The sequence below is a fragment of the Cololabis saira genome, chromosome 15 (assembly GCF_033807715.1).
Source record: "Cololabis saira isolate AMF1-May2022 chromosome 15, fColSai1.1, whole genome shotgun sequence".
NCBI lineage: Eukaryota > Metazoa > Chordata > Actinopteri > Beloniformes > Belonidae > Cololabis > Cololabis saira.
Genome location: NC_084601.1, coordinates 25,629,066 through 25,694,978, shown reverse-complemented (window position 1 = coordinate 25,694,978; position 65,913 = coordinate 25,629,066). Strand labels below are relative to the sequence as shown.

Genomic DNA, 65,913 nt, shown 5'->3' with positions numbered 1-65,913 from the left:
CACAATAAAAAAAAATCTTCCCCTCTCAAATATTTTTTCTCCTGCATGGCCCTAATACTCTTCCGTACTAGATGGGATTGATATTGACCAAATAATTAACCTGTCTGAATAACCCTTTTCCATCTAAATCCAATAGTGTTGTAACCAATAGAAAGATAGAGAAGATTCCCAGCTGATAAGTTTTCAGGAGCTTCAAATGCTGCAGGGTGTAGTCACATCTAACTGTACCTGTAACTTCACAGAACTGTAAAGCCCTCCTTCACACCCTCTCACAGTCTGATTGGTGTAAGGTTGGTGTGAATATAATGATGAATGTCTTCCTGGAGAAGCTGTGAACATATATCCTCATACTTAAGCACATCAGCCTTTTTTATTATGCTTTTAATTTAATCCCTTGTTACTTTTGATTGTGGTTCCTAAGAAATGTTGTTCCTGATTTTCTTCATGGACAGACAATATTTCACAAACCACTTTTTGCTTGTATATTCTTGCTCTTTGTGAGTATCATTGAAAGTCTGTAAGAGAAAGTCATTTTCAAGTTTTCTTACAAATTTGCCAGGCATTTCTTGGTCTTTTGTAGACTTTGCCTTTATCCTAAATGTCATCCATTTCATGGTTGTCAGTTCTAGCAGTTCAACATGAAAATAATATCCAGAGATTATTTTGTTCCAATCTCAGCAAGCTGTAGAGTTGAACATAATTGTATTGGATATTCAGTGGTTTAAAATGTTGTTTAACAAGCTGAGTGCAGTGAATTATTGGAAATAGAGTGCAACAGAAGAGAGTGAAATGATAAGATAGAAAAAGTTGAACTGCTTTTAGAAAATTGCTCATTCTAATTATGAGCCTCAAAATAAGAATTAGAAGTTCTTGGGAAAAGTAGCTTGTAAATCACAAATGAGACAATTTATTTGCTTGTACCATAACCCACAGTCTAAATCTATGTATGGAAGGTTTTTTTCCCACTTGTTTTTGTCTTGGAATGTCTTAATATTAACAATTTCGAAAAGGAAGCCACTTTTAAAAAAGCCAGCTGTCCGATAAAGCAACTCTATCAAAGTCATGAGTGAACTTCAACCAATCACATGAACCAAGTGTTGCAATTGCAGTCATTATTATGTAGCCGCTTTTCCACTACCCCTAGATTTATGCAAACCCAAATATCGAAAAAGAATATAAAAGAAACGGCTCTAATTAAAAAAAAACACCCCAAAATTACAAAAACCTTTTTACACTTTCATGAAGTGTTTTTTTTAGGCAATTCGATAATCCAGTTTATCGCAAAAGTGTAATGGAAATACCTTCTGCACATTTGCACGTCTCTTGGTAGCCCTGGATGTGATGTAGCCAGCCATTTTAAAGTCATCAAAATCTAGTTTACAGCTGTTTTTATCCTAATTAATATGATGTAGTTGTGCTGTAACATTATTTAATCATTATGCATTACATAAAGGCTTTACTTCAGAATAATCATGTGAATTATCATCTGCTGCCTTCATCATTTGACCATTTTGTCAACAGCAGTATAGTGGCAATGGCAAACATTTGTCAAAGACTAAAGGTTTTTCCATCTTCAACGTTGAGATTTTTTCACTGTTTTGAAGAGGTCTCACAGGATGAGAAATGGAGAAAAGAATTATCATTGTTCAATGGAAAAAAAACCTGCAGTGTTACTGTCCCAAATTCAGAGTTTTGATTTTCTTTTGCGAAAAAGTGAAATGGAAACGTGAGTTGAGAATGGGAACTGCTTTTATTGATCTTGTCACACCTATATTCCAAAATACATGTGATTATGTTCTCTTAACCCTTAATTCAGGGGTAAAATGTTAAGTTCAACAATCCTTATACTACAGTAGATAGCTGATGAAACTTAGATGTCAACTTAATAAACTGCAAAGCAGCAGCCTCTCAAAAACATGGGAAAAAATAGACAAATATTTCTAAAAAAACAATATACATTTGTAACTTTACATTTAAAATTCTGATAAAGATTGTTTAGCAAGCTGAATGTAGCCCCCTTGAGTTTGACTAGCTGCTGAGGATTAACTTGGTTTCAAAAGTTTGACATTAGCATGTCTCTTCTTCTGTTGTCTTCTTAAACCTAATAAAGGTGTGAGTTTCAACAAAATGGAATTTTTATCTCGCCAAAAAACACTAATTGTGTGAATATTTTTCCTCATTTAAGCCCAGTCTAAAGGTCTATTAGATAGATCTCTCTGTACCCATCTCACTGTACCCAGGTATATTGACAATAAAGTATTCTATTCTTCTATTCTATTCTATTCTATTCTAAAAATAAAATTTCCAGTAGGCGGTCCTTACTACAAAGGCTGAATGTCATTGCTTACCTGACAACCCTTAAATTATTTTCAAATTTGTAGCCTCTGGCTGTAAATAGGTGAGCAAAAGAGACATTGCTGAATCACACAATCACAAGAAGCCAACTTTTGATGTGCGTGCTTCCAATTTCCATACTACGAATGAGCTGAAACTATCTTTGCTTTGACACAGCAGTCATGTTGAACTCCTGGTTAAACTCAAAGTGTTGCACTTTAGTAGTTCCATGTTTTCCATGGTCCATGTCCAGGTTAGCTACAGTACATCCTAACCAACATGCAAATATTGCTCAATGAGCTTCCATCTTACAATGAACATTTCTGTATAACAACCAGGCAATTTCTAGAGATAAAGATTGCAAGGTTTGCCTGAAAACCTTACAAACCTTTTTTTGATGCCATGGTCTCTGGTTCTGGTTTAACATTCACAGATAAACTGATGCCGTGTTGTGCTTCTTTGATTTGTGAAGTGTATGTGTTTATGTTGTCTGTCAGAGTAAATCTTTGTATATTTGCACTGAGTGAGAAGGCAGTCAATATGATCTTTAAATCTTGAAAAATCATTACAAACAACCTTATTCAAGTCACACTGCCATTGCATCTATAATTTCACTTCCATGTTTTCACTGGTCACCAAAGTGGAAATCAATGTTGACATTTTTCAAATGTCATTCTTCTCTTCACAGCCATAGGAGCAAACTAAAACAAGACCAGGCATGGTAAAGCACATGAGACGCAGGTAGATAAATGAGCTTGATATGAAGATACACAAAATTAAACTTCCATCCAAAATTCTACCCATATTACAGAGAAACATAATGCCATGCTGCTCATAACTACACATTTCACCTTCTGAATGTTTTTTTTCCTTTGATTTTTAAGAATTTGTACAATAATGCAGAAATGACTTACTGCAAGTGAGATGCAATGAGAAAATGTCAGGAAAGAGAACATGGATCAAATGTAAATAGGTATTTTACGGTTTTGTGGAATACTTGAAATCCCTTTAAGTAGTTGTTCTTGAATGTACCCACAGCCTTCTTGTGTATAAGCAACCTCATACTTCTCATGACAAGATAATAGTTTGTAAAATATATAATGCATGTACAATGTATTGAAGCACAGTAGCCAAGGACCAGAGTATTTTTAAGTGCCTGAATACCTCTCCCATCATGTTTGTGTTCTTTTGGTTTATATTTTTCTTTTCTACCACTGTTTAATGTTTGGATCTCTTTCAGTTAACAACGGGTCCACTGAAAGAGTTAAGCTGTGCCACTTGAAATTAAGGTGTTTGTCACAGTTTTAAAGATTGTATTGATTTTAAAGAAATATATTGATGTAATGAGCTATTAAGATCAGTTATACTGTAGTGTATCACAGTTTGTTGTGCCCAGACTACATGTAAGCAGTTTGTTTGCACCGCCGACCATGGGTGTGCTGTAATGGCATGACATACAGAGAATGAATAAAAGAAGACTGCATTGGCCTATGGCTTGAGGATCTTTGTTTATTTGAAAGAAAAACAAACATTACCATTGCAGATATATTACATAATAGTACATGCTTACAGTAAATCCATATTGTATTCTGTTGTAGAAATGAAAGCTAGAACACATGAGAGGAAGGCAATACATAACACCAGTGCTCCATGACTAGTGGATCTAATAGACCCTTTTTCAGCCTACGTCACATAATGTTGCGCACGCATGTTGGCAACAGAAGTGGCGTTGTTCTCCAGCAGTTCTGACTGAAAGCAAGCATTTAACAAACTGTTCCCAGCATCAACTTGTCTGGTTGTTGCGTATACGGTTGTACGAATCGCTATTCCACCGGCCGACTAAAGTTTTATAGGATTCCGACAGGATCATGACCATTTCAGAGCAACCGGTGCTCCTGCAGCGGCTCGTACCTTCAGGGACAGCGTGACATCGAAGTCTCTGGCCCGCAGGAACTTGAGGAGGAAGAGGTCGGAGAAGCTGGCGGGGTCCCCGGACCCGGGGGGGTTCCCGGGGACCCCTCCGGCCCCAGGGACCCCGCACACCCGCTCCGCCCGCCGCCGCAGGCTCTCCAGGGCTCCGCGGTGAGGGGGGAGGGACCGCCCCGGGACGACAACCCATTTGGCTACTTGCTAACGTCTTCAACCCACTCATTAATAGAACACGGATCTGGAAGTCGGACACCGCAACATTCGCGATCTTTAGTTGATAATCCCCTTGCAAAGCTTGACACGCTGTTCATCTCCGCCATCTTCTGTTGCCAAAATGCGCGCGCATACGTTCTACGTCATCATTGTTTACAAACAGAAAAAGGGTCTATAAATGATCACAACAGTCTCTCAGAACAAAAATCAGTCACCATCACAATTGCAGACATCCACAAAAAGGTCTCATATATGAAGAGATGGACAGCACCAGGTCTGGACATGATACATACCTACTGGCTGAAGAAACTAACCAGATTCCATGAGTGCCAAGCAGCACAAATGAATTAGGTGCTAATAGATGGGACATATTCAGCATAGTTAACCCAAGGCTAGACTATCCTCATCTTGAAGGACCTCCAGAAAGGGTCAATTCTATCAAACCACCAGTCAAAAACATGCTTCTGCACAACATAGAAGCTTCAGCTAGACATCATGGTGAACAAGATAAGTAAGCATATGGCTCCGCACAGGAGCAAAGAGAAGGAAATTAAAAGTATCACCACAGGAGCCAAGCACTAATTACCAGTTGGCAAGATAGTTGCCCAAGACTGTAGGACGAGACAAACCAGTTTGTGCACTGCCTGGACCAACGACATGAAAGCCTCAGAGTCAATGTATGCATGGATTGTCAGGGTGCAGTTGGAGTAGGACCCAGATGCAGGAGACCAGGGAGGCAGGAGTTCCAAAAATAGTGATTTATTGTACTTAAATCAAAGAAAAGCGCTGCTTAGCAGGATGGCAAAAACCCAGAACATGAACATTACAGAATCAAAAAAAAAAAACAGACCTGAAACATGGAGGACAAAACAGTACGGAACAGCATGGAGCAACACCAGGCCAACACACAGTCAGAGTTCAGGGCGCCTGGGCACTAGGCTGGGCAGACCAGCGAGAAAGTTCACGGTGCCGTCCTTCGGGCCGGGCAGACCGAAGAGACAGTTCAATCCAAAAGCTGACCTGAACAAATGTAAAATGGGCAAACAGATAGGCGTGAAAGACAAAGACTGAACAACAGAGATTGAAAAACAGACAAGTGGCAAAGCAGACAAACCAGCAGGTAGGAATGGAAAGACAAGACAAGATATACACACAGGGGCTGACAAGACACAGGTGCAAACAATCAGGACAGATGGGAACAAGGAACGTCTGACTATAACTAAAAACAGCTCCCAGTGGTTCCCAATGGGTGGTGCCGAGGAACCGCCGAGGTAGAGTCCTGGGTGGCTGGAGCAGGAAACACTGAGGCAGAGTCCTGAGAAGGGGCCTCTGCAACAGCTGGGGTGCGCCCGGGACCACCTCCTGAATGGAGGCTGGGTGGTGGGTGATGACAACAATGGGTTCTCCCCAGAAGGGTGACTCCTCCTCTTGTCAGTGCCTCACGGGTTTTCTTCAACTCTCTGCAGAAGAACCAAACCAATGTAAATGCTACCGTAAAACGGGCAAAAAGATGGGAGACGATAGTTGAAAAACCAGCAAGGTAGAAGAAAGACTAGATCAGGGGTGTCCAAAGTCGGTCCTCGAGGGCCGCAGTCCTGCATGTTTTAGTTGTTTCCCTGCATCAACACACCAGATTCTAATTAACGGTCGTCACCAACTTGTCATCAAAGTCTGGATAGTTCTGTTGATGACCAAGCTCCTTGTATCACGGTTTGATAAAAAAAGGGACACATCTAAAACATGCAAGACACCGGCCCTCGAGGACCGACTTTGGACACCCCTGGACTAGATGTACTCACAGGGGCTGACGAGACACAGGTGCAAACAATCAGGATAGATTGGAACAACGGAAGCCAAACTATAACTAAACACAAGGTAACAGACTTTCAAAGTAAAACATGAAACGGGTCACAAACAAAACCAAAACTGACAAAAGAACAATAAAGTCAAAACCCAACCACAATAACCCTAAACCATAACATAAAACCACAGGTCTAGGAAAAATAAAAACAAGTATATAGAAATAAAATACTTGTGAAATGGAAAATTTAAATAAATAAAATAGAAGAAAAACTAAGGCAATTTACGTTCTCAGAAGTATGCATGGAAAAATGTCCCTTATACAAAATTATATGAATGAATGAATGAATGAATGAATGAATGAATGAATGAATGAATGAATGAATGAATGAATGAATGAATGAATGAATGAATGAATGAATGAATGAATGAATGAATGAATGAATGAATGGTTATTTATTAATGTGTCATACACCTCTAAGGTGCCCAGCCTATAAGGGCTTACAAGACACAGATACACCAGCAAACAAACATCAGCTGCGTACAAACAAAAACACAAACACAAAATTATAAATTCCACTTATACTTACAGATCAAATTAGAGATCCTCAGATCTCAGTTTCCAGGCTCTCTTTATAAAGGTAGCTATAGAGAAAACCTCCTCTCTGAAAAACCATTCCAACATAGCATCATCCTCAGTCCAAAACAACTCAGGTTTCAAATCTTGCATTTTCTGAAATAAAAGCTGCCTGGCTTCATCATATAATGGACAATAAAAACAAAAAATGAAGTTCATCCTCAACAACATTTAAATCACAAACACTACATAATCTTTCCTCTTCAGGAACAGAGTTATACCTGTTTATATAGCCAGTGGGAGAATCCCAGTTCGCAATTGAGCACATAATGATCTTTTTGATCTATCCAGGGGTAAAGTCGCATAAGGTTCAGGGACAATAAATATTCTTCATCAACCGGTAAGTTCTAAGTTTCGGTTTATGCCAGATGTCATTGGCCCATTTTTCTTTATACTCAAAGAATAACGTATGCTTCACATACTGAATATTACACCGCTGACCATTTATAAAAATATGTTGTAGATCAGTTTCATTAATAATAGCATTTTTCCCTGACACCAAGGATAGTTATGTGTTTTATCCCAATTAAAAACTTTTTTTGGCTATTCTAGCCTCTGGCATAGAAAACAGACGATTCCAGAGTCTAAGCATTTCCCCCTTCTGCTTGATTAAACACGGCTCCCAATCCATATCACCTTGGAAAGCCAGCACAGGAGTAAATTTGTGCACGCCTAAAAAACATTGAATAGCCCGATTTTGAATAGCATTCACTCTGGATAACTCTTCCCCCCCCCATACCCCCGCTGCATACAAAAGAATTGGAGAAACACAGGCCTCATAAAGCTTTGAAAAGGTAGTATAACTAAGATGTTTACAATTCTTCATTTTACTTATAATAGAACCTAACGCTCTGCCTGCCGTATCAGCGAGGATATTAATACCTTCTTACTATGTTAATCCAGGGTAAAGTCAAGATATTTGTAAATATTCGTATAACATAAAGGTTCAACTCCAACATTAAAATTAAAAGTGCTTCTACTTACTCCAAGTTTTCTAAAATATATAACTTGTATAACTAGTTGACTTTGGAATCGGTTTAATAAGTGATGTATACCAATCAGAGGGAACGGTAGCCGATTTAAAACATACTTGTAAGAGATAGGTCAGAAACTGTAACAATTTAGGTGCTTTTAAAACAATTAGAGAGACCCTAAATGCCAGAAGCTTTTCTCATTTTAGCACCTTCAACAGCTTTACGAACCTCCTCGAGTGTAATATCAGAGTTTAAAAGCTGATTGGGCTCATCATTTTCCTGCTCAATTTCTCTTCTAGGGACTTTTTTTTCATACAAATATCTTCCAAGAAAGACTCATCAAAACCATCTGTGCTATTATTACCAGAAAATAGAGCAGTAAAATAATGTTGCCATTTATTGATCGCCAGGTCAGACTTATGCTCGAGGTCACCATTTTCTCTCTCTCTCTCTCTCTCTCTCTCTCTCTCTCTCTCTCTCTCTCTCTCTCTCTCTCTCTCTCTCTCTCTCTCTCTCTCTATATATATATATATATATATATATATATATATATATATATATATACTGTATGTATATGTGAATAGATAGAACTAGACTTGTTGTCTATAGAAAACTAAATAGATATTGCACAGAATGGAAGGATAATTGCGCAAAGATATGGTGAAATTACTAGGTTCCACCTAGAACCCTTTTGGAGGTTTCTACCTGGAATCCAACATAAAGGGTTATAAAGGGTTATACCCAACATAAAGGGTTATACCTAGAACTGTTTGTCTAAGTTTTCACCCAGAACCCTCCATGAGACGTTCTACAAAGAGGGAGATCCACAAAGAACCCTTTCGTATTTTCAATTCAATTCAATTCAATTTTATTTATATAGCGTCTAATACAACAGATGTTATCTCTAGACGCTTTCCAGAGATCCAGAACATGAACATAAACATAAACATAAACATAAACCCCTGAGCAATTATTATATAAACAATGGCAGGTAAAAACTCCCATAGTGGGAGAATTTCAAGGGTTTCATCTAGAACTTAAACAGGGGGTTGTAAAAAAACATCCCTTTTCAAAGGTTTTCACCAATAACCATCTTGTCCTCTGAGGGTTCTATAAAGAACCATATAGTATTCTACAGATCAGTTTTATTGATATTATATTGTGGTCATTATGTTGACATTGAACAAACATTCAATAAAATGTAATTAGAAAAACATGTATTTAAAGATAGTCCAACAGAACAAGAGAGGCTGTTTAGGTCCCAGGGGAGAACAGGTCAAAAGTCAGCATATGTCATAAGTGGAATCAGCAACATAGGAGGCCAGACATCTTGCTGTCCTCAGTAGGTGAATGTACAGTATGTAATCTCCTGGGCCCAGTTGTTTCAATTCAATTCAATTCAATTTTATTTATATAGCGTCTATTATAACAGAAGTTGTCTCTAGGCGCACATTCCAGAGACCCAGAACATGACCCCCAAGTAATGATTATAGAAGCACTTGCAGGTAAAAACTCCCCTATAGGATGGAAGAAACCTTGAGCAGGACCAGGATCATAAGGGGGGACCATCCTGCCGGAGGCCAGCAGGGCAGAGCAGGAAAAGAGAAAACAAACAGACAGGATGTCAGCAAGCATATAACAGACATCCACACAGACAGGTGGAAGCAGCATTGGGATGATCAGAGGAGGGGGCTTCAGGTCAGCAAGCAGCTACTGAAGCTCCAGCCTGCAAACATACACAAAAGCGAAAAGGGGGGAGGAGGGGGGGGGCAGCACAACAAACTACAAGAACGATGGACAACAATGATGGCTATGAGATTGTGGCAGGGTGGAGGAGCAGCCACTCAGCTGATTGGGCACACCTGTGCCCAATCAGTTGCACGTGTGTCTGGGTGAGAATAAAGGCGTTCCTGCACTAAACCCTGTGTCCTCTGTCCTGTCGGGTGACCCCCATAGCACTAGCCTTGCTACACTGGCACCCAACGTGGGGCCCGACAGGATGGAGGAGGAATGCGGGGAGCGGACCCTGGAGGCGCTTGCACAGGTGCTGACGGACCTGGCCGCCCTGCTGCAGGGCCAGGGGGAGCAGCAGATCGCAGCGCTGGAGGGGCTGGTGGCGCAGCAGCCGACAGGCTGGGAAGCAGAGGCTGCAGGCCGCCAAGCAATGGCTCTTGAGGCGGCCCCAGCGCCGGCGGGACCCGCAGTGCGACCCACCCCGGCGCCACGCCGGAGGTTCGTCACGGCAGTCCTGCAGGCGTCGGTCGCCGAGGCGCCGGTTCCTGAGGCGGTCCTGGACGCGCCGGTTCCTGAGGCGGTCCTGGACGCGCCGGTTCCTGAAGCGGTCCTGGACGCGCCGGGTTCCGGAGGTGGTCCTGGATGCGCCGGTTCCTGAAGCGGTCCTGGACGCGCCGGTTCCGGAGGCGGCGGAGGTACCACTCCATGGGACCGTGGACAGGTCAGAGGTAGAAGACATCTTGGGAGCAAGAGAGGAGGAAAGAGAGAAAGCGAAAGAGGGGAGCCTGCTCTTTATAGCCGAGCCCAGGCTGGACGCGCCGGTTCCTGAGGCGGTCCTGGACGCGCCGGTTCCTGAAGCGGTCCTGGACGCGCCGGTTCCGGAGGTGGTCCTGGACGCGCCGGTTCCTGAAGCGGTCCTGGACGCGCCGGTTCCGGAGGCGGCGGAGGTACCACTCCATGGGACCGTGGACAGGTCAGAGGTAGAAGACATCTTGGGAGCAAGAGAGGAGGAAAGAGAGAAAGCGAAAGAGGGGAGCCTGCTCTTTATAGCCGAGCCCAGGCTGCCATAAATCGTCAACGGCCCCTCCTGCGTTTTGGGGTTCATGCCCAATGAGGGGGCTATTCCTTATCCCCAAAGGGCCGTAAATGCAAAGCCTGCCAGTGCTTTGAGTCTTTAAGGAGGTTCCTTTTCGAACCATGCGGTCGACTCTAAGAAATCAAGGCTGGCCTCAGAGTTAGGCCTCAGAGTTAGGCCTCAGAATTGGAATCAAGTCTTTCCATGTTCAACGCAGGACTGTGGCCCAAACACAGCATTATGTAAAAGTAAGGTAATCTAAACCTTTGGAAACATCTGTGTTAAATATGAGATGTTGAGGCCATAATAACTCCCACAATGCTTCTGTTTTTACCTCCTCTGCTACTGAGGCTGTTTCTAACATGATTTATTCTGAATATGAGGTCACAGGTTTTGTTTCAGCTTGCTGTACAGTATGTGGGCTGGGACCTGGAAAAATCTGCACCTTGGCACGCCTGTGAAAATAGTCCGTTTTTAGATATGTGCACACCTGATGTCTGACTCTCATATCATTTTCTAACACCTTCAACATTAATTTCACCAAACTCCAGTTTCTGTACTGCATTATTGAGGAGGTGTTATGAAGATCTGCAGCCACAGATATAAATGTCTCACCTCTGAGGAATAAAACTATAGTATGTGTGCAGTCTACATATTGTATGTTTCAGAAGAAACAGGTTTTCTCCTTTAATGTTTGCACAGTTGTAATCTATTCAGAAAGTGCATCTTTGGCAAATAATTAAATGTCCATCATTTAGATTTAAACCTAACCAAACCACATCCCTGGTGAAGGAAAGCATAGGAAATCTATTACAAAGTTTGAAAAATCTGGATCTTAGTAAACCTCCATCTGATTCATGCTCAAATTAATCAAAGCCCACTTTAGCTAAAAGCCTCTTTGTTAAGCTTAAATATTGTGGAAAATCATCTGTTGTGAAATTGATAAAAGTTCATATATGTGCTACCACTTCTCCTCTCTCGCAGCCTCTCCTTGTGTGGGACTGTGTAGGTGGCATCAGAAAAATCTCACTTTTCAGTGTGCCTCACTAAGCTCCCCTTTTTTTGTTGTATCCTCCTCTGGATTATAGTTCAATGATATTCATGGGAAAAAGTCTCAAATCTGAATAAAAAACATTTCTTTGTAAAAGGAGCAGGTTTTGTCATTTGTTAAAACACTCACCTTGTTTTTTTATTTTTTTATTTAGCCTTTATTTATCCAGAAAATGTACCATTGAAATACAAGATCTCTTCTTCCAGCGAGTCAAGACAGCAGTTTCATATATAAGACAAAAAAACATACATATACAGTATGTATGGAGGATTTTTAGTGCCAAAATTAAATAAATAAATACATAATTAATTAATTAATTAATTAATTAATTAATTAATGAATTAATTAAATGTTTCATTAATTCATTAGAATGGGAATTAAATATATCTTTCATTATTTAAATGTGTCATTAATTAATTAAATACTGAAATAATTAAATATATTTTTTACTTAAAATGAATTGTATTTTAATTAATGACATATTTAATTCCAATTGAAATTAATGACACATTTAATGAATGAATGATATATTTAATTCCCATTTAAATTAATTGATTAAACATTTAATTTATTAATTAATGATATATTTATTTAATTTTGGCACTAAAAATCCTCCATATATATACGATGAAGACATAAATTACATCAAATCAACAGTACAGGACAATCTTAAATGAACATTAATTTAAAAACAGCAACTTGTTTCTTGAAGGGCTGTTTTTAAAATACCTTTAAACACTTTTACAGTAGGGAGGGCTTTAGGTTGTTTTTATCTTGCAACTCACATAATGAAGGGGCATAAAAGGAAAATGAGGTTTGACCAAGATCTGACTGCATCCGGGGGACATTTAAAAGCATCCCATCGTCTTGTGCTATAGCTGTTTGTTTAAAAAGACAGAAGTCTGGAGATGTAAAAAAGACAGAAGTCTGGAGATGTTGGCAATTTACCAATTGATGCTTTAAAAGTAAATGTCAACATGTGTGCTGTTCTCCTCTGGTCTCCACATCGGAGGACCATCCTAGCAATCCATTTAAGGTGCAGTGGTGTTCGCATGAGCCTGCACTGGTTACAAAACTACCACATGGTCCAACTACCACATGCAGTGATACCGGAAACATTGCAAAATTGAAAATATGTTTCCATTACGCCTAAACTGGACTATCGACATGTCTGAAAAACCCCCTCATTTTAACAGTTATTTCTAATTGTAGATGTTTTCATTACAGGGTCTTCTTTGCGATTACACACACACACACACACACACACACACACACACACACACACACACACACACACACACACACACACACACACACACACACACACACACACACACATATTTTTTCCCTGTCTCTAAAGACAGGAGTTGTTCCATATGACTTAAAAATTGCAAAAGTTATTCCTTTGTTTAAAGCAGACAATCCTTGCTGTTTCAACAACTATAGGCCAATTTCTATTTTGCCATGCTTTTCAAAGATTTTAGAAAAAATTGTTTACAAAAGGATTATTTTTCATTTAAATTCCAATGTAATTCTTTTTAAACATCAGTACGGCTTCCGAAAGAATCATTCCACTTCTATGGCTCTAATTCACCTGGTTGACAAGATTATATCAGCCCTAGAAAAAGGTGAGTTTGCTTGTAGTGTCTTCCTAGACTTTTCAAAAGCCTTCGATACCATAAATTATGGTATCTTATTGGCCAAGCTACACAAATATGGCTTCCATAAAGATACTCATCAATGGTTGTCAAACTATGTTTCAAACAGAACACAGTTTGTCTCTGTATATGGCTGCCATTCCAACAGATTACAACTTCATTGTGGAGTTCCTCAAGGATCCATCCTTGGTCCACTATTATTCCTCATCTATATAAATGATTTGTGTAACATCTCAAACGTTCTTTCCCCAATTATGTTTGCAGATGACACAACGCTGGTTCTCTCAAACTCAAACTTTAATTCTTTAATAAGTAATGTGAATGCTGGCTTAGATGCCTTTGTCACATGGTTTAAAATTAACAAGTTATCTCTGAATATAAAAAAATCAAATTTTATTATCTTTAGTGGCAAAAAATCATACAACAAGGATTTATCTAAAATTACAATTGAGTCTACAGAGATGCCCCAAGTGTCATCTACAAGATTTTTAGGAATAATTATTGATGAGCGTTTGTGTTGGAGAGAACAGGTTTATTGTGTGAGTAAGAAAATAAACAAATCTATTGGCATAATAAGGAAAGTTAGACACCTTGTCTCTAAGCAGTGTCTACTTACTCTTTATTACAGTTTAATCTATCCTCACCTTTCATATTGCAATATTGTTTGGGGGAGTACATTTACAACTACTCTCCATAAAATCTTAATTCTCCAGAATCGTTTTGTAAGACTTGCATCTCGATCTGTCTGGGATGCTACTGCTGCTCCCTTATTTAAAAATCTAAAGATTCTTACTATTTATGACATCAACAGTTACCAAATATGCATTTTTCTTTACAAGATATTTTCCTCAGAAGGAAATGTTCCTGAGCACTTTAGTTCATACTTTGCCACTAACTCTCAAATTCATTCCTACTCAACTCGGCAGGCCCCTAGCCCTACATCTGCCTAAATGTCTGGAATCAAGAAGCCAATTTTTGTTTAGATTTAGAGGTGTCAAAGTCTGGAATAGTTGGTACCATATTGCAAAACCTTGTAGGTCCCTATCCATGTTCAAAAGTCGCTCAAGAGAGCATTTAATTCAAAAATGTAGTCAAGAAAGCTCTTAATGTTCTTTTGCACTTCATATTCTGTGTTGCCATTTGTTCAGCTTTATACTCATATTTTCATGATCATGTGTAGGCTACAGTAATTTTTTTTAAATCTTTTTTTATTATTTTTTTTTTTTTTTATTATTTTATTTTCATTCATGTTCTACATGCAATTTTTATGATTTATTTTTATTTTTATGATTTTATATCCTCATAAGGATTTTGTTAAATGTTATTAGGTGGGGGCTCCTCATAAGCCTACTGGCTTGCTCGCTCCTCCCTGCACAGTTTCTTTTAACTGCACTTATTTGTGTAATGTTCTTTTTTTTATGTTATGTGCTAAATAAACTAAACTAAACTAAACACACACACACACACACACACACACACACACAGTATATATATATATATATATATATATATATATATATATATATATATATATATATATATATATATATATATATATATATATATATACTATTGATGTAACTAATGAGAGCTAAGATGAAGTGATGTATTTTAAAGTTTGTTACTAGTTGCTTGCTTCACAACTATTGCTCTAACTTTTTTCAAAATAAGTGGAAGATTTATGGTAATTCTACATCAGCTGTTTTTTAATATACTGTGAATCTTTCTTGAAGTTTTTACTAAATAATAAAAATGATTTTCAGTTTGTGACACCTTAGGCATCACTTCTTTAGACATTGTGTTCTGTCTGAATCTGGATTGATTGACGCTTGATATTGAGCTGACAGCAACAGATATATTTTTCTCCGTTGGTATAAAAAATGTAAAGTAATAAAAAATCTTGGATTAGAGTCTAAAAGTATATACAGTCTCCTTGCCTGGCATATGTGTTTGTGTACATTTTAAAATCCTAAAACAGGTTTGAAGCTATCCCTTTCCTGCACTAATGAGTATAGTTTACTTGCATTTCTTTCATAATGAGCTGCTTCTGGAGATCGCAGCCACCTCTTCTACTAGTTCCTGACTGCATTATGTGGTTTATGCATGAGTGCTTACGGCTGTACAGTAAAAAGATACAGGGGTGGGTGGGTTGGGTTGGTGGGTCTGTCCATGCGGCCTGTAATCAGTGCTCAGTTCAGAACACTGCATCTTTGGTGGTATGGTAATTATTTTCTATATGAAAGGAAACATCAGTGCCGAGACTTTTTTCAAAGATTTTAGAGAACACATGATCCTATCCACATGTTCTTTTTTCAGGGATGGCCATGTTTGTGTATTATTATTATTATATAACTTGGTTATGTTCATCTTAAGCCTGAATTAAGGCCAATGTGCTCACCCAATGAGATTGACACTACAGTGATAGTGATCTGTCCAATTAACAGAAAATCCTTGGGGGTGAAAATATGGGTCTAGAGCCCTATATAATTTTTCTATGTGACTAAATTCTAGAGATATGGAGTTTTTTGTGCAAAAAATAACCTTAAAAAATTAAATTTTACCTTCAACATGACCATGAAATAGGTAGTGTAAACTCTAGTTAGTGTAAGCTCTAGTGTTAGAGTCAGTAGTCATAGTTGCAGCTATAGAACAAGACTATAATAGTTAGTCTCAAATATAGCTTTGCGGTAGATATGCTGCTATAGGCTTATGCTGCAGGGGGGCCCTGATATGATCCGCTGGGCGGTGCCTCTCACCCTTCTTCTCCTCTCCTTTTCCCTTCCTCTCTTCTCCATTAGCATTTTTATTTATTATAAATATCTCATAGCTATCATTTTCGTCCATTGTTCCTGTAGTTTCTTGTGCTGGCCCCCCTTTTTTCTCTTTTGTCTCGAGCCTCGGGAGCTGCGTCCCGGTCCCCCCCCCATCCCTGGTCATCCCATTGCTGCTTCCACCTGCCTACGTGGATGTCTGCTGTGTGCTGCTGACGCCCCCCCCCCTCCCCTCTGATCATCCTGTTGCTGCTTCCGCCTGCCTGCCTGCCTGAATTCCTAGCACCAAAAAAGTAGAGAAAGTGACCATATACAACAATCTAGGACTAAGAGAAGCTTAAATATGACCTTTGGTCTTTTCGGCGGGAGCCATTTTTAATTTTCTGCAAACAGGCCACTAGGAGCCATCCCAATTTGTTTGCGGTGGTTTTTGAAAACCTTATTTTTATACCTTACACCATGCCAAATATCAAAAACGTGTCACCAAGTGCACAATCTTTATGATTTTTTACATATTCCCTCCCAGCTACGGTATGTTGGGTGGCATTCCTGTTTATTTATTAAAAATTATCAAAGATTTCTTTTGCCCATAAAGCAGGCCACTATATTAATTTGATCCTGTGCTGTGACGTTAAAATAAGAACCGTGTGATCCCCACCTTCCACGGGCGGCCTTGCCACATTAGTGAGCACACTTGTACATATACCTAAAAAATGAACAACATCCCAAAATTAGAAATCGCTAATATTATTTTTTACATATATACAATTGACAATTCAGTGTCTCTCTTGGTTAATGTCATTCTTTTACTGGCTAAATATCCTATAAACTGTAAGCCCTCTTTCCAATGTTTTTTAAATGATTTCAAACGGTTTTTTGCCTCTATAAAAAAAATTAAGTCAAATAACTCTGCAAAACAATTATTAGCTGATATATCAAAGTATCTTTTATTTTAATCTCTTTCCGCTTTATTGTTTTTGTTATTAATTTTATTTATGTTTACCTTATTGTTTGTGTATATGTCTTGTTCATGAAACCTCCAAAAATATGTTCTATTTTCTTATATTGTATTGTATTTCCTCCACAAGAAGTTTGTATAAATATGTGTTTTCGCTTATAAATTGTAAAAAAAACACCCCCCCTAGTAGATAAATAAAGACAGGATAAATAAGACTAATAAGCCTAAGTTAAAGTGACTATAAATGGCTCGGCTCTTACACACTTATTAATACCCCGACAAACCCTTTTCTTCTCTTATATTAGGATTGGAGACATCCCTCACAATGTTGAGCTCAGATCAAAATAACTGCCAAGAGGAAGAACAGAAAAACAAATTAGAGAAATGAGAAGAACTTGTACAGTATGTTCTTAGGTCTTAAGGAACCTTTGAAGTCACACTTAAACTGCAATGGATATAAAAGCCCACTCGATGGCGCTGTTAAATCAGGAGACACAAAAAGAATGGCGTGTTAAGTTCAAAGAACATGGAAACAGTTATAAAACGTGGTTTTCCACATGATTCTGTGCACTGTGGTGGTGGTGATGATAATTCACAGGATGAGGATGGGACATGGTTGGGATGGCAGTAATTCTTTTTCAAGTCAAAAATAACTTGGAAGATGACAGTTTAGATGAATTTGAAGGAGGGGGCTGTGGTGGTGGGGGCTCCGCCCGCGGGTCCCCTCTGTCGCCGCTGGGAGGGGGCGGGCCTTGCTAACGGGGGGTTTCCTCCCACCCTCTTCTGGCCCTCTGTGGGGTTGCTGGTGGCCTGGGTTCCGGGTTCTTCCTTGTTGGCTTCTGGTCTCTTGGGTGGCGGGGTTGCGCCCTCCCTCCTCCACTATAGTTACAGTTAAGGTGGAGCATCGATTGGACTATTACACACACACAGTAACACAGACATACACACCTGCTCACTCACCTCCATACTCACTCCACAGTTTTGGGGGACAGATAATTGCAGTAGCCTGGCTTTGAGTCAGTCCCAGGGACCTGGAATGGTTGCTGTTTGTGTCTCTGCCTGTTCCCGTGTCTGTTCGTTTTTTTTCTCTCTTGCAGATTCCAGAGGCTTGTGTGTCCGTTGCGTGTTTTCCTGTTTCTCTCATTTCAGATTTGCAATGGATGCCACCCCTCAACACCCACCTCTCCTTTCTCTGTTCTTCATTCTCTTTGTCTGTTTTCTCTTTTCCTGCTCTGCCCAGCTGGTATTCAGCAGGAGGGTCCCCCCTTATGATCCAGGTCCTGGTCCTGGTTTCTTCCCTCCTAAAGGGAAGTTTTTCTTGCCACTGTTTGTCTTAAGGTTTTTCTCCCACTAGGGGAGTTTTTTACCTGCCAGTTTTCTGTTATGTTTATGTAATAGTTGCTCGGGGGTCATGTTCTGGGTCTCTGGAAAGATCCTAGAGACAACTTCTGTTATAATAGACGCTATATAAATAAAATTGAATTGAATTGAAAAACTTCTGTTGTAATAGATGCTACATAGATAAAATGTAATTTAATTGAATTCCTGGGTCCTACTCACCCAAATGTTGACAGTACCTCAGCCAGTCAGCACAGGGTCTCCACAACTCTTCACCTTGTAATCCAGCGACTGCGTCTTCACCCGGGACGACACCGTCACCATTAATACGCGGAATACACAACCATCCTGGGTCTGATCAAAGGTGGGCACGAGTCGGGATACGAGGGTCTGATCAAGGACATGCTTGCTTACACTTAAATTGTATATATTTTTTTATTTTATTTAGAGCCATTTTTCTCCCTCATACTGCTGCACCTTCAGTTCTTTAATTGTATATATGTCAATAAGTGCCACATTTGTTTTGTTTTTTTCTGTTTGCTATTTTTAAATCTGGATACAGCGAGCAAAATAACCGGAGTCAAATTCCTTGTTGGACAATGTTCAAACCGGGCCAATAAAGATGATTCTGATTCTGATTCTGATTCTGATTCTTACGGTGATGAAAATTAAAAATTAAACAGTCTCATTTATGGACCAAATACATTAACTTCCAACCTTTTATAAATTAATGAAGAAAATGATCAATGCAGTCAGACTGACCATTTAAAGGGATAAAAGTTGTCACTCTGCTGTTTGGTATCATGGTGTTCACCAGACCAGACCAGAGAAAACAAAGGAGAGAGTTGTCTGATGAGTCCAGAAAGAACATTCTAGACAAGCATGTTAAAGGTAAAAGCTATTACAGACCATCTCCAAGCAGCTTGATGTTCCTGTGGCTACAGCTGGAAATTGCAGTCAAAGGTTTAGGGTCCATGGGACTATAACTAATAATATCCCTGGATATGGCTGGAACAGGAAAACTGATAACTGAAGAGACGGATAATACAAATGACAACAGAGAGCTCAGAACAACTTCCAAAGAGATTCAAGGTGAACTCTAAGGTCAGACCACACCATCCATCACTAGAGCAAAACACACCCAAGGAGGACTGTACTGTTGAAAGCAAATCTTAAAAAAGCAAGACTGTCATTTATCAAACTACATGTTGACAAGAAACCAAACTTAACAAATCAGGGTATGTTAGAAAGATGGGCTGAAACTGGAGACTTTTGGAAAATTACATCAACTCTTTGCTTGTAGATACAAAAATGAAGCATTCAGAACAACAAAACAGCTACTGTGAGATGTGGAGCTTGGTCATGTTCTAGCACCAAGGGCACAATTAAGCCAAAACAAAAGGAAAGATGTCAAAAACAGTGGGTGGAGGAGGAGATCACTTTATCAAATTCAAAGGAACTTTTGAGAAATGATGACAAGTACAAAAAAATATGAAAAAGAAAGGTTAATATTAAGATTTAGGTATACAGGACTGAACAGTACTTTATATAGATTAGGGAAACATACTACAAGCAAGTGTGATTACTCTGGTCCACAGTAGTCTTATGTCTGTGACGGTGATTGTTGACCTGCAGGTGCCAGGAGCCTGTAGTCAAAGTCAAAAACTGTCTGTCAGAAATAAATATGAGGTAGCAAGAAGAAGGATGGTTGAAGAATTGGAACTCAAGAACTGAGTATCCCACTTGGGCATCTTGGTAAAACCAAAATACTTGAGAAGTTATAATTTATTCATTCCTTTTCTTTTCAAGGCGGATGTATGGAACCGCTGCCTGTTCCCTCACTCCGTTCCAGTAGGTGGCGGTAATGCGCTAAGTATTTCAGTCGTTGTCAGCGTCAATAAAGTTTTTTTTTATTGAACACAATTTATAAACAAAACACACAAAATGCTTGTGGAGGAAATATAATACTAAAATATAATAAGAAAATAGAACATATTTTGGGAGATATCATGAACTAGAGACATGCATTTCTTCATTTTTCTAATGCCCTTAAACTCCTGACAAAAAGAAATGCAATACAACTTTTGAACATAATTGTTGAATATAATTTATTGGATAATAAGCTCTAGCCCCTTTCATTATTTTCATTTTCATTTATTTAGTTTCTTTTCCTTCGGTTTTCTCTCAAATGCATCTGTTTCTTGAAGCATTTTGATAAAGATTGTTTGATATCGCTCATATTTTTTTCTATATAGATAACTTGAAGTCGAATGTATCTGACATAATAAATATAGTTATTCTCATGGGTAAATATCATATTCATTGTAGTAAGTGGAGGAATAGCAAACCCTCCTTTGATTGGTTTTTTAAATGATTTTAAATTATTCTTCTTATCCCTAAGAAAAATAGACTCCAACAAAATGGCTAAAAAGATTTGTGACGATATATCTTGTTTTCTGATTTTTTGATGCATGCCTCAGTCCTTGCTCCTCTTTTTGGCACTTTTGTTTGCCTGATTTTAAATACTGTGATACTTTTATAGTTTGCACCTTATAAAAACCCCTGTTTGTCTTTTATTTCAATATATAGTTAATTGTTTTTCTATATAGCTCTATATTTGACAGCATCTCATATTATGTCCACTAAGAATAGAATAAGCCTACTATCATCCTTACGAGAAGATGTTTAATTACTGTTCTATGTTGTTTTATTGTGTTCAATAAAGAAGGAAAAAAATGATAAAGATTTTTTTTAAACAAACTTTATTCAACATTTCAAAAGTACAAAATTCCTTTGAGGAAACATTAGTTTGCAACTGAAACATAAGTTCACAACACACAAGCGAATATGTAAATCTATAAAAAAATTTCCAAGATAATCTTCTAGATTAAATAAAAAAAAATAAAAAAATAAAATAAAATAATCACAAAATAAAATAATCACAGGGGTTGACATTCCAACAAAAGTGTTTAAGCGTAGCAAAATTTGTAAATTAAAGAGCAAGAGACTTTAACATGGTTTCATATAAATCATGTATAGAATGATTTTCTTTTGATAATAATTTTTTATTTCGTTTTTAAAACATACTATGGAGGGTTTGCTGTTTTTCCATTTATTTTTATGTATATGCTATTTACCCAAAATGAGAATTATGTTCACCATCTTGGATACCTTCTTTGGCAGACCATGCATATAAATTATGACCTGAAAAAAAATGATAAAGATTGATGCCTTGTTGTTTGTATATAAAGATATTTTAAATTAAAAAAAAAGTTACGCCCAGTTAAGGTCGTACCTGAATTATGGTTCCGAGTGAAATCGACGGCGTAGCCTACGGCGTAGGGTACGCATCGCCGCGTACCCGACGCCATAGGCTACGCCTTAGTGTAACGCGGAACCATAAATGAGTCGTTAAGGTCGTACGGCCAGAGCGGGCGTGCCGTGCCCTGTAGCAGCAGTTGTCGGACTTGTGTGGTGAGTTTTCCGGAGGAATGTCCCGCGGAGCTGCCCTGCTCACCGAGGCTGACAGGGAACCAAGCATAATGGGTAAGTGCCCTTAGCTTTGTAAAGTTTTACCGATATAAGCTTGAGAAATGGGACTTTAGTCTGAGGTAGACTCGTTCAACAGTTGTGTTATTCTTGTTAGCTCAACCCTGCTTATAGACTGATGTGGTAAAACATAAAACTAAACACACAGTCGGGTCAAATGACTTTCCTCCATAACAACTGTCATGAAATGAGGGAAGACACGACTTGTATTGTATGTAAGGCTTTTAATATTTAGCAGTAACTGTTAACAGAAAACAGAAAACAGCTTGTAGCACCCTATAATGTAATAAAGCCCAATAATGTAATAACTTGACCAATAATGTAATAAAATATCCTGACGGATATTGTAATAATAATGTAATACCTTATTACATTATTGGGAATGTATTACATGGTACTCAAAGTCTGCAGTTTAACCCAATAGTCATTCTGATGTTTCAAATCCAGTGTATATAACATTCTTAGATACTTAAAACACAAAATGTAGAACTCTGGACTGAAAATTAACATATATATTACATTATTTGTCAAGTATTACATTATCAGTTTTGGGGAAAAAAAAAGAAAAAAAGACCCACCTGAAAATGTAATAAATTCCCAATAATTTAATAAGGTATTACATTATTACATTACATTATTTAAAACACAAAATGTAGAACTCTGGACTGAAAATGAACATATATGTCTTACATTATTTGTCAAGTATTACATTATCAGTTTTGGAAAAAAAAAAAAAAAAAGACCCACCTGAAAATGTAATAAATTCCCAATAATGTAATAAGGTATTACATTATTACATTACATTATTTAAAAAACAAAATGTAGAACTCTGGACTGAAAATTAACATATATATCTTACATTATTTGTCAAGTATTACATTATCAGTTTTGGAAAAAAACAAAAAAAAAAGACCCACCTGAAAATGTAATAAATTCCCAATAATGTAATAAGGTATTACATTATTGGTAAAAATGTTATTACAATATCCGTCAGGATATTTTATTACATTATTGGTGAAGTTATTACATTATTGGATTTTATTAATTTTTGATTCAGTTAAGTGCAAATTTTATTACATTTTCAGGCTTTATTACATTTTCAGGAAATTATAACATTATAGACACAGCTCCAGCCTAAAAACGGTAAAGCTGTTTGGGACTTTTCATAGTGTATTTATTTACTTTTAGTTATTTATTTATTTAATTTTAGTTGTTAAATTTCTGGAAAAGAAAAAAGTCAAGTCATATACGAGAGAAACTATTCAGTTTGTGGCAAAATATTTTTACTTGTATGAAACTGAAGATGTATACACACATTCATACACATTCACACGGGGCAAGGTGGGTAAGGTGTCTTGCCCAAGGACACAACGACAGCAAACTGGGACAGAGCAGGATTCGAACCGCTGACCTTCTGATCATTGGATGACCCACTCTACCACCTGAGCTACTGCCGGCCCCGGCAGTATCTAATACCTATTTTAAACAGGCCTTGAATGTCTTAAAAACAAGCTTTTGATTGATTTTGCTAAATAAATTAGAAATTCAGCCTCTAAACCATGTCTTTATCGTCCCATTCTCTAGCCTCATTATCTATGCGGGATTCTGAGTGGGTGGGGAGGCTATGATAATGAGGCACTGTGCTGATTGGCTGCCTGAATGCACCGCTAAGAAAAAATGGCGGAAGCTCCGGCCAGTGGAGTTACCGTGTCCTAACTGCATGCGATGCGAGCGAGCGTCAGCGACAAAATCAATTCCATCCATCCATTTGCTTTATTTTCTATGGGACTGTCCTAACTGGCCGGAGCGACGCAGCACAACGTTTTGAGCGGAACATTTGTCGGACGGCCTGCTTCTATTTTCTTCCTGCCGCTCGCGTTAAAAGCCGGTTGAAAGCGCTGTAGGAAACAGTCATGGATGAGGAACGGCTGATCCAGTTAGTTGAAATGAGAAGTTATCTCTATGATACCTCCTCATTTCACTACAAAAACATCAATAAAGTGGCAGCTGGCTGGAGGGAGATGGACAGAGAGCGTCCAATGTCACGCAGTGCTACGCAATAGTTGGACGCTCGCATGCAGTTACACGGTTTTATAGTTGTGGGCGTGGTTTGCATTTTGGTTACGTAACGAAAATCAGCAGAATCTGAACGGCTCGTAGAAGCCACATCACACTGGATGGCTCATCCGGGCGGCTGTACAGACACTGCAGAATTTGGTTGCTTTCCTCCTTCTCTGAGTTGGCAGGCTGAGGGGAGACCACTTTATATATGTTAAAGCAAGAGAAAACGTGTTTTTCATAATAGGTCCCCTTTAAGTTCTGCATCATTCTGCGTGGCTCTGCGGATTTCCTCAAGCTTGGGTGACTTGATAGGCTTGCTAGCCACTATAGTGTTCACGTATGCTTTTACCTGACCATCTGTGTCCGACTTGTGTTCTCCATCCAGGGGATGGAGAACACAGAAAATAATGTTGAAGTACAATTTCGAGAAAAAAGTCGAAATGTTGATAAAAAAATTCAAAATTTTGTGAATAAAGTTGAAATGTTGAGAAAAAAGGCTAAATTTCCACTTTATTCTTGAAATTGTATTCCAACATTAATCTCAACATTTCGACTTTTTTCTCGAGGTGTACAATAAGAACAAATCTTTCCCTCTCAAATATTTTTTCTCCTGCATGGCCCTAATACTTTTCCATAGCCATTTTAGGCCAAATTAATTCAGAAAAGGAGTTTATTCCCCAACAAGTATCTTGGCAGTGTTCGACACAGCTGGGAATATGTTTGGTGAACTAAAGTGGAGTTGCTCAGGAAGAATAGCCACCACCATGTTCGTGTATCATTTAAAACAATTATTCACTGACTTTTCAGGCATAATACATTCATTGAAATGAACATAATGTTGAAATTTCCATTAATTGTTTATTCTTTTGTTATTTTTCCTGCCTCCTGGACCTGCCAACTTTGACGACTGCATTATCTTCTATCTTCATCTTGACTGTCCAACGTAGCTGTAAGTAATCTGCTTGTTTCTCATCTTGATCTAAAGAGGTCTGTAGCACAGTTTTAGTCCTGCAGGCTTATGAATGCCTGTTCTGTAAAGGCTCACAAACCCCATGTTTAACGCGTCCTTGTTTTAGTCTGATGTCGTTAATCTAGACACAGTTACAGCATGAGTACTGATTTTTAGATTGAGAAGTCATAATTATTTCAACGATGTACTGCTGCTCTTTAGCTTTTCATACAGACCCAAATCATCTGAAAGTTCAGCAGAACCCATCAAATCTTTGTTGAACGAAAATGGGAGAAAAATCATTGAAATCAGCTGCTGGAAAATTATAAAACACAAGATGAACTTATTTAGAAAATTCCTGAGTATTCCTATATAAACTAATAAATGACTTGCAGTCCCTATTTAGTTTAGCTGATCATTGCAGATGGCTTCTAAAGTGTAACCAGAGTGCATGGTTCAATGTTGAAAGTACTGGAATAGACATGTTAGAAAAATAAAGAGACCTGTTTTTATTTATTTATGTTAAATACAACTACCAGTGTAGTGGCTATTTGTCCTCCAGGTGAATTAAAAAAAAAAAACAAAAAAAAACTCAAAAGTATCAAACTATAATAAACTGAATCAAATCAAACGGCCACTGAGACACCTAGGGAGTGAAATTACGCAGGATATAACAAAGTCCATTGTCCAGGCAAAAAAATAAAGTTTCTTGAGGTTTATTTAATTGGCAAACAAACAAAAATAAACAAAAGCGCTGCTTAGCAGGATGGCGAAAAACCCGGAACAAGAATCTAAAACTACAAAGCCTGAACGTGACTACAAAAAACCTGACATGGAAAACACGGAGGGAGGAAACATTACGGACCAGCAGGGAGCAAGGGAAAGACAAGACACAAGGGATAACGAGACACAGGTGCAGACGATCAGGGCTGATGGGAAACAGGAAAGTCAACCCAGAACTGAAACACAAAGACACAGGCTTCAAAATAAAACAGGAAACTACCAAACCATAACAGTATTGCTAACATAATGCTAATGCTAGATACGATAATTTGCTTGATCCGACAACTTGCGTGCCACTACTTCTCCACTTGGTAATTCAAAACAGGAACTTTCAATGCAGTGTTGGATAACTTATTTGGAGCAAAAAAAGAAAAATTGCATTTCTGTTTATAAAGGAGTGTGGTATCAGTGTATAGAAGTAAATACTTTTCGACCTTATCTGTGACTTTTTCAATACTGGTATCAACATTGGAACAACTCCTATTTGTGCAGGGACTAGGGGTGTAACAATATATCGTGCCACGAAATTTTGCGATACAAAAACGTCACGAAACGTGTCGTGGATAAAGTGTATCTCGATATTGGGTTATTAATATTAATCTATTGTGTTGACTAGTAACGCGCATCTGACCGCGACCGCGCCTCGACCCGCGGACCAAAATCTTACTCCGCTCAGAAGAAACTAGTCCCGTTTTGCGGTCCCGTTTTGAGGTCTGAACCTTTACTTATGTAAGTCTGGTGTAGAGTTAAGCCTTACCTTATTAAATTAAACCTTTTTCAGGGCTGTACAGTGCGACAGTTTTCATCGCATTTGCGAATCAAATCATACATGAAGGAAACTATTCAGTTTGTGGCAAAATATTTGTACTTGTATGAAACTGAAGATGCATAATGCAAACCTGACATTTACTTTTATTTCAGTTTGTGGAAAATGTTTGGCCTGGCTTTCTCTTTAAAACTTAAACAGTTATAAAGAATTACAAACTGTAACAATAGGGCAAACGTACAGCATTGTTTTGTATTTTGTGTCTTTCAAATAAAAGACAATTTTTTTCCAGTCATATGTTCCTCATGCAAGGTTGTTAAAAAAATACTGCTATAATATTGTATCGTATCGTTATGACTTCAATATCGTGTATCGTACCGTATCGTGAGATTAGTGTATCGTTACACCCCTAGCAGGGACTATATCTTATACAGATATTTTGTTTTAGATACTCATTTAGGGGGAATGTTGGAGGGGAATGAGAAAAGCTTACAGAATAAAGCACTTGATATGGATTTAATACTGTATGGGTTAAATATTTTATGGATGGATTTGTGGATGTTGACATGTTTATTTCTGATGGGGGAAAAGCTGCTTTCCAGTTCCTTTTTTCTAGCCAAGACAATACAAATTAGACAAGAACAAACACTTTTAATAATAAACAGTAACTCGATTTGGCTGGAGGCCCAGTTGTTCCTGGGAAGTTGGTTGAAATGTACTTACACACCCTCCAGACTGAATCAGAAGCAATGATGACAGCAAGTGATATCAAAACCACTCCACTTCCCCGAAAGAATTTAATACTCTACAAATGTGTGCTTTCTTCTGTTTTTTTTATATGAGTTCATTCAGATGTTAGTGGTTTATGAGGACACGTGTATTTGCTTTTTTGTTGTTTGTATCTTAAATGGCTTTTAAATGTTTCTTAAAACAGCACAAGGAAATTTCACATTGTGCCACTGTCTGAACGCCCTCCTGTACGGAAGAGTATTAGGGCCATGCAGGAGAAAAAATATTTGAGAGGGGAATTTTTTTTTTTTTATTGTGCACTTCAAGAAAAAAGTCAAAATGTCGAGAAAAAAGTCGAAATGTCGAGATTAATGTTGAAATACAATTTTGAGAAAAAAGTCGAAATGTTGAAATACAATTTTGTGAATTGAAATGTCTCCTCTGGCCCATCAAATCCAGTTAGGGGAGTCCTAATACTGATAACTACACCGTCTTTATGAGCTAAAAGAGAAATAATTTCTTTGTTACTGAAGCCGATTGTAGCAGGGCGAGTGCTACCGGGGCCGACCGAAGGATGGAGAGACACAGAGTTTCGTGCAGACCCTCTTTATTACAGCAAAAGATCACCGCCACACGTGCAGAAGCACCTTCACACCCAGCATCACAGGAGAGCTGCTGGGCAGCCATGCCTTATGAAGGCTGGCAGAGTGGAGAGGCTGATTGGGCCCACCTGTGCCCTAATCAGCCTGAGTGGCTGCAGCTCCTCCACCCTGCCACACACCCCCAACGCCAACCTCGAGCCGGGGTCCGTCCGGCCGAGCCTACCCCCCGCCCCCTCGGAGCGGGAGGGGAACCCTCCGGGCTTCCTGGTCGGGTGGTCGCCCCCGGCGTCGGCCTAAGCCGCGGAACGGTCGGGGTGGTCGCCCCCAGCGTCGGCCCGCCCGCCGTGGAGGATGCGCTCGGGGCCGGGCCCATGGTGGCCTCGGGCCACCCGGTGCGCGCACGACTGCCTCCTTCACCTCGGCGACGCAGCCCTGCGCGGGCTGCTGGTCCGCCTCCAGGACCGCCTCTTCCCCCACACTCTGCTCTGGCCGCAGGTCCGGCCCCGTCTCCGCGGGACCCGCCGTCGCTGGCGGCTGCGCCTCCGAAGCCGCCTCCCCCGCCAACTCCGCCTCCGTCTCCGCCTCCGTCCCGGGAGCCGTCGCCTGGTGGCCTGCAGCCACTGCCTCACGGCCGATCGGCTGCAGCGCCACCAGCGCTGCCGCGGCGAACCTCAGACGGGGTGCAGGGGTGGGTCGCCCCGCGGCCACCAGGGCTTCTATGGCGGCCAGCTGCCGCTCGCCCTGGTCCCGGAAGGCGGCCGCCATGCCCGCCATGGCCCGGGCGAGCGTGTCCAGGGCCCGCTCCGTGCCTCTCTCGTCCATTCTTCGGGCCCCACGTTGGGCGCCAGAAGTAGCAGGGCGAGTGCTACCGGGGCCGACCGAAGGATGGAGAGACACGGAGTTTCGTGCAGACCCTCTTTATTACAGCAAAAGATCACCGCCACACGTGCAGAAGCACCTTCACACCCAGCATCACAGGAGAGCTGCTGGGCAGCCATGCCTTATGAAGGCTGGCAGAGTGGAGAGGCTGATTGGGCCCACCTGTGCCCTAATCAGCCTGAGTGGCTGCAGCTCCTCCACCCTGCCACACCGATTCTGAAGTACAGTTTCACCAGTTCATCTACAGGCCTACAAGGCATTTTGTAACACAAAATGCGCCGCTTGTTATATTATTTGTTATAGAAGGTTGACTTTATTCTTGAAATTTCGCATTTTCTCTAAATTGTACTTCAACATTATTATTGACATTTCGACTTTTTTCTCGAAATTGTACTTCAACATTAATCTCAACATTTCAACTTTTTTCTCGAAATTCCTGCCTGGCCCTAATACTCTTCCGTACATGTTCAGTGTTGTCACAGTTGCTAAAAGCAGGGAATCCATTTTCCATGACTCCACATGGTTGTTGAGAGGGACTACTAGGGCTTCTTTGGTGTTTAAAGCACAATATTGATTTTCCTTTTTGCCCTGTGCATAATGAAAAAAAAAATTCCTCCTCTAAAATATTATTTTCATTTTTGTCCTACCTGGACCTAATACTCTTTTTTTTTTTTTAAATATACAGCAACAGAAAGCCCTGGATGGATATGTGGGCTTTGCCAACCTTCCCAACCAAGTCTACAGGAAATCTGTAAAGAGAGGTTTTGAGTTCACACTTATGGTCGTGGGTAAGTAACTCCCTTTTAGCATGTTGTTCCAGCTTTGTGCTTCCTCAGTAAGCCATTGATCAAAATCCATAACATATGTGACCATTGTAATTTTTCCATTTTTTTGGTTTTTAACTCTCTAAAATAAACATAAGCGTTGTTTGTGTATCTGCATACTGTGTCAATATAACAATTTGGCATAAGTTCAAGTGTAACACAGTATTTCACAGATATTTGCTCAAATGCATTTGAGGTGGGTGGAGGAGAATAAATTGTCAGAAGATGATTTTGAAGCCAAATTAGTGCTGCATATATTTACTATTTGTAGTACTAAATTCAACAATTTTTTTCCTACCTTTGTGTATTTCTTTTTAGCTATATTTCTTGGATTGTGTGGAAAGCTGATGTTTCATTTAATTTCCTGAGAACCCGTCACTTTTTATGAGTTGCCTACACTACCAACAGAAAGCTGGCCTTCATTTCCTGCATGATGCAACATTCAGTGCGTTTACATGGGAAGTTTAATTCCTCTTTAATTCAGAATTAAAATTAAATCCAATTTAAAATGATTAAAAATTATCATGTAAAAACCTAATTCCGAATTAAAATGGCCATTCCGAATTAAACTTAATTCCGAAGTAAGTGGCTGGTTTTATTCTGATTTTAAATCCGAATAGAATAATTCCAGATCATGTATGCACTCATTCTGCTTTAAATTAATTCCGGTCTTTCTGCGCTGCTCGTTCCCTTGCCCGTCTGTCGCCATGACGCTTATATTCCGCGCTGGGCTTGTTTTCTAAACAAAGTTTCAAGATGGCAGCACGCAGTAAACGGTGGTCAAGAGCAGAGACGATTTATTTAATAAATAGCTTTTTTTAGGGGACCTGGAATTGAGTACGTTTGTTTTCTTCCGGTAGACATAAATACATCAAGACGTCCGCCCCCCTATCCAATCAGAACCTTCCCAACCCCCAGACCTTAAGCGGCATTGTATAAAGCCGACCAAACGTGTTTTCCATGTAAACCTCAATTCGGAATTACTATTTCCATGTAAACTCGAAGGAAAATAGTTTAATTCTGAATTATTTAATTCGGAATAATTAATTCCGAATTAAAAAACATCATGTAACCGTGGCCATTTTGTCCCCTGGATCTGTGACCTAAATGCCGAGGTGCTTTGAGGGCAAAGGTACAAAGGAGTTTCCATGAAACGCATCCCATTGGCTTTGTTTCTGTAGTCACATGTTGGACTTTTCCCAGCTGAGCACTCTCATCAAAGACACTGTTATATGGCGATTGTACGTGCCTGGTGTAATTAGAGTAGTAGGTTTCTTAGCACACTCAGCCTGCTTGAGCGAACATGTTTTTAGTTACCGTTTCATTTTCCTTACTTGTTAGGCATGTATGGGGGCGTTATTAAAAACACCAATGCACATGAGGTTCACTAGTTATGGAATTTATGGGATGCAATCGGATTTAGCAATCCATTTTCCAGACTCCATTGCACCTTTTCATGGTGGAAAAGAAAAAGGGAGAGGATCTATTCCTCTGTTCAGTAACATTATTGCTTTAAGAGGGGTCGCTATCAGTGGTTAAGAGAGATGTCTTCACACCTCGTATTAGAAAACTAACATACATTCTAAGAGGTAAAGTTGAAGAATGTAATGACATGTGGTCACCCTTTTTACATTTTATGGACAATCTGCCCAATGATTCTCATTAACAAAGATTAGATGACAGTTAATAGCTGTTTATTTTCAATGCCCCTTTTCTTGTGACTTTGCTGTTCTTATATACAGTAAATGGGCTAATTGTAATTGAATTTGACAAATGTATTGCATTGTATGTATTTATAGCTGCATCTTTTTTTCCCCCTTCAGTTAAGTCAGTTAATTATTTTCTTTTATTCTTTACTTTAGATTTACTTTAGATTATTATTACTCTATTTATTTTATGTATTCACATATTTTCTGTTGAGTACTTTTAATGAGGACCTTGGGGGGGGGCTTGTTGTTATGAATGTTTTGTATGTTGGTTATTTGAGAGAAAGTCAATAAACAGAATTTGCAAAAAAATTGCAAAAAAAAGAGGGGCCGCTATCTGTATCGGGGCGGATTTGATTAAGGACCTTTACTAGAACTGTCTCAGGCTGTGATGTGGCCAGAAACCTGACTGGAAGACATTAAAACAGTCATCTACTGTCAGGAGGTTACACAGCTGTTGGAAAAACAGCTTTTTACATGATTTTACTAATAAAGGGGTGGTTTGATACAGGCCTATAGCTGTTCATGAGTGACCTGTCTAGAAAAGTGGCTTAATGACGGCTGGTTTTACGAACTGATGAAAGATACCTGAAAACAGAGACGTATTTCCAATGTCTTGAAGATCGTGCTCTTTAAAACACTTTAACACTTTTAAAAAACCCAACAGTATCAAGGCAGCACGTGGTGGAAGTCAGGTGATGTATGATGTCATCCAGGTTCGTTTGAGTGAGATACAGTTGTGTGAAAAAGTTTTTTTCTTATTTTTTTGCATGTTTGTCGCACTTAAATGTTTCGGGATCATCAAACAAATTTAAGGGGGTTGTTAGCCTGTCAACGAAGTGCATTATTGCTGTTTGTAGCAATGATATCAGAGATATATGATCAGCTCCGTATTATTTATGGCCAGTCTTTCTTTAGAGATGTCATAATGAAGCTGTAGTTTAGTGTTCCACCTTTGTTTTTGGCTTTTTGACTCTTTTTCCGCTCTGACCCGTGCAGCATTTCTCCAGGGAGGTTTCTTTTTAGCAGTGATCACCTTTCCCTTGGTGGCAGCAATGGTATCATAATGTACTTTTAAATTTGAGTGGGGTCTATTAAAGCCTGTTAATATCTATGATGTCTCCGTATCTGTGAAATCCATGACCTCCCTAACCAAAGGGTCACAGTTTTGACCAAAAATTTGTCACAGCTTTGACCAAAAATGATCAGTGTTTTCACTAAACCCACCAACGCAGGTCAGATTTGAGGGTTTGTGGACCCACAGCTTCTTGCCTTCCTTAAACTCTAATGGCGTTTTTCCACTAGAACCTACTCGGCTCTACTCAACTCGGACTGGTTTCTTTTCCATAACAATTCAGCACCTGGAGCAGAAGTAGGAGGTTGGAGCGAAGCTGCTGTGACGTATTTGATTGTGTGATCTAAACGAATAAGACAACAACACTAAAGATGTAGAACCTGGAGGAGATGATAGATGTGCTGCTGGGTCTTTGTGTTCGATATCAAGTTAAAAAATGAGAGTGAGAGAAGCTTCAAGCAGCAACGCTTTTTAATTGTTTTTTAGTTTGTCTCGGCGCTGCTGAAAAGTCAGTTGGAGCCGTGAGCAGCTATGAAGTGACAGAGCTCCTGGTAGATCTGGTCGTTCCTTATCACCCGTCTAGATCCCTTTTTAATTCTCTCCTCAGCCACCAGGTTTATGAACATCTGCACCTCAGAGTTTGATCACAAAACAGACATTTGCGCTGCCATTGCCTGTTGAATAAAATGAACAAGAAGCTGCGAGTTGCTCTCTCACTAATTTCCACCTCCTGACTCACGTCTGACTCCAACCCCAAGATCAGTGGCGTGTAGTGTGATGATGCAGCCTGACTCAGCCGCTTAGAACCTCGGCAGAGTAGATACAGAAAAAGTATCTACTCGGCAGGTTAGACCCCTAGTGGGAAAGAGCAAAACCGAGGCAAGTTGAGTCGGGCTGAGTAGGTGCTAGTGGAAAAGCGCCATACTTTGACCTGGATCTCACCACCACTGTTGTACTGCTGTTTTTGTCAACTCACAGCTTCCCTGAACCGCATATGACATTTTCACACAGCCTAGCCAAAACCACAGCCTCCCAAGTACTCAATCCGCTCCAACCACACAGGGTCTCCCTTTCTATTCAGCTTCCCATGTTTGAACACAGTTAACACAGCTACGAATTCTTGGAATTGCTGTGTCGAGTTTGAAATAACAATGAGGCTCTACTCTCTTTGGGAAATATTTACGATTCTAAGTGTTGAATTAAAAGTTTTTTTGTGTGATGATTTCTTCATCTTGTCATCATGGCCAGTAATGTATTATGGAGTGGCTGGTGTGTTTGCAGCTGTGGTTCATGTTGTTCATGGCCACAGCCACTTGTGAAGGTCAGGAACTGCTCTTTGGCTCTGGTTCCAGGCTTGTTTATAACTGCCTTTTCACTCACACAAATGCTTTTGTTCAGCAGCTTGTTCTTGCTCTCCTCCCACTCTGGTATTAAGCTCTGCTGCAGTTCCCTGCATGGGTGTCATCAATAACTCCAAACTGACATCCACCAAAGTTTGTGCCCCTGTCCACCTCTGAGTTCAGTGGTTCTCTGATTTCATGGACGTGCACTGATTTAAGGCTGAATTAAGGTTCTGCGTCAAACCAACTCAGAGCACACGCCGCAGCCGTGACGCCGTCGTGAACCCTTCGGACTTCTCCGTCACTCCATTTCGTCGCGGTGCAGTACCCCCCGCGGCCGCTAGTTAGCGATCTTTTTCTGAATGGTTTATCCGACTTTTTCCGGTCACAGTAAATCAAAGAGATATTGTAACCTTGAGGATGATGCACCGATAAACAGGGGCTTCTATTAAAGAGCCAAGACGGTCAGCGTGGGTCAATCTGCCATTTATTTCACAATGAATAAAACTCTAAAATACCACAGTCAATGAAGGAAAAGAAGATAGACAGACACATCACGGCTGGGGAGCCAACCACTCACTGCCCAGGACGCTGGGAGTAAAGTAAATCAGAAATATTAAAGAAAAGTATAAACCCAACACACATCAAATGAAACCACCACACTATAAGTGAACTCCCAGCGCCTCAACCACACGGTGAATGGAGGACACCGCCAGCCGCAATGCTAGAAAACAGGAGAAGACAGAATGTTAAAACCAATAAAACCAATAAAACCAAAACATAAAATACTAAACTAAAATAAACGGCAGTCAGTGCTATGCCTCTACATTTTAAAACAGTGACAGTTTCAGTCCGGGGCGCAGAGAGTCAGGAACACAGCCAACTCCCACGAAGGACACAGAGAGAGTGACACCCTTCGTCACACCTGCTTTTAATGAGTCCCTGTGTTCCTCTTGATTGGCCCCAGCTGCTGACCTACTGCTACAATAAGGACAACTATTGTGCCAAAAACAAAAACAAAAAAAATCACACATAAACGAAGAAAAGAGCGCTAAAAGTTCACGACTGCTTCAAACCGGAAACCGGAAATGCATTGCTACCAAGTGAACCAATCACAGCCCTCTCCGTCTGCGTGTGGTCTACGTCGCCTCGACGCATAGTTACAATTTTCAGGAGGTGCACGTCAGTGACGGCGCAGGTGACGGCGTGTGGTCTGCGTGGACCCAAACCACACGCCGTAGGCACGGCGCCGTTTTGATGCAGAACCATATTTCGGCCTTTAGTTGTGGTCTGAAAGACCTAGGACAATCTGACTTAATCGTGTTTTGGCGTTCGAAGCTTTTGAAAGGCTAAATGACATGTGAATGTGCACCAGTGTGGATGGATCAAGTAATTCTCTGAATATCCTCCAGCTGATCCAAAATGCAGCAGCGAGTGCTGACAGGAATCAGCAAGACAGACCACATTTCTCCAGTGTTAGCTTCGCTCCATTGGCCCCCCTATAAAACTCAGAATCCAATTCAAAAATGTTATTGCTTGCGTATAAAGCCCAAAACAGCTTAGCTCCTCGTTATCTCCAAGACCTGATAGTACGGTATGTTCCTAACAGAACTCTCGTAGTTCCTAGAGTATCCAAATGTAGATTTGGGCGGGCGTTCTGCTATCAGGAACCGTTACTATGGAACCAACTTCCAATCTGGGTTAAGGAGGCTGACACCACCTCCACCTTTAAAACCAAACTGAAAACCTTTCTGTTAAAGTAAAGCCTATAGTTAGTGTTTAGTAAACCTCTAGTTAGTGTTAGTAAACCACTAGTTAGTGTTTAGTAAACCTCTAGTTAGTGTTAGTAAACCACTAGTTAGTGTTAGTAAACCACTAGTTAGTGTAACTCTAGTGTGTTATGGCCAGTAGTCTTAGCTGCAGCTGCAGGACCAGACTAGAGCAGCTGGTCTTAAGCAGAGCTTCATCCAGAAATGCTGCTATAGATCTACGCTGCTGTAGATCTACGCTGCTATAGAGCTACGCTGCTATAGAGCTACGCTGCTATAGAGCTACGCTGCTATAGAGCTACGCTGCTATAGAGCTACGCTGCAGGGGGACTCCAACATGATCCACTGAGCGATGCCCATCACCCCCTCCTTCTTTCACCAGCCATTGTTTTTGGTTATGCGCCTATAGAGACGTCTGTTGTAATAGATGCTATAGAAATAAAATTGAAATGAATTTCCAAAAATCATGATGTAACTAAACAGATGAGATGATTGATCATATCAGCATCATCAAGCTGTGTCTCATTCAGCTCAGCTTATGGCAGTGATTCGGCTGAGTGTATGATTATTCCCTGTGCTGATCATACAATATGCAGGAGAAACATTGAAATGGGACAGAACAGATGGGAACTGTTAGTTGTGTTTTGGATTCATTGATTTCTCCCCTCCTACTGGGGAAATGTGTGTTTATGCTGAGTCTTCCTTCCTTTCCCCCCCTCCGTGTGATTCTTTGATTACGTTCCTGAAATGCAGACTATAATTTGGACAGACACATGGGGTGGAGTAGGAGGGGGGGGGGGTTGTTTGAGTATCAAGCATGTAAAGAATGTTGAACTGAAAAAGATTCCAGAGAAATTGACCTGATAAAGATCTGGACATTGTGTCATGTTGTTATTCAGTTGAAATAGATGAGGAAACAAGTGCAGCATTCTTCTAGTCACTCTGTCTTTGTCTTGTAGGAGAATCTGGGCTGGGAAAATCAACGTTGATCAACTCGCTCTTTCTGACAGACCTGTACTCCCCTGAATATCCGGGTCCTTCTCATCGAATCAAAAAAACTGTACAGGTAATGTATTTAGTCATGTCGACACTAGTCATTTAAGCTTAACCTTCTGGTAAAGTGTTGTTCATTTTTTCTAATGATACAAATCAGAAACTAACCCCATTTTTTTTGTAACCTGTGTGATTTGAACCAGTCTAAACACCGGACATTTTGCAAAAATACAGGCCTGGCCTTTGTTTCTTTTTTTTTTCTCAATGGTGCTGCTTTTCCATTAGCGACTCCACACATGCTAACTTAAACAGCGATCGTGCTGTCAGCAGGTAATCAACTGAAAACATAAAAATACAAACTGTATAAATATAAACATCCCTATGTTAATTTCACAGACATATTTATAATATTTAACACAAATTAAAATTATTTCGTATACCAACTCACCAGCTCAGCCTCACCGGTCAAACCAAGTCACGGTATGAAAACCACCGCAGAAGAAATGACCGGTCGATATTGCTACCGTTAGAGGACACTATGAATAAAACAATAGAAACATTAGAAGGCAAAACAACATGCCTGAAAATAAGAAAACTTCACACAAAAATCATATTCACTTTTTTCTTCTTCTTTTTTTTTTTTTTTACAACAACCTTGGAAGAAGTACAGAAGAGTATTAGAGCCATGCAGGAGAAAAATAAAAATAATATTTTAGAGAAGGAAGATTTTTGTTTTATTGTACACTTGAAAAAAGTTGAAATTTCGTGAATATAGTTGAACAACAAGGTTCAGAATACAAGAATTGGCTTTACGATATTGATTTGAAACACATATCACACATATGCAGTTGCATAACTTCAGAAACGTACCCTTAACGTTCCACTCCAAGGATGTAAGTTAGTTAGTTAGTTCCGGCTGCTGCTGCATAGCTGTCAGTCGCTCTCCTAACTGGATTTGATGGGCCAGAGGAGACATTTCCACTTTATTCACCATATTGTATTTCAACTTTACTCTCAAAATTTTGACTTTATTCACGAAATTTCGACTTTATTCACAAAATTGTATTTCAACATTAATCTCGACATTTCAACTTTTTTCTCGACATTTCGACTTCGAAGTGCACAATAAAAAAAAATCTTCTCCTCTCAAATATTTTTTCTCCTGGATGGCCCTAATACTCTTCTGTAGGAAGAAGAACAATCCCAACAAAAAAATAAAAAATAAAATAAAGGGAAACAGACCAAATCTCAGGTTGACATGACAAACTTATAACAAACTAAAAAAAATAGTAAACAATTGGAGTTACGTTGGAAAACACGTCTACTCACTATGCATTCTGAGACGCGCCCCCAACAACTTTTTAATAGTGACCTTGTTTTTCCCCCAATAAATGATCACCTGGACTTAAGATGGCAGCAGGAGACTAGAGTGGACTCAAGGCTCATGTTTTCCTGTCCGAGAGATGTGTTGGGTTGTGTTTTGGAGTGAATGAATGCAGCGAGACCCGTACTGTAAACAGCCTGCAAACGTACCACAGGCCTCCTACAGTGCTGCCTAACTATAAGGCTAGGGCTCATCTAAATGTAAATGTGGCTTAAGTGAGAGCAAGTATTCTACATCTGTGATACACAAATATTCCCTGTGATCATAATTTATCACTCGGTTATCCATCCAGCCATCGTTTCCTGTTTGATCCTGTGCAGGGTCACGGGGGTCTGCTGGAGCCTATCCCAGCTAGTTACAGGTGAGAGGCAGGGGTCCACCCTGGACAGGCCTCCAGACCATCTTGGTTATATTCAAATTAAAAACATGTTTTTATTCATTTCAGCCTGTGATGAAAGGCTGTTTACAAAGTGTCTGTTTTCTGGGGACTGGAACTCGCTAACTGCTATGTGAACCTGAGCTGACCCGACTGACTGCAGCTCATCACTCATTCAGCCCGTGGACACTCCAAGTCTCAGAGGGGAAAATGGGGCATGAGATCTGGTTCATATATCTGCAGATTCAATCAAAGTTCATGTGGTCATCACGAGTTCTGTCTCAACTCCACATTGATGAGTGGATCAGAGTGAATGAAAGCATAGCCCCTTCCTGCTGGTCTTGCTGATGGGTTCAGGGCATCTTTCTTTGTGTTTTTCCTCTGCAGCTCCCCACAACCATGCTTCCGTCTGTCCCAGGGGTCGGCAACCCTGATGATAGGTTTTAGATGTCCCCTTGCATCAACACACCTGATTCTAATTAAAGGTCGTCATCAGCTTGTCATCCAGGTCTGCACAAGGCTGTTAACGATACAGCTACTTGTCAAGGTGTGCTTGAAGCAGGGAAACATCTAAGGCCACGTTTACACATAGCCGGGTATTTACAAAAACTGATATTTCCCCCTGTACGTTTTGAAAAATATCCTCGTTTACACGACCCCGCATAAATAAGCTGTTAAGGTGCTATGAGCATCCAAACCTGCAGGGGGCAGTGTAACGAGAAGCGTAAAGTCATGCTAGCCAATCAGAATCCTGGAAAAAAACGTCAACAAATGACACGTGTGAAGCCTGAATAATATGGTTCCGCGTTAAATCGGCGGCGTAGCCTACGTACGGTGAGCGTCGCCGCGTAACCTACGCCGTAGGCTCTGCGTTGGTGTAACGCGGAACCATAAATCAGCCTTGACTGCCAGTTACTTCCAAAGACAGAACGAGAGTCTTTCGTTTGGAGTGACAGAGAAGTGGAGTTACTTTTAAGTGTGACTTTAGAATATAAAACAGGTAAAATACAAGAAAATATTGACGGTGGCCAAACAAATTGTAAACACAGGTCGCACAAATGATGATGGTGACGTTTCTGTTGCATAATGTGACGTTCTCAAGCCTAAATCTCCGTTTCCCTCCGTTTACAAGCAAACGTGAAAACTGAGTTTTTGAAAATCTCCACTTTGGCCGGAGTTTTCAGAAATGATCGTTTTTGGTGACTTTGAGCTTCGTTTTCGTGTAAACGAACGGCCAAAACGCATGAAAACGCCACCGTTTTTGCTTCGTGTAAACGGGGCCTAAAACATGCAGGACTGCATCTCTCTAGGACCAGGGTTGCTAACCCCAAGCTCTCCAGTTTTTGGAGTGGGATCTGCTGTAAAATGGTTTTAGTTGTCATTTCATAGGTTTATGGACTTGTTTAACATGAATATGGAAAAGAGCCAGCTGAAGTTGGCAGCCATGTCTAATTCAGGGACATTTTTCTGGGCATTGCTTGGTTTTGTGAACATTACAAAAACAGAGAGGGGAAGTTTATTTTGGTAACTTAAATAATGAAAATAAGCAAACAAAAGTAGAAATGGTGCTGGCAGGGAAAAGCCCCAAGACTCTACCAGTGGAGATCTTTTATCCTGTGGCTCTTATAGGATACCAGCTGTTTCCAATCTGTTTCCAATCTGTTTCCAATCTGACTGGCTGCAGTAATCGGAGACAGACATGCATTAAAGTGATCTACCCAGCACACACTATGCAGGGCCGTCACAATACTGGCACCCTGTCAAGCGCGTACCCCTGTCGCGTGTAATGAACTGGGATAGGCTCCATCAATTTATTGCATTTAGTGCATTTAGAGAGGATTCAACATGGTGTTTGTTTGACTTCCACGACCTTTGATAAAATGTACCAGCCTTTTATGTTATATTAGTCGAGACTCTGATCTTGTGCGTATTAGGGTTGAACGATATGGACAAAATTTCATATCTCGATATTCATGCCAGATATCTCGATATCAATACGATACGATATGACTTCGGTTCGGTGAAAACCAAGCATTTTTCAGAAAAATAAAAACATCAGAAATCAAAAGAGTGCAGTTTTATTGATTAGAACTCACTGCCAGTCATCAACATTAACATAAAGTCACTCAATAATAAATAATAATCAAAATATTTTACTGTAGCTCCGCTTTAACGATAAATAACCAATGCAGTTAGAGTTAGAGTTCAGTACATGTTATTGATTGGACGCTGCAGCTGAACGGACTGTCACAACATCACTGCAGTTTCATGACGGAGTGAAGACAGATTACAGATTAAACTCATGTTTCACTCCCAGGTTTCATATTTGATTTATTTTCTGTTTCAACAATTAAATATCTAAAAATGTTAACTTTCAATCTGATCAACAAAAGAACCAGAAACAACTTTCTTAATTTATTACTGCGCATGTGCAATCCCCCCATTTGTCCAATCCTTGTTTTTCAGTATCCTCCAACGAATAGGAAATAGAGAAAAGAGTTTTCCACTCGCTGTTTTAATTCCCAATTTCGATTTTCAAACACATCAATGAATTTTTTATTATCAAAACAAAAGATGGGGAACGGATTATTTTGGTTTATTTCTCTATTTTTATTTTGTAATTTCAAAAAAAAAAACGGATGGCCGCGAAATACACGTCGCAATTTTCACCAAGCACGACTTGCACAACACCTCGCTCTGGTCGACATCATCCTTTCTAAATCCAAAATACCTCCAAATAATGGAGGATGATTTATGTTTTGGCACAAAATTAGATTCTGCACTGCCACCGGCCGCATTATCCTCCGCACTCATGTCTCCTTTCTTCCGTTTCGATTTCTGATTGTTCTGTTAATAGCAGAGCCTTGTATTACCTTTGAGCAGACTTTACACTTCTTTATTTTACATTTAGCTCTTCATCTATCTATTTTTATATGTAAATAGATGATACTTTATACTTGGTTTCTCTTTGAGGGGGTGGACATGTCATTCGTATTTGAGTTCATTTGATTTATGCTGTTTGTATTTACATTATTTTCATAATTGAAAATCTTTTTTTTTTTATTAATTAATGGCAAAATTCAATGAGCATATTGAACCTACCTCCACATTTATAAGCTGCACCCAGACCCCTGCCCCCCTCGTTCTAGGCTTGTGAAGTAGTGATGTCTTTTAAATCTTAACAAAACAGCAACACAAGCTGTGCCCTAAGACCTTTGCAAAGTGTTGTACTTAAAAAAAAAAAAAGGTTGTCTCTAGGATCTTTCCAGAGACTAGAATATGACCCCAAGCAATTATTACATAAACAACGGCAGGTAAAAACTCCCCTTTAGGAGGGAAGAAACCTGGACCAGGACCTGGATCATAAGGGGGGACCCTGTTGCTGAAGACCAGCTGGGCAGAGCAGGAAAAGAGAGAATAGACAGAGAGAATGAAGAACAGAGAAAGGAGAGACTCAGATATATTGTCAGTGGTACAAAAGACAAGATATTAGTGTTAATTATCCGTGAGCAGGAGAACTAAGAGTTGTATGTACATATGACTGATGCCTGGTTAGTTGGTGCACTACAAGGTTGACTATATAAACAGATGTAGACAGCAGGCACTGGTGGTCGGGGGGGGGGCTGCAGGTCAAGATGTCAGTAGATATTCAACAGAGACATTAGAATAATACTTCATGAGGCAATTACAATACTCTCTTTTGTAGTTAATATGTAATACTTGCTGATTACCTCCAACATTCTCCATGTTTGCAGGTTGAACAGTCAAAGGTTCTAGTGAAAGAAGGAGGAGTCCACCTCCTGCTCACCATCGTTGACACTCCTGGCTTCGGGGATGCCGTTGACAACAGTAACTGGTGAGGACCTCCAGCACTTAACTGTTTCTACAAGTTACAGCTGACTAAAATGTCAACCATTTACTTTATGTTGATGTGAATGATATGTAATGCTCAGCTGGCAGCCAGTCATCGATTACATCGACAACAAGTTTGAAGATTACCTCAATGCAGAATCGAGGGTCAACAGACGGCAGATGCCAGACAACAGAGTCCACTGCTGCCTCTACTTCATAGCCCCGTCTGGACATGGGTAGGTACAACGCTGGTCCCACAGGCTGCCCAACTTCTGTTCAGGGGAATTCAGATTCTGTGCTCCAATACAATTGATTGATTGAAATCTTTATTTCGAGCATACAAAAAAAAACAAAAAAAAAACATTTACACAAAACAAAAAAGAATATAAATAAACAGTCATTAAACAAAATCAAAGGGAAATAAACTTTCAAGTCTGGCTTGGAGTGACAAGTAGTTTAGAAATAAAGTTGTATAATTAGCAGGGCTTTAGTCTCTGCTGTGTTTTCACAGTTTCTTACATCATGCTTGGGACATCTTTGGTTTCAGGACTAACACCCACGATTTAAACCACATAAATGCCAGAGGACTAATGGCGCTTTTCCACTAGTACCTACTCAGCGCGCCTCGACTCGGCACGCTCCCGTCTTGCGCTTTTCCACTACGGGCCGAGGAGGGTGGAGGCGTGCCGAGCAGATACTTTTTCTGTACCTATTCTTCCGAGGTTCTAAGCGTGCTGAGTCAGCCCTATATCTGACGTCATCACACTACACGCCACAGATTGGTCGGGGGCGGGGCCGTCAGACATTTGAAACCTAGGAAGCGGGGAGCGGGAGAACGACTCGCGGGGAGCGGTGATTTTATTATACAGCGCAAACGTCTGTTTGGTGATCCAACTCTGAGGTGCAGATGTTCATAAACCTGGTGGCTGAGGAGAGAATTAAAAAGGGATCTAGACGGGCGATAAGGAACGACCAGATCTACCAGGAGCTCTGTTTCTTCTCAGCCGCTCGCGGCTCCAAGCTGATTTCTGATCAGCGCCGACACGAACAAAGGGGTTGCGCAATCGAGTACGTCACAGCAGCTTCACCCAAACCCACCCACTTCTCACCACTTCTCACATGGGTGTGTAAAAACAAACGAGGACGAGGCATGCCGAGTCGAGGCGCGCTGAGTAGGTACTAGTGGAAGTACTGTCGGAGTACTTCTCATAGCCATAACTCTTAGACCGTTTAAGATATTTTGTGACAGATAAGATTTACATTAGAATAAATGTAAGCTGAGAGACGCCCACAGCTAATAGTGAGAGTTACCCTGGATTCACACTGAAAGCGCCACAGGCGTCATTGGCGTCTGGTTGCCATTCATTTTCTATGAAAGCAGATTGTACTTTCATGTACACACAAACGTACACTCATTCACATGCACACATGAGCAGAGCTGTTTACTAACAAACTTATTTTATCAGGAATTAATATATTTGCTGATTTGACTGCCGTTTTTACATGAACTGCTCATGTGAAACAATAACTGACGGTTGAGGAGCTGGATGGTCCAAACGATTTTATTTGCTACATCGATCCAACGCAAAATAATTAAAACCCGTGCTTATTAATCACAAAACACATTTTAAACATTATGACCAAATCCACTCCAACCCGGTGTGTCAGTGTTCACCGCAGACAGACTGCAGCTTCACCGGGACCAACGACTCTGATGGTTGATGTTGATCCAGGACCAAAGTTGTTAAGGAGCATCAAACTCACTCTTATCTATGTGGAAATAACGCTAAAATATAAAGAAGGCTTCCCAAAGTGTGATCTATGGTGAAATCGGAAACTGAAGATGTGCAGCTATATATAGATATATGTAGACTATATGCACTTTGTTCCCTCCAGTTCTGCAGAGATTTTTACGCTTTCAGTGTGAATCCAGCATTATAGAGAGTTTAATTGGGTTTTGGAGAGCAGTACCTGAAATATTAGGTCTTTAGTCTCAATAACAAACACTGCATGCTTTTGGTGGAGTGTTTAGAAAGTTCTCTGCTCTTTGTGTGGCTCACAGTGAAGTTCTGCCCCGTTGACCTTGTAAAGACCAAAGTGTGCCCTGACAGAGGGGACACCTCCCCCAGCGGACAGAGAGCGCATCAGAAAATATGTTGCACTAACCACCTGAAACGAAGACAAAAATATCTGTGCTTTTAAAACTGTTGGATGCTATTATACTGACTGATGTCATTAAAAGAAACATGAACACCATCATTCCTCTAGACAGTGTTGTAAGTTCAAATCCACAGCATGAAACAGACGTGTGAAGACGTAATTAGCTAAAGTATTACATTAACTGGCAAATAATAATTTCATATATATAAAATAGTCATTGATTTCTGTTGACTATGTCCATGAGTGGATGCAGCTCTAAAAACATTCATGGAGAGCCCTCTGAATCTCAACCATGTGTGTCTCAGAAGCGGCGCGCCATGGCTCACATATTGCTCTGCTGTGATTCTTTTGGCAGCAGTTAGATGTCTGAGCTCAGTGGGATTTACCTGTCATCAAAAAGATTAAATTTGCATTGAACACGAGCCTCATGCACACTTGTTAAGCTTGTTCGACAGGGAAATGGAATGACATCATTATCAGAGTCAGAGGTGTCAAAAGTATTCACATTCATTACTCAGGTAGACGTATAGATACTAGAGTTTCAACTCAAGTTTTTTACTCAAGTAAAAGTATAAAAGTACTGGTTTCAAAACTACTTAAAGTATAAAAGTAAAAGTAATGTAAGGGGGAAAAAAGCCATTAAGGACAAAAGCCATTGAAAATGAATGCATCTTAGTATAATGCAAATATATTAAAGAACCATATATGTGTACTATTGAGCATTAACATGTGTTTCAGAGAGCAGGAGATATGATGACTAGTTGCCTATAAGTATTGTAATGGTGCAAAAAGTCAAACTTCAGAGGCATGTTATCATTTATCCTAACCTTTATTGGAATGTACATCCAAGTTTAGTTGCAGGAATCTGAGGGAACGGATGTAAGAACAAAACTGGACAAGAACATCTGAAACAACCACAACCAAATTCACTCTATCCGGATGGAGCAATTTAACTGGATAGTTTTTTTTAAAGGCCGAAATGAAATAGAGTAACGGGGCTGTTTTTAAAATGTAAGGAGGAAAAAGTACAGATAATTGCGTTAAAATGTAAGGAGTAAAAGTAAAAAGTCGTCTGAAAAATAATTACTCCAGTGAAGTATAGATAACCAAAATTTCTACTTAAGTAAGGTAACGAAGTATTTGTACTTCATTACTTGACACCTCTGATCAGAGTACACAGCACATGTGAGCATGTGGGCTGTGGATGTCGCTGTTTGAAGCGGCCCAAACAAGCAGACCTTTGGCACTTTTACGCTTTTAATTTCTTTTTTAATTTTCTCTAAACACACTATTGTATATTTTTCTTTCCTTCTTTCAAAAATGTGCAAATAAATAAATCAAATCAAATACACTAGTACCTACTCAGCTCGACTCGACTCGCCTTGCCTTCGTTTCTTTTCAATACCCAGATCAGAAGTAGGAGGTTGGAGTGAAGCTGCTGTGACGTATGTGATTGTGTGATCTAAACAAAGAAGATAACAACACTAAAGATGTAGAACCTGGAGGAGATGATATATGAGCTGCTGGGTCTGTGGCTTGTGTACGATATCAAGTTAAAAAATGAGAGTGAAAGAAGCGGCAACACTTTTAAATTTTTTTGTTTGCTGAAAAGTCAGCTGGGAGCCGTGAGCAGCTATGAAGTGACAGAGCTCCTGGTAGATCTGGTCGTTCCTTATCGCCCATCTAGATCCCTTTTGAATTCTCTCCTCAGCCACCAGGTTTATGAACATCTGCACCTCAGAGTTGGATCATGAAACAGACTTTTGCTGCCATTGCCTGTCGAATAGAATGAACAAGAAGCCGCGAGTCGCTCTTTCTCTGATTTCCACCTCCTGACTCAGACGTCTGACTCCAACCCCCCGACCAATCGGTGGCCTGTAGTGTGACTCAGCCGCTTAGAACCTCGGCAGAGTAGATACAGAAAAAGTATCAACTCGGCACGTTAGACCCCTAGTGGAAAAGAACCAAACCGAGTGGAGGAGAGTCAAATCGGGCTGAGTAGGTTCTAGTGGAAAAGCGCCCTTACTCCATCGCCAGGTCCACTAGAACCAGGCCTGCTCACCCTCAAACCTCACTGCCTCGCTGACCTGCAAACTTTCATGTGATTTTGTTTTTGATTGTGTTTGCCTGCAGACTCAAGCCCCTGGATATTGAATTCATGAAACGGTTACATGAAAAAGTCAACATAATCCCCCTCATTGCCAAAGCAGACACACTCACTCCTGAGGAGTGCCATCAGTTCAAAAGACAGGTGTGTATGTGTGTGTGTGTTACTCCTGCTTGCATCACTCATCCTGTTGCTTGGCTCACATCTTCAATAATATATATATATATATATATATATATATATATATATATATATATATATATATATATATATATATATATATATATATATATATATATATATATATATATCTATCTTGTGATTCACTTTTTGACGGTGTGTTGGATTTTTGTGTGTTTTTCTGGAGCTGGATATTAAGGTTGTCTCTTTCCTTTCAATGTTAAATGAGCACAAACACCAGAGAGCGGCCTCCTAAATGAGACGTTTGAATGCAACAGAATATGTTTAAAGTCCTAAAGCAGAAACTAGAACTAGCTAGAGGAGAAACCTTCACACTGCCAGCTTTGGTGCTCATATTCATGTTTGTGTTTCTCATGATTCATGAGAAATGAATGGGGACACTGTTCATGCCACCAACAATGTTTCAGAGGAACTCCCCCCTTCTATGACTGCAGATTTTTTTTTATTGAGGCTTTCGGTGACTGTCAAATTCATTTGACACTGTTTTTTTTTAAGACGCATTAGAAGTCAATTTTATTTTATAGAAGTTTGACAGCTTGGCAATTTAATATTTCAAGCAGTAGCAATTTGAGCAAATATGGTTTGGTCAGTGCAGATATTTATCAGAAAATGTTACTATGGTGGGAAAATGTGGACAATGACAGTATGCATCCATTTATATATATATATATATATATATATATATATATATATATATACATACATACATATACATACATTTTTGCGTGTGTTTGTGTCGGCTGCATGTCTGTGTCTGTGGTGGTTTAGCTTTGCTGGTTTAGCTTTAGCTTTGCTGCAGATGCTGATGTATCTGGACATGTTTGTCCCTCCTGTTTGTCTGCATCACCTCTCATGTTTCCCTGCTCTCTCTGTCGGCTGAGCAGATCATGAAAGAAATTCAGGAGCACAAAATAAAACTCTATGAGTTCCCGGAGACGGATGATGAGGAGGAGTTGAAGATGGCCAGGAAGATCAAGGTCAGTTCCTCCAAATGCTCCCCCATCGTAGCTTTATGAATTATAGGAAGCAGTTCTTCATGTCAATATCACTTGAAGCCCTCGTGGTTTCTGAGTGGCGGTGCACATCCACAGCCTGCAGGGTATTTTTAGCAGTTGTGTGTGAGCTATGCAACAGTTGTGTCCCCGCCCTTCTCTCTGCAGGATCGGTTACCCCTGGCTGTCGTCGGGAGTAACACCATCATGGAGGTGGACGGGAAGCGAGTGCGTGGGCGACAGTACCCCTGGGGGGTTGCTGAAGGTGAGAGCTTAGAGTTGAACTCAAACCACTCTAAACCAGTCAACTGAAAAGCAATGTCCGACCTCACACATCTGAAACCACGAGCCCACCTTAACTAGTGCGGTCAGATTGTTCACAGATGAACAAGAACAACTTCACAAGCCCAAATCAAGCAGTTTCAATCAAATTAATAGGAAAGCAAATCTTTTATGTTTACAGTGAACAGTTTTAGGATAGGGTGGCCTTTCATTCATACTTCTCATCAAAAATATTGAAATGAACTGAATTTGAATTAGTTCAAAGTGAAAATGGTGAACTATTCATTTTTAAACTATGTGAACTGAACTTTGAAGTAGTTCATGAGAAGTAGGAACTTGCACAACACTGATTAGTTCAGTACTGTCTTCCTTGCCTTTCTTAACGTATGTTTGGTGTTTTCTAGCAGCTGGTTCCTTTCAGGAATCTTTGGTTTGCATCTGCTACAACGCTGGTGCGGTCATCTACAACTATGTGTTGAGTGCATTACAGTGGATTCCATTAGAAAACACTGCTTGTCAAGCAATTGAAGTCAAAGCTGACATCTGACATCAGATGTTCTGCCCCGGGGAAGCCAGAACCAAATAGACTCTCGTGGCTCTTTGTGTGTCTCTTCTGTGTGGGAGGAACTAAAGCTGAGGAATGTTGTTCAGGGCTCGTAAACGCTGCACGCTTCTCGCCTCGTACAAGATATCGGTGACAACAGTATGTGTAGACTTAACAATCATGAGACCCTAAACTGTAACCCCCGAGGGGAAGTAAGGACGGACCATGAGTATGTGCTGATAATAAATAATTAAGAATAGGCAAAACAAAAGAATAGTTGTAGCTTTTATTTGGGAAAAAAATACAGAAGAAAAGAAGTAGCAAAGGGGGAGAAGATGGTCCGGGTCATGGTTACAGAACAAACACGTTTTTATAGTTTTATAGTTTTATTTGGATCCGCATTAGCTACAGCAAAACTGCAGCTATTCTTCCTGGGGTCCGACACATAATACACTAACATAATACATTACAACAAAAATTAAAAGCAAACCTAAAGAGGTAGCATATAAAAAAAGAAGGGAAAAACAGTAAATAAAGAAAAAATAAAAAGTCATTCCGTTTAACATTTAGATATAAATAAAAACAATACATATTCATACATTTTATAACATCAACAAATTCAAACTATGTATAGTTTGCACCAATAATCTCAATCTCTCTCTCCCTCTCTCTCTCTCTCTCTCTCTCTCTCTCTCTCTCTCTCTCTCTCTCTCTCTCTCTCTCTCTCTCTCTCTCTCTCTCTCTCTCTCTCTCTCTCTCATATATATATATATATCCATGTACTATCTACATTATTTAATAATAATTAAAACGTTTTATATGTATCTATTCAAGAGATGTTTCTTTACTAACAATTTGAATTCTTTTATGTTAATAGTTTGCTTAAAGTGTTCAGGAAGTGGGTTCCCTGCAGACACAGCTCTGTACATCACTGTTCTTTTACCATAGTTTGTCTTTATTTTTGGCAGTGAAAAATGACCTCTGAGAGCAAGTCGCATTCATACATCATAACATGTTGCATTTTAACCAGCTGATCAATAGACCAAGTCATTAGAGTCTTGATATTGTTCAACACTGGAGATGTCCTTCATCTACGCGCTCGTAGCAGGGTGAGCTGGGACAGAAGTCCTCTGTCGTCTGGGACGGCCCAGGTCATGCAGCGTGTCGTGTCATGGAGGGATCAGTGAGGGTGACTAGTTCCGGCGTGTGACGCTGACTGAAATGCAGGGACGTGCATCTAACCAGAGAACCGGAGCCAAAGCTGCAACACCAGGTTCAAGTTCAAGTTCAGATTGACGTTATTAGTACCCGTAGGTAGATTTGTTTTGCAGTAGATGGAAGAAGGCATCTCACACACAATCTTTCCAGTCATTAATTTGACACAGGACAAATACAGAGAACAGGTTTACGACAGCACGAGACAGACATGGCACGTACTCACAATGCTCACTGAACAGGATAAAAGTATGGTTGGATGGCTAGGCTCAGAGATATTTACCAGTCAAGGAACCAGGTCAGAAACCTTCGACTGTTCGCTTTAGGACCAAACCCAGCAGGACCAGTTAGACGTGGAGGCGTGCTAGTCTGACCAGGGTTTGTTTTGCAATACAAAAAATGTTTTTGTGACATGAAAGCATGAATATGGCGAGCTAACTGAGTAAGGGAGAGACGGAGAGGAAGATCCTTGAGAAGCAACAGTACAGGAACCTCTCAGAACTGTGCTGAGCTTCATTGTAGGAGAGACAGAAAAGCTGCACAAGATTCCGCCTGGTGGCGGTTTCTGCTACTGCACCCACTACAGCTGTCTGTGCACGTGTGGACATCTGTGAAACATATAATATTGTCTTGATATTTTAGGTTTTTTTTTTTTAGTTTTATCCCCAATTTTTTTCCCTTTTCTTTTTTTTATCACCCAGTGCTCCTACCTAAGGGTGCTTTCAGACCTGTGGCCCGTTGGTTTTGTTCCGATTCAGGGACTAAATCGATACAGTTGTTTAGTTTTTCGTTTGTGGCATTTGTGTTCAAAAGGCAACCGTCTGTAGCGGTTCAAAGCTGTTAACAAATGCTATGCGCGAACCAACTGTTCTCTCATTGGTCAGAAATGAACGCGGAAGGAGTTTCCTCTTCCGTTCCCCCGGAAAAAACAACTATGGAGCATCGTAAGCGAGTGTGGCTAGTTTGTTTCTGTGTGCTGTGTGGATTATGTTCTCACTGCAAATGATCTGGTCTGGATATGGAAGCGAGCCGAGACCACCTCTCCTAGCTGATCTTGGCTCGCTTGTTTTGTCCCACATCCGAGCGCGATTGCTGTGTTCACATATACCAAACGAACCGATCTTTAGGGGGAAACGCTCCCTGTTTCCGAACAACTGTTCCAAACGGGACAGGTGGGAAAGCACCCTAAGTCATACCTGGGCATTGCTCCCTCTACCAACCCTGGGAGGGCCCTACACTGAGCTCAAGGTCAAGTCTCTTCCTTGACTTGAGGAGTGAACCGCCGCTTCTTTTCACCCGTCAGGGTGGGGCTTCTCCGGCCGGACTAGGATCATGTTAATCTGGCCTGATCTTTCCCACCCCATCTTTTTTTGTGAGAGTAGCTCACATTAGCTACCCAAGAACACGGGGAGAACATGCAAACTCCACACAGAAAGGTCCTTTCGCCAGGGTGCTAAAGTCGCACTCAGCACCCACAGCGACCCCGGCAGGAATCAAACCCAGGACCTTCCAGCTGTGACGGCTGCACTACCAGCTGCGCCACCTTTAGTTTTGTCTTCTCAACTTTTTACCATTCTTTCAAGTTTGCACATTTGGATTCTGTGGACTTGTAATTTTTACCTTGCTTATATTCAGTGTTAGAACTTAACTTTTTTTTTTATTTCTTCATCAGTCAGACACGCTTTGATTTAATTATTCAATCTATTGAGATAATTTTAAACAGTATCCAAAGTAAAGTCATGTCCACTTGGACATTATTTTGGAAGATGTGCTGCTTCCTGGGACCCCCCAGATATTCTGTTTAATATGAAAACTATAAAAGCATCAATTCTTCCAAACTTCAACTCCGTATTGAAGGAGGTTTTAAAACGTATAAGAGAAGAGAAAAAGATCTTTAGTAGTTAGCATACGCTAGCTGTTAGCATGCACTACCGTTGGCAGCCGTTATGACTGTAAACAGCTAAATAACAGTACAAAAAACAAACAATTACAGCTGTTGTGGCATTTTAGCCGTCGTTTTGAGTGTGAAAACAGATGTGTATATTTTAATATGAGACAGTGTATGTTATGTGTGTATTTTTTAAGCTTAAGCTGGATCGTTTTAATTGTTTAATTGCACTATTGATTTTAAATGATTTAATGATAAGATAGTAAAGAGAAAATGAACGACTTGTAATAGGAAGATGTACTTTTTATTTTATTTAGCTTGTTTATGAATAATAAATGTTAAATGATAATTTTTAAATATAGTTGTGATTTTGATAATTTTGAAAATAAGAAAAAAAGACTGATTATTCTTCTGGCTGGCTCGCCAAATTTCTGTAGCGGACTTGAATTAGCTTTAGAATAGGATGAATAAATAAGAAATAAAAACAACACAAATCATTGAAGGTTTTCTCTCAAAGACAATGACAACGTTTCAAGGTTGTTTTTTTTAATCTGTCATTGGTGCATAAACCAGCAGTCCAGACATAATAATCAGCAGTTCAGGAGAAAAGACACTATATAAGAAATACAAGTTGTAAAAAACACTATAAAAAGGTGGAAGTATGTACACAGAAATGTAAATAAATATTAAATGTATGTTAAATAAGTACAAAAATAGGCTGTCGAAAACATTTTATTATAGATAAGACTTGTGTGGTGAGTTTAGAGCTGAAGTCTGTTGAGTAACTGATTCTCTGTAACAACTGTGATTCGCCCCTCTGGAATCCAGCTGACGTCGCATCAATCCTTATGCTTCTCTGTTATAATGTCAGGGGCATCATCTAAACTATTTTATTCATTTTTCTCTCTTTCAGTGGAAAATGGGGATCATTGCGACTTCACAATCCTCCGTAACATGCTCATCAGGTGAGATGAAATACCCATCATGCTTTGGTACTGGCCTTACTATCGCTCTATTTAAGTATAAATAACCTTTAATATTGAAAAATATTCATTGTTGTTCATTCAAAAAAAAAAAGGACAAACAGCATTCCATTTGTCTCTTCCAATAATTAAGCTCAAATAAGAACCATGTTGGACTTAATCATCTGTAACAGTTCATCATTTTGAAGTTTTGTTTCCTTTATTATGACTGTGAACTAGGGGTGTCACGGTACACACAAGTCACGGTTCGGTACGTACCTCGGTACAGGGGTCACGGTTCGGTACGGGTTCGGTACAACGGGAAAAAAAATACAAAAAGTCCCAAATGTATAAGACAAGTTTTTTCTTCCTTTATTTTGATCATAGCATTAGAAAGTTAAAGTTTGTTCAAAACTAAAAAGCATCTCTTTTTTAAGTGTAAAATAAATAGAATAAAACATTTAACTTGTGCATTAGTGTTTTTAATTTTTTATGTTTTTTATGTGAGCGTGGGATGGGACATTGTAACGAGCTCGAGCACTTTTAATAAATACTTGAACCCGGGCTCCTCTACTGCTGCATATGGGCAGAGCCGTCTGGGGGCGGAGCATTCTCCATGGGCCTTATGATAGTCATTTTAACGTTCAACAACATCATCCTACCAGAAACACACACACACACACACACACACACACACACACACACACACACACACACGCGGAGCTGAAAACTCAGATAGTCACGGACTGACTCAGTTCCATCTTTGATACAGCTTAAATACAAAAAACCTAACTGGTCTAAAATTACACAATCTATTTAGATAGATATAGACACAGCGGTCTATAACATCATTTCTGAGCTCTATAACAGAGAATAGACTCGGTGGTCTAGTTGACAACAACACAAATCACATTCAAATAGGCAGGTGGTCAAAGCTACCACAACATTCTTTTAAGAAATTATTTAAGAAGGTTACACTGACTCACCAACGGTAGTTGACGCTTCCATAACCCAAAATAATCCACGTAACCTGGAAAACGGGGTAACATTCAAAACTTTGTACATGCGTAGTCCTCTTTTAAACTTTAGCGCTAATCTCCTTTGCTGTGACTGTTAAGGCTGATTTATGGTACCGCGTTACACCAACGCAGCGCCTACGGCGAAGGTTGCGCGTATGCGCGTAACCTCGCCGTAGACTGCGCCGTACCTGTCGGCGTATGCTCTGCGTCGATTTAACGCAGTACCATAAATCAGGCTTTATTCCCAATCCGCGCTGGCACACGGCCCTGATGCGTTCAGGACAGTTGTAAATTAAGAATTAGAACATTTTATCGTTATTATAGCCTACAATTTGTGATGATATATGAATTGCACATATATTTATTGATATGCACAGACTAGTACACATTTAGGTCTGTAATGGAACGTGACTTTTGATATTTATAAGGGGAAAAAAAAACGATGATTAATTTTTTATTTTTTTTTTAACTCAGTCAGACGTATTCGCCGTAAGACTGCGTGTACCGAACCGTGTCCCCCGTACCGTGACGGGACGGGACGAATACAAATACCGTTACACCCCTACTGTGAACATGTCTGAATGTAACAGGAACAAGTATGACATTCTGTAAGAGTATTTTAAAGAATATGGTGGTGTTCTGTATTTCCGATATATAAAGGGTTTCCCAGTCAGAGAGAATCTGAGCAGAGCCAGCTAACAGCCAAGTGTTGCCCAGGAGAAACGAGTGTCAGGAATGTAAAGCTAAATCAAACATTGTTCCAGGATGTGATTATGAATATACTAAAATGATTCAGCTCTGAAGGGGCTTGCCTTCCATCCTTCCATCCATCCCAAAGTTGCTTTCTTCAAACGAAAATTATGACTAAATATCATCGTCAACGAACCTTTATCACCTGAGGAAAACGAGACAAAATGAAAATGCTGGTCATGTGACGATAACGATAATTAAATATATAATGCAATATCGTAGAGGAATAAAAACCAGACTAAAATCTAGTTTACAAAATGAAAACTCTGCTAAAATGTGTCTTCATCGTCGTTGACCAAAACGAGACGAGATGTTCCAACAAAGATCCGTAATGTCCATGTTTTCAGTAGTTTCCTCAGGTTTAGTTCTGCTGCTGGGTGACGTCACGTCCTCAATCCTAGTCGCGGCCCGCGGGGAATCAGATCCAGAAGATGCAGCTGCAGAGTTAGAGGCTGATGCCGTTAACGCAGAGCTCCAGGTTCACGTCAATTAAAAACAAAGTTGCATAGAGAAACGCTGGGATCTGCTCTGGGGCTGGGAGAAGAAGAAGAAACCATCTTTGGATCCACTTTCCTACATACAGGACTGTCTCAGAAAATTAGAATATTGTAATAAAGTCCTTTATTTTCTGTAAGGCAAAAATGTCATACATTCTGGATTCATTATAAATCAACTGAAATATTGCAAGCCTTTTATTATTTTAATATTGCTGATCATGGCTTACAGCTTAAGAAAACTCAAATATCCTATCTAAAAAAATGTGAATATTCTGTGAATCTTAATCTTAAACTGTAAGCCATAATCAGCCATATTAAAATAATAAAAGGTTTGCAATATTTCAGTTGATTTGTAATGAATCCAGAATGTATGACATTTTTGTTTTTTTAATTGCATTACAGAAAATAAAGAACTTTATCACAATATTCTAATTTTCTGAGACAGTCCTGTAGACGTGGAAAAGAAAACCCAATGTGTCGTCGGAAAAGAAAAAGATGGGGAGAAATGCAGAAAAATCAATATGTTGTAAACTCAAATTAGAGTCTTCTGTATCTGGAATGAATGTATTCTTGAGTCTATAAGGTAACAATAATATAATTAAAGCTGCAAGCAGCGATGAACGGGCCCTCGCACTCACGGCCACCGCCCCCCATAAGCATATCAGAAATGACACCACCCACAACTTCCTATGTCAAACCATTGAAAAGTTAAAGCAGAAAAAAGGGACAACCAATCAGAAGAAGGGGCGGGGCTAATAAAGGCCAACGAAGCTTAAGGACTCATTACAGAGTCCCATGATACCACCCACAACTTCCTATGTCAAACCATTCAAAAGTTATGGCAGATAAAAGTATTCTAGGGGGCGCTGTTGAGCCGTTAGGCCACGCCCATTTATGCAAACCATGAAATATCAAATTTATCACCAGGCCTGGCTTGCATGCAAAATTTGGTGACTTTTGGAGAACTATCAAATATGGACCAATCACATGAAGGGGGGGCGCGCCTTTTGGCGTCTAGCGTCGCCACGGTAACACTTTTGAAAGAGAAAAGTAATGCGTGGTGTCGCAGGATGTAGACGCACATTTTGATGTATAACACACCTGGGTGCACGTTACGGTTCGGGCTGAATTAACTGCCGAAGGAATGGCATAAATTTCGCCAAAATGACACAATTTATTCAAAATGGCCGACTTCCTGTTCGGTTTCGGCCATGGCTCCAATAGACTTTTCTTTAAGTTGTGCCATGATACAGGTGTGTAGCGATTTTCGTGCATGTACGTCAAACCGTATTGTGGGGCTTGAGGCACAAAGTTTTCCGGGGGGCGCTGTTGAGCCATTTTGCCACGCCCATTAATGCAAACCATGAAATATCAAATTTATCGCCAGGCCTGGCTTGCATGCCAAATTTGGTGCCTTTTGGGGAACTATCAAATATGGACCAACCAGATGAAGGGTGGGCGCGCTTGTTGGCGTCTAGCGTCGCCACGGTAACACTTTTCAAAGAGAAAAGTAATGCGTGTAGTCGCAGGATGGAGACGCACATTTTGATGTATAACACATCTGGGTTCACGATACGGTTCAAGCTGAATTAATTCTCGAAGGAATGGCATATATTGCTCCAAAATTACGCGATTAATTCAGAATGTTCAAAATGGCCGACTTCCTGTTCTCTTTCGGCCATGGCACCAAGAGACTTTTCTTTTAGTTGCGACATGATACAGGTGTGTACCGATTCTCGTTCATGTACGTCAAACCGTATTATGGGGCTGGAGGCGCAAAGTTTTTTCGGTCTGAACCAATCAGATGAAGGGTCGGCGCGCTTTTTGGCGTCGGCGCGCTTTTTGGCGTCTTGCGTCGCCACGGTAACGCTTTTGAAAGAGAAAAGTAATGCGTGGTGTCGGAGGATGAAGACGCACATTTTGATGTATAACACACTTGGGGGCACGTTACGGTTCGGGCTGAATTAACTTCCGAAGGAATGGCATAAATTTCGCCAAAATGACACGAATAATTCAAAATGGCCGACATCCTGTCCGGTTTCGGGCATGACGCCAAGAGACTTTTCTTTACGTTGGGCCATGATACAGGTGTGTACCGATTTTCGTGCATGTACGTCAAACCGTATCGTGGGGCTTGAGGCACAAAGTTTTCAAGGGGGCGCTGTTGAGCCATTTTGCCACGCCCAATAATGCAAACCATTATATATCAAATTTTTCGCCAGGCCTGGCTTGCATGCAAAATTTGGTGAGTTTTTGGGCATGTTTAGGGGGGCTAAAAGGCCTTCCTTTTGTCAGGAAAATAATAATAAAAATTCCTGCAAATACAATAGGGCCTTCGCACTGCAAGTGCTCGGGCCCTAATAATAATAAGATAACCTTGTTTGAATTGTAATATGGGTTTGGCTAAATACAATCTTTGACTAAAACTAGACTAAAATGGTCCTGGACAATCCTGACTAAAATAAGACTAAAATGCTCATACTTTTAGTGGACTGAAACTTGACACGACTAAAAGGAGCATGAACATGAATAAAAACTAAAATGATAGCTTGACCCAAAGAGTAGACTTAAACTAGAATTAAAACGGGCTGATAAAAACAACACTAGACCATCCATCCAGCTCAGTGTTGGAGAGTACAATACCTTACAATACCAGTCCATCCCAGAGTTAACACTCAGACAGTAAAGCTCACTCATATGTTCAGCATTTCCTATCACCAATGAATCTGCACCTGCAACCATCTCTTTGGAAGCCTTGACAATCCCAGCGGTGTAAAGGGATAACATGCACTGTCCCCGAGGAAAGGGCAGCTGCAGCTCCCATGGATGGGATCTTACTGCAATTATCCAGGTTCCTCCACACACCAGAGGAAGTCAGTGTGGGTTTTTGATGTGCCTTTCTTTTATTTTGTTTCTAGGACCCACATGCAGGACCTGAAGGATGTGACCAACAATGTTCACTATGAAAACTATCGCAGCAGGAAACTAGCTGCTGTCACTTATAACGGTGTGGACAACAACAGGAACAAGGGGCAGATGACCAAGTGAGTTCATCAGTAAATTGTAGGAGGTCGTGGTTTCTGAAATGCACACGAATGATGTGAACCAACCTGGCTGCGGGTTCGGAGGATGCTCAGGACTGCTCCGTTCCTGTTAAAGGCTGAATTATACTTCTGCGTCAAAACGACGCCGTGTCTACGGCGTGTGGTTTTTGGACACGCAGAGGACACGCCGTCACATGCGCCGTCAGTGACGTGCACCTCCCGAAAATTGTAACTACGCGTCGAGGAGACGCCGTCCACACGCAGACCGAGAGGGCTGTGATTGGTTCGTTTGAAAGCGAAGCATTTCCGGTTTCCGGTTTGAATCAGTAGTGAACTTCCAGGGCTTTTTTCTTCGTTTATATGTGATTTTTTTTGTTTTTGTTTTTTGCACAATAGTTGTCCTTATTTCTTTGATTTACTGTGACCGGAAAAAGTCGGATAAACCATTCAGAAAAAGATCGCTAACTAGTGGCCGCGGGGGGTACTGCACCGCGACCAAACGGAGAGACGGAGAACTCTGAACGATTCGTGACGGCACCACGGGTGCGCCGTGTGCTCTGCGTGTGTGTGACGCAGAAGTATACTCAGCCCTTAACCTGTCACACATGTCAAAGTCACTGCAACTAAAGTATAGGAAAAGTATATTCCATTGCTAATCGGAGCAGCCAGCGCTAACTCCCTCACCATCTGGCCGCCTAATTTGACACCATTAACTAAGTCACCATTAAATGCTTAATCAGCTGGTTTTCTATTGGCATACTCGCACAAGCTAACGCATGGTTTATGTCACAGCATGCTAAGTGTTTTTGCATTTGTCTGTTTTTAGACCTGACACGGCTGAAGGCATGTAAGTGTTTCCTCACATTTATATTCCTCTCTAAATGATACTGTGCTTTTCATCTGCTTTGCTTTTCACATATCCGTATTAAGATTATTTACTTCTCTTTGAGTCGTGGTGATAAGGTGATGACACCACCAATGTTAGAGGGATTCAAAGTTGTGTGTTTCCGGGCTGAATGAGGCCAGATCTGGTGCTGCGTGTTACCGTTACCAGAGACAGTTAGGGCACTTTTCCACTAGAACCTACTCGGCTCATCTCAACTTGGTCTGGTTTCTTTTCCATAACAATTCAGCACCTGGAGCAGAAGTAGGAGATTGGAGTGAAGCTGCTGTGATGTATTTGACTGTGTGATCTAAACGAAGAATACAACAACACTAAAGATGTAGAACCTGGAGGAGATGATATATGTGCTGCTGGGTCTGTGGCTTCTGTTCGATATCAAGTTAAAAAATGAGAATGACAGAAGCTTAAAGTGGCGACGCTTTTTTTTTAAGTTTGTTTCGGCGGCTATGAAGAGACAGAGCTCCTGGTAGATCTGGTCGTTCCTTATCGCCCGTCTAGATCCCTTTTTAATTCTCTCCTCAGCCACCAGGTTTATGAACATCTGCACCTCAGAGTTGGATCAGGAAACAGATTTCTGCTGCCATTGCCTGTTGAATAAAATGAACAAGAAGCCGTCAGAGTCGCTCTTTCTCTGATTTCCACCTCCTGACTCAGACGTCTGACTCCAACCCCCCGACCAATCGGCGGCCTGTAGTGTGATGATGTCAGATACAGGGCCGACTCAGCAGCTTAGAACCTCGGCAGAGTAGAAACAGAAAAAGTATCTACTCGGCACGTTAGACCCCTAAAAGGAAAGGACCAAACTGAGTGGAGGTGAGCCGAGCTGAGTCGGTACTAGTGGAAAAGCGCCTTTTCTCAGGAATTGTGGAACAAATAATAATGAAAGAAGTGCTGTTAAATGCTGCAAAGTACTGTAAATTGGCAGCAAAGAAACTAAATGCTATGGAGGTGGCTAGCAACACAGCACAAACAAGCTAGGTTTAGTTTCTTTTACAGTTATTTTTCACTTTCACTTGAGTGAAGCACAAGTAACACGCGAGTGTTTCTGTGTTAGAACAAGTAGATATTCACTTTTTACACTTTCCTTCTTTGCTAATAAGAAGTGAACTGAAAGTTGGAAATATCATTCTGTTGTCTAGACGTTAACATGTGAATCATGTATCAAAAGTAGGTGTAGGTGAAAATGTTTTCCAGCAAGTGGTCAGTAGCTGTAAGTTAATGACTTATAACAACAGTCAGAAGTGACGGCTGCTGCCACAGACTGAGCTGCCGTTCACTGTTTTGCACAAACTTCTTTTCCCGTCTCCAGGAGCCCTCTTACACAGATGGAGGAAGAGCGACAAGACCATGTGACCAAGATGAAGAAAATGGAGCAGGAAATGGAACAAGTGTTTGAGATGAAGGTCAAAGAGAAGCTCCAGAAACTCCGAGACTCCGAGGCTGAGGTTTGCTAACAGAGCGGGATGAGGGGGACACAGGCTTCTGTGAACTAGCTTAGCCGACCCCAGAATACATGTTTGTGTGTTTCCAGCTCCAGAGGCGTCACGAGCAGATGAGGAGGAACTTGGAAGCCCAGCACAGAGAACTGGAGGAGAGACGGCGTCAGCATGAGGAGGAGAAGGCCAGCTGGGAGGCCCAGCAGAGGCTTTTTGAGCAGCAGAAACAAGACCGGTAAATCCACCAGTGACTCCACACGTTTCCTGTCGTCACAAGTTGCCGTCCAGTAACTGCTCAGCAGCATATTTTCAAATCTGGTTGATCACTGGTTAAAAACTGTGACGGTGGCATCATTTATCCACATGAAGGAAACTGTCTGAGTGTATCTGATTTAGAGTTTAGAGTTTAGAGTTTATTAATTTAGCACAAAAAGATGCATGAAGCACTGCGCAAGGAGGGAACGAAGTTCTATAGCGAACTTGTACAAGGTTCCACCCCTGTCAAAAAAACAAAACAAAGGACAAGCAGACAGCATGCATGAGCTAAACAACAACAAAAGACAAAGATCAATAGCAACAGGAATTCAAGTACTTGAAACAACTAATAGTAAAAAACACAAAGAAAGAACAAAAAATGTGACAAAAGCAGAACAATGAGAAAGAATATATAATTAAAGGTCGATAAAATTAAAGGTCGAGTAGAGAGAGTAAATTAGGTTCCTGTGGAAAGTAAAAATTCCTTTAGGCTTTTTTTGAAAATGCATTGGGAGGAGGTGGACCTCAGTGAAGAGTTTAAGTCAGACCAGAGCTTGGGGCCTCTATAAGTAATGTTGAATTGGTGACTTGAGGTTCGGGAGGACGGTATAGATAAGCTATTGTTACTAAACCTTGTTTGATATGAGTGAAAGTCTGTTGTCAGAATAAAGAAGTTGTGAAAAGTAATAGGCAGATCTTGTTTCCTGTATATAAACTTATGAATAAAAAGGCATGTTTGATAGGCATTCACCTTATCAATAGGTAAGAGTCGATACTTCAGAAAAAGAGGAGCTGATGGCGCATATCTAGAGGAGTGGGAGATCAATCTCAGAAACCTCTTCTGCAATAAGAGTAGTTTTCTTAGATGAGTCGGATAATTAGCTGCCCAAACAATGTTACAATAATTTAAATGAGGGAACAAGAAACTATAATATAGGGTTAAGTAAGCTGAGGAATGAATTAAAGGGAGAACTTTCCTCAAAATGCCTAGCATCTTCATGGATCTTTTGGAGACGAGATCAATATGATTACACCAGTTGAGGTGTTCATCTAGAATAACCCCCAGAAATTTGGTTGAATTGACTTGAAGGATTTCATTACCATTTATTAGAATTTTGGCTAACTCCTTGGGATAGAACTTATTAATGTTACAAAAGACCATGAAGTTGCATTTATTGACATTGAGGGTCAGTTTGTTAAGTTGAAACCAGTGGGCAATTGAAGAAAGTTCATCATTGGCACATTTAATCAGAGTGGGAAAATCCTCATGAACAGCGATGAGATTAGTGTCATCTGCGAACAGGACAGGAAGAAATGTTTTACACATCATAGGCATATCATTGATATAAATTAAGAATAGCAAGGGACCCAAGATTGAGCCTTGGGGTACACCAAACAAGATTTTAGATTTTTTAGAAGAAAAGTCATTAAGATGGACAAATTGTTCTCTATTGGTCAGATAGTTTTTGAACCAGTTAAGGGCGGTTCCCGCCACACCATACCTGTAGAGCTTAGAGATAAGAATGTTGTGATCCACCGTATCGAAAGCTTTACTTAAATCCAGGAAAATTCCTAAGGCAAATTTTTTATCATCAAGAGCGTTGGAAATATTATTTACAAGCTGGAGGAGTGCATGTTCTGTGGAATATTTTTTTCGGAAACCATATTGGTGTTTATATAATATATTGTTAATTTCAAAATGTTGAGATATTCTATGAAAGACCAGCTTTTCCAGAATTTTAGATATACAGGGAAGAATAGATATTGGTCGATAATTTCCGAATTCATTAGTGTCACCCGATTTAAAAATCGGGACGACTTTTGCAATTTTTAATTCCTGGGGAATGATTCCAGATTGAAAGGATAATGAAAAGATATGGGTAAGAGGTGGTAGTATAAAATCAATGGTCTCTTTGATGAGGGCAGACTTAATGCCATCATGCCCAGCCGCCGAGTTCTTTAATGCCATGATAATACTATGGACTTCTGATTCTTCACCAAAACCTGATATCAAACTGATGAAACTTTTTTTTTCAAATTCTGATTTTCTCTCAAATAACCAACATAAAAAACATTCATAACAACAAGCCCAAAACCCCCCCCCCCCCCCCCCCCCCCCCCCCCACAAGGTCCTCAGCAAAAGTGCTCGACAGAAAATATGTGAATACATAAAAGAAATGGTACTGTAATAATAATCAAAAGTAAAGAATAAAAGAAAATAAAAGGACTTAACTCAAGGGGGTAAAAACATGCAAGTATAAATACATATATACATACAATACAATACATTTGTCAATTGCAATTACAATTAGCCCATTTCCTGTGTAAGAACAGCAAAGTCACAAGAAAAGGGGCATTGAAAATAAACAGCAATTAACTGTCATCTAATCTTTGTTCATGAGAATCATTGGGCCGATTGTCCATAAAATGTAAAAAGGGTGACCACATGTCATTAAATTCTTCATATTTACCTCAACTGATGAAACTGTTAGTTATAAGATCTAAGGGTCTTGTAATACTTGTAGCTGGAGTTGGGAAACAATCATTTAACCTGTAAAATAGCTGAGTGTGCATCTCTCCTCTTGTGTTTCCAGGACCTTGGAAAAGACGAAAAAGAAGAAGTTATTTTGATAACTCTTGTGGGCCGCATCAGCGTTACAGATCTGCTAACCTGCAAGCTGCCATGTTGAACGTCTGTCGGTCACCGACAGCCACTGTTTGACCATATTACTATGTAATAAGCCAAAGAAAGCCGGGGCAGCACCGTCTTCACTCTGGCTTTCACTTCCTTTAATAATACTTGTAAATTCTGTGCTGCCTCGTTGGATGCTGCTCACCGTTGAAAAAGACAACTGGCATTATTCTTCGATGGAAATGACACCAAAGTTCAGAGTTCTGTTGTTCCTTCCTCTTCTCCTATATTGGAAATGTGTGATGCTGCCCTCTTCTGCTTTACAAACCTTTTTAATGCCAAAAATCCAGCAAGAGATGAGCTCTCACGTGCTGCACAGATGTAGACATCATGAGGTTTAGAACCTCGACTCAGGCACTATTTTATTACGCTCCACCAACTCTTCATGTAAACTGCAGAACCAGAAATGCTTTAAATCTCAGATTGTTTTGGTCACTTTCTTTTTTTCTTTCTGTTAATGTCTTTTTTTTGTTGGTACTGGAATTGTATTCAGCTCTGTTTTTAATTATAGACCTTTTTTCAGCCAATGTTTTGCAAACCAAATGTATTTCTGGCCTCTTCACTTATACAGAATGTTAGTAATCAGACAAACTCAGCATGAGGTGGGGAATTTTTTATGCAAGTTTAATTTCTTGTGCAGATTCTGTAAAAAAAATGTTTTTCTGCAGGAAAAAACATCCTTAAAAGGACAGGATGTAGACAGTTTTGGGTTGTCTGGTGGATGGGAGCTGAGATGCATCGGCCACACGGTTAGGAACGTTTCTGTTAAGCTCTTTTGTAATGTCATATTTTCAGATTTCAAAGTCGTATAATAAAATGATGGTGGAAAAACTGATTTTCTTGACTGTATGTTACAGGACAGATGGGTACGGAAGAGTATTAGGGCCAGGCAGGAGAAAAATAAAAATATTTTAGAGGAGGAAGATTTTTTTGTCATTATGCACTTGGAGAAAAAAGTCGAAATGTCGAGAAAAAAGTTGAAATGTCGAGATTAATGTTGAAGTACAATTTCGATAAAAAAGTCGAAATGTTGAGAAAAAAGTAAAAATGTCGAGATTAATATTGAAGTACAATTTCGAGAAAATTATTCGCGAAATTTCGACTTTATTCACGAAATTTCCACTTTATTCACGATTCAATTGTATTTCAACATTAATCTCGACATTTCGACTTTTTTCTCGACATTTCAACTTTTTTCTCGAAGTGCACAATAAAAAAAAATCTTCCCCTCTCAAATATTTTTCTCCGGCATGGCCCTAATACTCTTCCGTAGATGGGCATGTAGTGAACACAAGCGGGATAATGGATTGTAACGGAGCGCACTGATTTGAGGCTTTCCACTGGAAGTTCATACCTGGCTCCAGATTTACCACTGCTGCTAATTCAGAGCAGTTAAGTTCCCTTACGGGACGAGTAAAGTATGTTTGAGTTTGAAATGAGTTGCACTGGTGAGGTCAGCAGATATGATGAGAGAAAACACTTTGAGTCTCACTTCATCCAAAACAAATTCCAGTTGAACAGTTTCACACGGAAATGTTACAAAACATTTGTGATTAGTGAATTTGTGAAACAAAGGGTCTCAGTGTAATGGAGGACTTAAATTAAAACTAAATGTAAATGCTGGGGAACTAGATTCAGAAGCAAATCAAAGACAAACTTTAACATTTTGCATTTTAACATCCTATTTTTCAATCTTTTCTTTGTTCTTCTTTATTTCATTCATTAAAAGAAAAACAAAACAGTTCAATATAATTACAACAAATCTCTTTCCTTGAATGAAAGGGAACAGAAAGAACACTAAGCTTATTTTATCTGTCCCTTTTTCCTAAAAAAATCTAATTTCAATTAATGTAATAATAAAAAAACGCAAAAACAAATTACGCAATATAAAAAGAAAAAAAACTTTCCAATAAATGTAATGTAAAAAAACCAAACAAACAAAAAACAAAACCAAAACTACAACAAAGTTATAAAATAACACAAAATAGCTGTCGTCAAACACAGATAGTCGTATTCTTTTTTGATTCAAAGAAAAGGAATATGCTAAAAAGAGAGGGAAAAAAAAGAAAACCCACCTAACAATTACCATGATATTTCTTCATCAATCTGGCTTTTATTATTCTTTTAAATATAATGTTTGATTTGCATTCTTTGGCTTCTGTATCCAGATTGTTCCATAAACTGACACCTTTTACAGAAACACGACGTTCCATTAATTTTTAATATGGATTTCCTCTATCATTGGTTTGACTGCCATCTGTTGTAGAGTTTTATTTCTTTATGCGGTTCTGTTTCTGTATGAATTACTCTCCACATTGTGCAGTTTCTTGTTTGGATCTTCAATAATTCCTCAATAGAGCAGAGGAAAGCAAGGAAATTGTCCAGCAAGCAGATCACAGAACCCTTTAAAGGACTGTTGGGCTTCCAGAGGTCCGGCCTCTTCCAGCAGGTGGAGGCACAACCTCCACCTGAACTGACTTTCCTTCTGAGATCCCTGTCTCACAGGAAGTTTGAAACGTCACCTGTTAATGACTTCATGTGCTGACAGCAGAGCCGGCCCAAGGCATTAGTGAACTGAGCGGCTGCTTAGGGCCCCGTGACCACTAGGGGGCCCCAAGAGTTAAAAAAATATTTAAAAAAAAATGAAATTATTTTTTTATGTGTGAGTGATGATTCATACATTATCAAAGGTATGTTATTGTACAAAAACACAAGAATTAATATTATTACATAAACAATATTATGTTAACAGACTAGAGTACACTTCAAATTGTTGTTGCACATTTCTGTTGCAGTTTATTTAAAACCAAAAATAAAGTAGATAACATGTTTACAGTAAATGGTTTATAAATGATC

General features: G+C 40.0%; 1 protein-coding gene across 2 annotated transcripts; it reads left to right on the top strand.

Annotated features, from left to right (window-relative positions):
• Positions 1-29,475: 29,475 nt before the first annotated feature.
• Positions 29,476-63,880, top strand: LOC133460549 (septin-7). 2 transcript variants are annotated; one of them, XM_061741171.1, is made up of 13 exons: positions 29,476-29,578; positions 36,464-36,570; positions 42,013-42,113; positions 42,211-42,345; positions 46,403-46,520; positions 47,462-47,554; positions 47,738-47,834; positions 52,412-52,463; positions 57,645-57,770; positions 58,597-58,617; positions 59,984-60,119; positions 60,206-60,345; positions 62,960-63,880. In XM_061741171.1, the coding sequence occupies exons 1-13, from the start codon at positions 29,569-29,571 to the stop codon at positions 62,994-62,996; spliced, it is 1,173 nt and encodes a 390-aa protein (XP_061597155.1). In that variant the 5' UTR covers positions 29,476-29,568; the 3' UTR covers positions 62,997-63,880. The 2 variants fall into 2 exon arrangements, with proteins under 2 accessions (XP_061597155.1, XP_061597156.1); XM_061741172.1 differs by lacking the exon at positions 58,597-58,617.
• Positions 63,881-65,913: the final 2,033 nt, after the last annotated feature.

Bases quoted from the DNA above. Each gene is read 5' to 3' on its own strand.
- LOC133460549 (XM_061741171.1), top strand. The intron at 47,555-47,737 runs GTCAGTTCCTCC...TTCTCTCTGCAG, and splicing joins AGATGGCCAGGAAGATCAAG to GATCGGTTACCCCTGGCTGT. The intron at 57,771-58,596 runs GTGAGTTCATCA...GTCTGTTTTTAG, and splicing joins AACAAGGGGCAGATGACCAA to ACCTGACACGGCTGAAGGCA.